This window comes from Varanus komodoensis, unplaced genomic scaffold (assembly GCF_004798865.1).
Source record: "Varanus komodoensis strain SLA01 unplaced genomic scaffold, ASM479886v1 scaffold54, whole genome shotgun sequence".
NCBI classification, from domain to species: domain Eukaryota; kingdom Metazoa; phylum Chordata; class Lepidosauria; order Squamata; family Varanidae; genus Varanus; species Varanus komodoensis.
This window is the reverse complement of record NW_025336142.1, coordinates 808571-878088: the sequence shown is the minus strand read 5'-3', so window position 1 is coordinate 878088 and position 69518 is coordinate 808571. Positions and strand designations below refer to the sequence as shown.

Here is a 69518-nt window from a genome sequence, read left to right as displayed (position 1 = left end):
GAAGTAATTCATAATCCACAGTGAGACTGACCTTAAGGGAATATGCACAGGACGGCAGCGCTACTACTCTCAGCAGCAACGGTCGGTGCGATGTGCTGGTTGGTGCTGGGCTGTGGCTTGGGGCGGCCTGGTCCTACTGCTCGCACAGCCGCCAAGCTCACGGCAGTCCCACTCTGGCTCCCTCCCAGGCATGTTGTAAGGATGGATGGAGAGAAGAAGGATTCTGGAAGTTGCAGGGCGGGGGGAGGATTATAACTATAACGAATGAATGGATGAACATTTAGGATGGCATCTTATCAGGATGCCTTCTGCATAGATTGCAGTGATGAGCTCTCTTCCGTGGTACTCACCACTGACCCAGCTTCAAACAGAAGCACCACTGCCCAGAGAAGAGGGCGGTTCCACAAGCTGCATGAACGTCACTGAAGGTGGAGCCAACACCGTTTGGCAGAGAAAGGAAGTGTGTGATTCGGTTCAGGATCAACTTCTAGCTGGAGCAGTTCTCAGCCCCAGATGAGCAGGCTTGCTCACGTAACAGATGTTTCTTGTCTTGGCCTTTCTGTATCCCAGCACCAATCCCGGTTGGTTTGCTTTAATGTGCAAGGAGGCTGCTGTCAAAAGCCTCTCAGTCTTCAGAGAAGGGAAAAGGAGGGAGACACGGGTGGAGAGGCCCGGTCTGGACTCTTGACAGCTTCCCCTAAGAGCCCCCAGGACTGGCTTCCTCTTTTCGCCTTCCACTGGCAGGCAAAGGTGACTCTCTTTCAGAAAGCTTTCAGCCTGACGTAGGTCTGGAGGGTTGGGAGCTTGCCAAGAACGTGAGTGAAAAGATGACAGAAAAGGGGGCGAGGGGGAAAGAAGCGGGGGAATGAGGTTGGGAGCTGCTCGTGACACACCAAGACACACCAAGTTGCAAAACTGGAACCGTAAGATCCCTGTTTGACATTTGGGGGGACAGGAAGGGGTTTGTAGCTGCAGGGGAAGTCCATGTGCCCCCCACAGTCCCTTGCCTGGCTCCCAGGCTTCTATGTGTTAACCCCGTCCCCAAATCTCACCTGTCACGAAAGAGATTCCACTATCACTCCTGTACCGCAACGCACCGTGCCGGGCCTTCCATTTAAACTCACAGAGGGAAGAGTCTCCCTGGCTCAACCCCTGGCCTCCTTCGCTCTGGCCTGCACCCTGCTTCAATGCCCATCAGCCCCAGCCAGCAAGGGAGTGCTGGGAGCTGCCGTCCAAAGCATCTGGGGAGGGAGGGCGAGGCTGGGGAAGGCTGCCCCAGATGTGGGGGGGGGAAGGGACCGGCCTGCATAAGGAGCCTGCGTGCATCTGGGTGCGTGCTGGTCTCCACCGAAATCAGGAAGGGCCCCTTTGGGTCTTTTAAGATAAGAAAGGGTCCTCTGAAAACGGCCCTTAAATGAGCCCGGTGCTTCACTGGGGTGTGTGCCTTCCCACGGGTGCGCTTCTCCTAGACGGAAAGCCAGCCGACGACTTCTTTCTTCGCCAAACAGACCTCGCAGGCGTTTTGTTCTTGCAATGCATATCCTGCAAGATGAGGGGTTCCATAAACAGGGGGATTTAAAACCAGAATGAATTGCATTACTGGAAGCAATTCTGACTATATAATTGCAAACAATAATGTATTTGTAAATACAGTTTTAATTATTGTACCAATGAAAAATAACAAACTGAAAATGGCAGGAGTTGGTATTGAGCCATAACAGCCCAAAGATGTGTGTTTATATGGCAAACAAGCACACAGTAAATTTTTGGACAAGCAGTTCCTGTATATGCTCACTGATTAGCTATAACTTACCCACTGCGAAAGGTCTTTTAATGCTTTTTTATCCTAAAGTGCCTATTGTAAGTCAGTCAGCTTTAATATCACAGCATTAGTTATATTTCTGGGTGCTCCGGTTTCTTAAAGCACTGATTTTGTTCAAGGTCAGTTGCAGATGAAGGAAAGGTCACTCCAAATTTTAACACATCTCAGTGAATCCTCGCATCCATTGGCTGCTTTTATTTAAACAAACAATCTACTTGCTTGAAAGGAAAAAGCTGCCCTAAAATTGAAGCCTTGGGGCCTCGTCGCAGGTCAGCTCAGCCTTGCCCAACCTGGTGCTCTTCAAGGGTGTCAGACTACAATTCCCAGCATCCCCCAAAGGGCATGGCTGGCTGGAGGCCGGTGGCAGTGATGGTGCAAAAGAGCCGGAGGGTGCAAAGTTGGGGGTCAAGTGCTGCTTGTGGGAAGCGGTGACTGGCCACGGCACGCACACCGTGGGGGTGCTGTGGCGGCACTTCCTGGGCCAGGCAGGGTGAGGCTTTGCGGCTGGCAGATCAGCTCAGGAGAAGCGAGCTGGCTTGCGTTTTGGGGCGGCGGGACAGATCCCAATTCCCAGGCCAGCCTCAGAGGCAGCCCCACGCGGAGAGCGCCCCAAGCCAGCTGGGGCGCTGTGTCCTTGTCCGGGGAGGCCGGAGCTGGGGAGCTGGTCAACCTGGGGAAAAGACTGGCGGGGCAGCCGTGCAGCTTGGGATTGGGAATACGTGCAGGAGGCGAAGCTGATCCTTTGAGGGGAAGGCTGCCCCGCCGGGACAAGCCGCGATTCTGGAATCACGGGGACCCCTCTTGCTGGTGCACCAAGCCCCAAGGGCATGGGTGGTCTTCTCGGGGGTGTGGCGTGCCGGCTGGGGTGCGGGGCTGGGGTTCAGAGGACCTGGATCCGAGCCCTGCTTGGCCACTGGGGGGCCCCTGGCCAGTCGCCCCCCTGTGGGGAGAACGTGGAGCTCCATGGGGGGCCATGTTGCGTTGCTGGCAAGAGGAAAAATGTGGAGCTTGAATGCAACTCAAATGATAACAACAGCAACTTGTCGATTAACATTCAAAACAATAAAAATCATTTGCGTTTGCTCCACAGAACTCAAACCAGAATTAAAGACTCATATAGAAAAAAGCCCATTCCAGCACCGAGGCACAGGGTGGGCATTTCTGCAGGATTCAGAGCAACGTGGCACAGGCCGATGGCCTCCTATCTTTACTTAGGGATATTTCAATTTTCAGAAGTTGTCCTGTACATATTTGTGCAAGCTGGGAAAGCCGCTTAGGAAGAACCTCTGTAAATCGGCATCAGTTTTGGTGTGGTCCTGACACCGAAGAGCAGGCGGCCGTCCGGGCCCGGCCCGTCAGGCCTGCGGCTGGGCGAGCGTGGCTGGAGTGCCCCGCCCTGCCCGCGTGTGAGGCCAGCCGCTCTGCTGCACGGACACTCGGCTGAAGCTCTCCGGCCCTCCCAAATGCACGTATGGCCTTTATTTTTACAGTTGGGTAGCGCATGTTCGGATTGTTTCCCCAGCTGGAATGCGAGACCGTGACTTACAATGAGTTCATTCTACCTCATGCCGAATATTTTTGCTCTCCACGCTTACTGGGAGTTGCTTTAAAAAGGTGCGAATGGGTGCTTCAGAAAGGTCAGGCTGAGAAGTACAACCCCGGCCTTGTTTTGTCGAGGCAGGAAAAGCCTCCACGGAGCCCGCCATTTTTCCAGGCTGAGTCGAAGGAGCCCAGAAGTCATCAGGTGATATTTCTGGATGCTGGATGGAATCCTCTGGAGAACATCCCTGCTGCAGGGAGGGAAACAGACGGGCAGCACACCAGAACCCGGGAGGGAGCAGGTGAGCTGCAGTTCTGACAGGCTGAGGAAGCAAGCGCGGCCACACGCGGCACAGGAAGGCAACTGTCCGGTCCGTCTGGCCTGCGGTGGGAATCCTCCCCAGCCCCAGTGTGGCAGACCAATACAGAAGCCCGCCACAGGTACCCCCCAGCTGGGCTGCTGGCACCCAGCTCAGGAGGGGCGGATAGCGCTCTTAAAATCTGGATGCTGCATGCACCAGTGAAGCAGAGAAACTTCCTGTGTGCTCACTAACACTCAGCGCACGCTGGTGTGGCTGCATACGGGCTAATCTGTCGTGAGGAGAAGCGTGGCTGAAGGCGCATCGTGATGTCCTTTGGGCAGTGCGGGCTCGCAGGAGATGCAGGTCTTGTCTAAGCGGAGGATCGGGAAGCACAGCTGTTCCCCTCGCCAGCCTTGGCCAAGGAACTGACGCGGGCGTCCACACGGTCTGAAGTCACGCTCCTCTTTTCCGTCGCGGCTTCCCTCGGCTTCCGGCCATCTGGTCAAGTGGGGGCCCACGCTAAAGAAGCACGAGGCCCGACTTGAGAGGCCACAAGGCCAGGACAGCCGGCGTTGTGCACGTGTGCCCGGCAGGGACAGTGCCCGTTTCCTTTCCGCAAAGGCATCCTGTCCTTTTCTGTGGGAGTGGGCACAGGTTTGCCCAGGCACAGTCGTGGTTCCAGAACAGACCCCCCACAAATACCTCTTGCTGGCCGGCTCTGCCAGCCCAGGGGGCGTTTAGATATGGCCTCTGTCCGAACGTGCGAATCCCATCCTGAGAGATGAGTGGCAACCCTGTTTCTCCACGTGTACAAAGAAAGGGAGGGAATGGGTGCTCCTATTCCCCGTGTGCTGCTTTGCTTGGCTTTAGTTTGGTGTCAATGCCAATCACTTTCAGGACTCCCAGGTGATGCAAACATGCATTTGCTATAACATTCTGGCTTTAAGTATTGAGAAGTTGCCCTCATTCAATGGTTATGGAATGGGGGACTGAATACAAGCACAGAAACACAGAAACAGAGTGAGTCAGAAGGGGCCTCCAGGGCCATCTAGTCTGACCCCCGGCTCCAGCCGGCTCCGCTCACAACATGCCTACCATGTGGACGTCCAGCCTATCTTTGAACACCCGCACCGATGGGGCCTCAACCACCTCCCGGGGAAGCCCATTCCACACCCTCGGGGTCCTGACTGTCAGGAAGTGCTCCCTGGCATCCCAAGTGAACCTGGGTTCCCTGAGCTTTGCTCCGTTGGAGCGCATCCTGCCTTCCTCTGCAGGGGAGAACAGGTCTCTACCCATCTCCGTGTGACACCCCCTCACTTACCTGCATGTCGCCAACAGATCCCCTCTGAGACTCCTCTTCTCCAGGCTGAAGAGACCCAGTTCCCTCAGTCTCACCTCGTTCCCCATCCCCTGCAAACCGGCCACCAACCTTGAGGCCCTGCGCTGCACTGACTCCAACCTGGCTATATCCTTTCTGTAATGAGGGGCCCAAAACTGAGCACAATACTCCAGTTGCGGGCGCACCAGAGTCATGGTTTCCAGCTCTAACTGAAAGGCAAACCATGGTCTGTGTACACAAAGAGGTAAGGGAGGAAACTGGAGAGGAGGAAGGGCACACGCTGCTTGTGTGCGAGTGGGCGAAGGACAGGCCTGCACACGTCGTCCCAGCAAGCGCCTTCGCTAGTTTATTCCCGGCGAGCTGCAGCGTCTGGGTTTTGTTTTGTTTTGCTTTGTTTCGTTTTGGTTTTGCAAGGAGCACAGCATACATCCCAGTACATTCTAAGCAAATAATTCAGCGCGACAGACAGCAATATCTCGCAGCGGCTACGAACGCTTTCCCAAAAGGCGCGGTCTGATCCTGCGAGAGCAGAGGGGCGGCTTGCGCGCAGAGACGGGGGTTTGGCCGCCGAGCCACGCGCCTGCTCGAGCGCCTGCCGCCAGGGGGCGCTGCAGGAAGGCTCCTCGGTCCGACGGCGGGCAGCCTCGCGCCGGCCCCGATCCACGGCACGCCGGCCCGGCGCCCGCCCGTCCGGCGCCCGCGCGGCCTCAGGGGCAGCGGCCCGGCTGGCACTCGGCCTCCTCGCTCAGCGGCGGGCAGGGGGCGCCGCCGTTGGCGGGCTGCAGGCGCACGTAGCGCGTCCTCCGCTTGGCGCCCGCCCGCCCGCAGGGGCCCCGGCACAAGCCCCACGGCGACCAGGGCGACGCCTCGCAGTCCAGCGGCGTTTCTGCGGGGAGAGAGACGCGGGAGGGCCGCTCGGGTCACGCCGCGGGGCACTGCACGCCGGCCTCGGTGCGGCCCCGGCCCTCGTGCTGCCTGCGCCCGGTCCCGCGGCGTGCAGCGCCTGGAAGAGCGACGGGCCCCGGCGCTCGCGGCCTCCGCCGGCAGTGCTTGGCTCGAGCTTTGGCGGCGGGCGAGGAGGCTGGCCGAGGTCTTAGAAGCGTCCATCGGCTGCTGGAAAGAGGTCAGCCCCCACAAGCCCCCACTGAAGCGCCCCCCCCGCCGCCACCCACCCCCTTCGGCTGGTTCGAGTGTTTAGACTTCCTGCAGGGCGGCCTTTGAGTGCTGAGCAGCCTCGTGGTGGCCCTCGGATCTTGTGGATCCCCTGCTCACCCCCTGTCGGCCTCATAAATGGGAATCCCACATGGGCAAGTTCAGAAGGTGGTCTGATTAGATTCTGCCCTTAGTTTTAACCATTCCTTCATTCTTTCCTGTGCTGCACAATGCCCAATGCCTGGCTCACCACGATTAAAACCCTAAAATACAACACCATAACATATCACCCTTTACAGCTACAGGACAAATGAAAACTGAAAGCCAAAGCAAAACCTAAGCACAGTGCAGAGATTTAAAACAAGGTAGCCGATTTAAAAGAACAGAAATGGAAAGATTAGACTGCCTTGTATATATTTGCTAAATTATACTTGCTTGAACTCCTTTTATTGCATCCTGCCTTCAGAACGAACACCGTTCATTTCTAAAGGTGGGACGGACGTCTCTAAGCAGGCAAAGGGAGAGCGGAGGCCTGAAAGTGGCGTCCAGGTTGGTCTGCAGCAGGGGTGGCGAGCCGACGGCACGTGTGCCGCAGCGGCCACGCAGCGCCCCCTCTGGCGGCACGTGGGCCAGCTCCCCCAGCACCGCCAGCAGCCGAGCGCCGGATAACAGCGCACGTGCGGCCGTGCGCACGCTCGGACAGGAGTAGCGGCGCCAGGCGATGACGTCCCGAGCCGCGACTCACCAGCCGCGGCTCGTCCCTGGCTTTCGCATGGCCGGTCAGTGCGCTGCCAGGGATATGTAGGCATTGCTTGGGCTGGCTGTGAGGTGTTTTTTCTAAATTAAAACCTCAGTTTTCAGGTTTTATTGTAGAGTTGGCACTTCGGGATAAATAAGTGGGTTTGGGGTTGCAGTTTGGGCACTCGGTCTCTAAAAGGTTCGCCATCCCTGGTCTAGAGGCAGCTGCTTGGGTGCGGCTTGGGCCCTGGCTTGCTTTTCTGAGGTGAGCACGAGGGCTTCGAACTGGGCTGGTGAAGAGGCTTAAGGGCTGGCAAGCGGTTTTCTGTTTGGCCGGTTTCACTCAGAAGCCTTGGAACAGGTGGGACCCGGGTTGGCGCTCGCTGGAACCTCTGGCCAGGTCCGCGCCCTGCTTGGCCACAGAGTTCCCAGGGGAACATGGCCAGGTGCAGAGGCTCAGCCCGATCTGCCTCATTTGGCTGCTTTGACGATGAAAGGAAAGGAGCGAGAGGGTTGTGAAGCCACCCTGGGCTCCCTGAAGGAAAAACGTCCAGACGGCAAAGCAGTGAAGGGATCTGACAACAGCTGAGGTGCCCAGGGAAGCCCCGTGTCTAATATTGTGGTGGTCCGTGCAGTGGCCAGGCTGCCGCCACGCAGGAGGGTCACGGCTGGAGCAAGGCGCTTCCTGCCACAGCCGCTGTGGGGCCTTCCAGGGACCAAACCGCAGACACAGTGGCCTCCACACGCAGGCCCATCCAGCCTGCTTTGGATTCTGCCTCCAATTCCTCACCCCGGAGAGCAGCCGAGCGCCTCCCCGCTGTTTCCGCTCTGCGCATGAGCGAGCGAGCAGGCCAGCCGGAAGGGACGAGCCACTGCACTGGAGCTGCCTGGTGGAACTATGGGGCCCACGGCGGCTCGCGGAGCTCCAGTTCATCCTCACAACGGCAGCCCCAGGGGGAGGCTGCGGCCAAGCTCGGGGCCGCCTGCAGTCAGGTAGCCTCGCTACGCAGAGATCCCGGATCACCCAGGGCTCCCGCTGGGCACTCCAGCTCCACGCCACTTGGCCTGGCCCAGCCCTGCTCCCTCGCCCCTCGTGGTCTCTCCACTCCAGCTGAGCTGCTCTCTGGAATAAAAAGTGGGCTAGAACTTTCCAGGGTCAGCCATCAGCCCTGTCCCCCAGAGCTGAACGACCACGCGACGCATCGCCCGCCCGCAAATTCTTGTGAACTATGGACAACCCTGCAATGACGACAGGGTTGCTTGTGAGCTCTTATCTAAAGTGCTGTTTCTGGAGATTCAGATGGATGGATGGATAGATAGATATTTCAAAACTTTCATATGCAATGTAAATTCAGTTACTGCTATGCATTTTTTTAAAGAAAAATGAGAGTTCTAAGAGCAAGCAAGCTTTGGATTAAGAAAAGAATTTGTGCAATCACCATTCACACATGCACCCAAAACGTGGCATGCAGGAGCCCCCGGCCGAGCATCAAGCACTTACTTGAGACAGAATCGTCGATTTCATTGTCCGTTGTTGTCACATTGTGTTGTGGAATGGGGAAACCCAGTTTGCTCTTTTTGAGTTTTATCATGGTTACTCGGGCAATCGGGGGCAAATTTTTAAGCTTGGGGTAATAAAAGGAGTTTGCTGGGTGGCTCGGAGAGGAAGCAGTGATCTGTTGACCAAAATGCAAAAAGGGTTGTTATTTCCGAGTGTCTGAAGTGGGACCTGCAGCAAAAGGTCACATGAGCTCGCCTGGGGTTTCAGCCTCTGCATCCCATTGAAACCCCCTGTGCTCCAGATGTTTGCTCTTTCACTCCAGCTGTTCTAGCTGGGCTAGTTTGGGGTTTCAAAAAGCCCTAGGGGCAAGAATGGGGAACAGTGATTCATTTATTATTTATGTATTGGATTGATGGAACCAACCGTAAAGCATACTGTAAAAGCTGCAACCAAACTCCATCCATCTGGCTCTGCAGAAGGAAACCGGGTGAGTTTGCCTTGATTAAGGCTCAGGCCTTAATGAAAATGCACCACCCCAGTTAGGTGAGGGGTTACAACACACACGGCATGGGCTTGCTTGGAAAACAAGACAAGAAAATGAACTCTATGGGAAGCGGGTGCTCGGTTGTGTGCCGACAGGCTGCTCAATTTCTTCAGTGAGGAACTCCTTCTTTGGCCGTTTGTGTGCACAGAAGTCTGAATGCTGAGATCTTTGCTGAGGTTAAGCTTGTTAATGAAAATGCATCCCAGCTGGCCTGATACTGTAAAAATTAAGTGGACTTTAATAGGTGGGAGAATTTATTATACTGCATCTCTGCCTACCAGGAACAGGACATGGGTTACTTCATATAACCTTCACACAACCCTTGCTCACTGGGTTCACACAATATGGCACTCTCCACTGGCATCCACAGGTGCCATTGCTGAACATGGGTTGAAAAACCCATGATATAAACCAGCTCCATGGCTTAAAGCTAGCTTGTTCCCACGAAAAATAGCCCCCATTTTCCAGGTTTGGATGACAAGGCAAGCCCTGGTGAACCAAGGCCAGCAAAAGCTTAAAATCTCCTTGTGGTAGATCCAGAAGGGAACGGCAGCCATCCTGCAACAGTTTGCACCCATCACAGATACGTCTGTAATGATGCTCACAATTTTAAAAAAATGAAGCAACGCACTTGGCTCGTGGGTGGGCAGCAGAAACTCACCGGTGTCACCGTCTCCTGTGGGATGGTGGCGAAGTTTGGGGAAGAAAACGTGAAGCCGCTGTCGGTTCCGGCGTCGTACGGGAACAGCTCAAGCGTGAGTTGCTGTTTCCAGTGATCTTTGTCGCACAGGTTTACGCTGTCGATGCCCACAAACCAGTCCGGGCTGGGCACGATCCGTACCGCAAGAGACACCTAATAATCGAGAAGGCGGCGGCTGAGGCAGGGCCCGTGCTGAGGAGGTTAGTGTGCCGCAAGTACTGATGTCCATAAACCCGTGAATCAATCTTCTGGAAATATTACATATTTTGGGATGAAAATAATCTGTCTTTATTTTTATATGATAAGATGCATATAATGCTTTGCTATGCCATTCAAAGTGGTTTATGGCAATTAAGATATGATTTGAACTATTGCCATATTATGCTTTGAACTTAGCAGCCTCCTAAGAAGTCGTATGAAACTCTGGGGCCGCCACGGACCCAGATTTTTCATTGACTTGCAGCGACGCATCCATTCTTATGGGGGTTTCACCTTTAATCGATCGATTCGGTCAGTCAGCGCAACTGAAGAGGGCTCTGCAACTAATCAAGCGACGCGTTTCTTTACCAGCGGTATTTTAAATGCCATCAACAGGGCAGGCAGCAGGTGGCGTGCGCTGCCCCCCCCCCTCCGCCCCACCCCGAGCGCAGTGCCGCTGGGGAGGCTCAGCCGGCTGCAGGAGGGCGTGGGCCCCGGAAGCCTCCTGCTGAAGCTCCGGAGGACGGTCCGCCCCGGCGGAGTCTGGCTCCGGAGTGGAAGCCCCCCACCCCCACTCTGGGGAAGCTGCTGGCTCTGCCCTCGGCGGGGAGGGCAAGGCGGCGGATGCCGGAGACCCCCCGCGGGGCAGCCGGTCTCTCCCCCCCCCCCCCCCGGGCCGAGGATGGGGCCAGTGAGGCTCCCCTCCCGTCCCGAAGGCCCCTCACCCCTCCAGAGCACGGGTGGCCCTGTTCCCACGAGGGGGTCCTGAAAGAGCAGCCCCCTCCCACTCCTTTCCCCAGAGCGAGGCGGCTCTGCCTGCACGGGCACAGGCCCCCGACGGCTTGGACTGGTTTCGGAGAGCTCCATGCCACGCCACGGAAGGACACGCCCCTCCCTGGAGCCCCTGCGGCAGCATCTCCTCCCTCCTCCCAAAATTTTAGGCATGTGCAAGCTTAGGCAAAGTGCACCCTGGACGGCATTCCTTTAAAGTGACGGGCTCGGAGGGCCTCCAGGGAGACCCCCGCCATGGCACCTGCTCGTGCGTGGGAGAGACCCTGCTCACCAGGGGGTGTCTTGAGTGCGCTTCAAATTCGGTGTAGGTTTGCCCGGTGCCAGAGGGGATGGCCGCAGCCGAGAAGACGCCGTGGATGCTCTGGATTTTTTCTCCCGCGGCTTCTATTTCCTTCATCAGTGCCCAGGGCTCGCCTCGTTCAGCAAAGTCGCGCATGCCGTTGCTGGCATACTCGCTGGCTTTCCACATGCTGTAGTCAGAATTATGGGCCACGCCTGTGACAGGGAAGACACGGCAGTGAGCGCACATCTGCTTTGGATTTACGGCCTCGTTTACTGTCGGCTGCTCCTTTCCTCTTTGTCCGAAGTGCTCGAAGATGTTCGGTATGCTGTTCCTTGCAGCTGCAGTCAATTGGAAACAGTCGCGGGGGCTGCCTGGAAGACGGGACCAGCGTTGCCTCGCTGCACAGGCCTGGCCCGCCTTGTCTCTCTGCCTCGGAATGAAGTCGCAGCTCCGCGCTGAGGGCGGAGGGAAGAGCGGCGGGCTGTGTGGGGCGAGCTGGCTCCGCTCCGCCCGAGCGCCACTTACCTAGGACGGACGACCACTGCGCGGGGGGCCTGTACAGCGGGTACTGCTTGGGGAAGGCCGCCTGGCTCCACTTCCCCGTGAAAGCGATGCTGTACGTCGCAAGATCCTCGGCCGCGCAGATGGGGTCGTCCTCCAGAGGCGAGCCGGTGACCCCGCTCGGAACGGAAAGGAGCAGCGTGGTGACGATTCCGACCCAGCTGCGGGAACCTCCTGCGCGTGCCATACCTCGACAGCGAGAAAAGACACAGAATCTCTCACAAGTCACACAAAGAGATGCTTGTTGTCGTTTAAGTCCTGAGCAGGGAGAGTGCACTGCCAGAAGCCTTTGCTGCGTTAACCACGTGGTTATAAGACTTTCCTACATGTTTCTGCACAACACAATTTAAAATTGCATGCCGGACTTCCTGCACATTTTCCTTAATGAAAAGAAAACATGTTTCTGCTGATGTGCTTCTGCAGAATTTTTTTCTTTTTAAGCTTATTGCAACCACATTTTGGCTTAATTATCTCAGCAAATGTTTCCGTTTGTGCTTTAAATGTTGAAGTATGTTGTTGTTTTGCCCTGACATGAGAACTTCCTCCTTTCTAACTTGAATTTAAAATCTCCTGCATGGCACAGCACTGAATGCCCACTCAGTACCCTGCTGATTTAATTAATTACTTAGCTGCTGTATTTCATCTTACAGGAATCAGGAAAAGAGCATTTTGCAAGGTATCAGAATAACGTAAGGACAAACTATTAGCAGTTATCAGATTATCATGTTAAAGAGTTACCTTTCATTGGTTCTATAAAAGCTCTCGTGGCTTAGGAAGGGAGCATACTCGAGCCTTTCAGCTCCAAGAGTCGCACAATGCATTAGCAGTACATAGAAATATTTCACACTTACTAGGCTGTCCCTGGGGCCCTGATGCGTCCAGAGCACTTGCTGTTGCTTGCAGCTGGGCAGCTCTGCAAGAGAGGAGACAGCCGCCCCTTCTATTTATGCATGAAGAACTTCCCTCTGGTCCAACCTTGCCGGCAACCTTTCGAGCCTCTCGCCTCGCCAAATGCATCTCGCGCTTGTCTGAAATGTTTTTCCAGTTTAGGAGAACTAGTTGCATTTTCAAAAGGGCGGTTAAACTCCGGTGCTGACTGGACAAAGGCTGGTTTGGGGGGATTTACATCATTGCCCTCACTTCGAGTTTTGTGGTGACAGCACACTTTCCATTCTTGCTCTCGAGCTGCGGGGAAGCCGCTTCCAGCGCAAAGCCTTCCTCGTGGAAGGGCTGCAGCAGAAGCGCAGTTTCCTAAGTGTTATTTTCCGACAGAGAGCACTGATGTATTTCCCGAAAGCTCTCCCCCTTGATGCACTCACTTGTGCATCTCTGAGCTGAAAAATGGGAGGCGAAGGTGCCTGAAGGAAAGTGTAGCTTTTGAAATAACGGGAAAGAGAGTTTCGGGGAAACGATGGCACGAATGTAGCCTGTCTGATGGAGAGATGCAAGATATTGTCGCTCCATTTGAAAGGTGATTTTGGGACACCCCTCTGGGGTTTGGTTGTCGTCATGGCCATTAGCTGTTTTGGGTTTGAATTAAAATGTTAAGGGGGAGTTTCAGTCAGGCACAGCCGGCCTCTTTTCGCAGTCTGGCTGCACCGGAGACCCACGGGGGCCTGGCCACGCACTGGACGCCTTCCCAGCGGGCTGCGCTGCCTCAGCAAGACAGCCGTCCCACCCATCCGTCCCCCGGGGCTGGAGGAAAGCAGGGAGAGGGAGGAGAATGAGGCCGAGAGCGAGCAGGAGGCCTCTCCGCACTCCTTGCAGTCCTGCACCGCCTTGCCCTGCCAAGCATTCTTGAGCTGTGAGTAACGCGAGGATTTGGCCGGAAGCTGCCTGTACCAAGGCTGAAAAAACATCGTGGCGAGCGGCTCACTTCCTGGCAGGCTGGCGACGGGAGCCAGGCAAGCAGAAGGCAGGGCTCCGGCTCTTGGGGGCCCTGGCCAGCCGACCCCAAGGCCAGGACATCGGGAGCCCTTCCGCCTGCCTGCCCCAGTTCAGAGCGGCTCTTGCCCGTCCTGCTTGGAAGAGGCTTCTGCAGTCCAGAAGCGCTCCCCCTGCCTTCTGCGATATTAGAAGGTGCCTGGCGGGCCGGCTGCCGGGTTGAGGGGCTGCCAGGGGAGCCCCGCAGGCGTGCTGCCTGGCCACTGCGCCCGGATGCGGCGTGGAGGCCCTCCCGCTCAGGGCCCAGGCGAAAGAGGAGGGGGACCGGCCTGCCGGGCATGGCAACGGGGCCTGAGAGGAGCCCAGCCCCGTCGTGGGTGGCTGGAGCCGCCCGGAAGCGGCTCTTCCTCCCTGTGCAGCGCCCACGGATTCTCTCGTAAGGCCTGCCCCTAATGCGTCGCTGCCCCACGGATCGTCCCCACCACGGGCCAGGCCTCGGGCTGTGGGGCAGGAGAGCGGCCAAAGGGAGCATTTGGGAGATGGTGCGGTGGCGGTTCTCCCCATGCGCTCCACCCCGCAGGCACGGCGCATCAGTGCCCGCACTGCAGCGCCCGCTCGTGCCGGGAAAGCCCACGTTGCTCTCCGGCCTTGGCGTTGCTCTGATCCTGGCGGTCTGCCCAGCCCGTCCAGGGCGGTGGCCTTCTCTGCCTCTGGAATCCAACCCGGCGCTTTGCGCAAGCGGCTTCTTCCGGTTTCCTCGCAGAGGGATTTTCCTCCGTGCGTTTCCCTCTCTGCCTGTTCCTGTATGTGCCATTGCAAGAACAAAAGGCGGGACTTCAACCGGCACGTGGCCCTGCCGGCCCCACACGGCGGCCTTCCCGCCCTCGGGGAATGGCTGGGGAGGGCGGGGGGGGGGCCTCGGGGCAGGCGAGGGTGGCACGTGCACGGGCCCCGCAGGTGCCCTCCGCGCCAGCCGGCCAGCCGGGGCTTCTTGCCGAGCCACGCGGAGCGGGGCCGCTTGGGCAGGCCCGTCTTGAGCTTCGGCAAACGCTGGGGGCGTGGCGGGTGGCACTGGATGAACATTCAGTCAGGAATTTAAAATTTTAGGTGCTGGACTTGGTGAAGATACATTCGAACTTCTTTGGATAATGCCTGAAATGCCCGGAGGCAGCGGGACAGCGCGCGGCATGCAGGGTTCCTTCCGCTCGAGCCCCGTTCATTTCCGCAGCTCCACTTCAAACAGGACTGGCGTTACTGCTGCATTACCTTCAGGAGCACCACGTTCAACGAATCCTCGAGGCGAGAGTGCCGTGGGTAAGAAAGGGCCTCTCCTACTCGTGCAGCCCTTTTCCTGAGAGAAAAACCCCACTTTGTGGAAGCCAGAGCTGAACTTGCCTTCCACATCGGGCTGAGAAGTCACTGTGCAGTCAACCGCCTCTTTCCAGCTGACGCGAGCAGCAAGCCGGTTTGTTCTGAATCCCCGAGCCGAGCCGATGGCCTTCCCGTTGCGCCATTGCCTCCGTTCCAGGGCTTCCCTTACAGCCCATGAGGTCATCCAGTTTGATGCATATTATGCTCTTGCGAACAATGCCTCCTTTCTGCCAGCAGCTCCAGAAGGTGCTGCGTGGAGCGGGCCCCCGGCCCCTTCGGAGACGAGAGTCGGGACCCAAAGGCCTGGGGCGACTTCACGACACCCACCCAGCCTCCTCCGTCCAGGGGCAGTCTGACACCCCTCGCAAGCCACCCCAAGGCCATGGACCGCCGCAGCAGCATCTCTCGAAGAAGCGTCCCCCCCCACGTGGCAAGTGAGCCCCTCCCCGCCCTCGTACGACTTCCTCTTGCCCCCATGCAGCACGACGGACTTTCAAGCTCGGGGGATGGACTCCTTGAGGCAGGCCTCCCTGAGCCTCCTGGGCAGAACACAGAAGGTTAGGGGGCAGAATGGGAGTGGCCAGCCTGCACGTGGCAACTGCAGGGGCGCTCCAGCAAGGAGAAGCGGAGAAGGCAGCAGAAGAGGCCCCGAGGCTTCCCAAAATGCTCGTGGGTGACCTGGAAGCAAAGCAGGGCATGGCCAGGAAGAGGGGGGAAGGCCAGGCGACGGAGGAAGAGCACAGGCAGGGAGCACAGAAATGCAAGAATGGGGTCTGGGAGGCAGAGGCTGGGAGTGAACCGAGGCCGGCGAGGGATGCTGAAGAGCCTTCTCTGCCGGAGGAAAGAAACGATGGCTCCGCTTTTCAGTGAGGAGGCCAGCTGATCCCAGGTGCCAAAGTGGAGGCGGGAGCGCTCGTTTTCTAATACAGGGACGTCTTCTCCCAAAGAAAGGATCCATGACCTTCTTGAAGAAGGGGAAGGACAAGCTGATGGAGTAGGATGGCAGCTCAAGATTGACAGGCAAAGGGTCAAGGGTCAACTGATTGGGTTCAAATCTCCATCCCAAACTGAAATGGCGCCTTCTCAAACTGAGGAGGGCTGAAAAGTGGGGCACTGAAGGGCTCAGTCCTGGGCCCAGCGCTCTTCGCCATTTTTCGTAATGATTTGGATGGGGAAGTGCAGGGGATGCTTATCAGATGAGCAGAGGACACAAAACTGGACGGAAGAGCCCACACCCTGGAAGACAGAAACAAGATTCAAGGCGATCCTGATCGGCTGAAGCTCTGGGGTGAATGAGATTCCACAGGGACACACGCCGAGTTCTGCACCAAGGAGAAAGAAACCAAATCGTTGTCACAAGACAGGGAATACTTGACTCAACAGTCCTGCAAGCAAGAAGGATCTTGGAATTGTTGTAGCTCACAGGGTGACTATGAGTCAACACTGTGGTGTGCTCTTTTGGGCTGCAATAATAAAGTGTCATTTTGGAATCATGGGAAGTGCCAGTTCCCTTCTGCTCCGGACTGGCCTCCCCTGGAGTCTGCGGCCCGTTGTGGGCAGCACAGTTGGAGAAAGATGGCGTCAGAGTGGGAAGGGCTCGGAGGAGGGCAACGAGGGTGAGCCAGGGACTGGACACCAAGCCCTGTGAGGACAGATGGAAAGAAGTGGGCAAGCTTAGCCTTCAGGTGATTGAAGGCGATCGGGTAGCACTCTTCAGGAGCTTGAACGCTCGCCACACTGGGGTGGGCTGGGATCTCTGCCTGGACACCCCAGAGAGCAGGGCTCAGGCAGTAACAGACTCAAGCTGCAGGACACCAGGTTCCAGCTGGACAGCAGGAAGAATTTCTGGACGGTTGGAGCAGTGGGGCAGTGGAGCCAATGACCACGGGAGGCGGCGGGCTCTCTCGCACTGGAGGCACCCGAGAAGCACCCAGGCAGCCGTCGGGGGGGGGGGGGTGAGCTTGGAGTCCTGCACTGAGCAGGACGGCCCGCCTGATTCCCTCCAGCCCTCCTCTCTCCTGGTCCCCTGATTCGGGGCTGCTTTGATCCTCCGCAAAGTCTGCCCTTTTCCCTCATGGAAGGCTCAGTAAAGAAGTAAGCTGAACGCGGTGAACCGAGAAGCCGCGCATCACTCTCCGCAAGGGCCTCTCAGTCTCTGGAGTGCCTCAAGCGCCGTGCTCGCTCCGGCTTCTCCTCCTGAGGAAGTTGCTTGTCGATCGCGAGGGGCTTCTTGGCGGCTCCCTCTTCAGGATGGCTCCTTTTGGCTCTGGGGGGAGGGAAGGCGCTCCCCAGCTCTTTCGGGCTGTGATGTTTACCGGTTTGGTGTCAGATTTAGTTTGTTTTTCATTGAGGTTGTGTGAGCTGCCTTGAGCACTTATGGGAAGAACAAGAATAAATATTTGGAACAATAAGTAGCTAGTTGCCACCAACAAATCGCATCAGCACATTCCACGCTCACGTACATCACCCACACGGCGAACGCGGAGTGCGGGCGATCCCGGGACTGCTTGGCTGCCCTACTTCTCCTTTTGCACAGAGGGGAAAGTGGGTCATCGTTTTCTAGTCTGCTAATCCTGTTCAAGGGACGACATCTTTCAAACAGATTAACACCTCTGCTGGCGGTTAGTTTGCTTGGGCATGCTTCGTGGAACACAGATGTGAATGCGGAGCACTCCTGGTTTTCCGCGGGCTGTTCGCTCTGCAGTGCGGGACACACCCGCTCCGAAGTCGGTCTCCTGAAGTTTCGTGGGATCCGGTCCCGGAGAAGCTGCCCTGCGCCCCGCAGCCGAAGGAAGGAGCCGTGTGTCAACCCCAACATGGGGCATCTTGCAGGATGGGGGCCTTCCTCGATGGCTTTGATAACGTAGGCGGTGGGGCCCTGGGCATGCGTGCCGGACGCACATCCGGGAGGGATGGCCAGCTCTCCGGCCTCCGGCGTCTGGAGGACGTTTGGGCCCTTCCGGCGGCCTCTCGTTATCTGACATCACAAGGGGCCTCCGGGCGCGTGGTGGCGAAGCGCAGGCCTCGCCGCACCCGTCCCGACCTCAGGACCCTTGGCTGGGCCCCGATCGTGCTCGGGCGCATCCTCCTCAGCAGCTCCCTGGGGGCAGAGCTGGGCCTGCTGCGCAGCGTCGTCCCGACAGGCCTTCCATGCGTAGAAGGGAATGATGAACAGACAGAGGCGAGAAGCCTTCTCTGGAGCGAGTCCTCCCTCGCTCGATGCCCGGGCCTTCGCGAGGCTTTCAGGAAGCCCGACGCGTCTTTCAGGACACCAGCCCGCCAGGGGGGCATGTAAGAGTCACATTCAAGTAATGGCAACTGACGGCCAAGGAGAGTCAAGTTTCCGGGGACGTCCGAAAAGCCAGCCTGGCACGGGGCCCTCTCTTGGGCCTCTGCCGAACCGTGTGCGGGCTGATGCGGGCGACGGTCCCTGAGGCTTGGGGCTGGAAGCACGCCAGCATCCGGTGCAGCCAGCGCAGTGAAGTGGTGGTGCCTCGGGCCCCTCGCCCTGGACCACCCACCCGGCAGCCGCACTCTGGGGCAGGGCAGCCCAGAGCTGGCCCCACGCGCCCGGCTCGCTCGTCCCGCCTGGCTGTCGCCAGCAGGTGCTGGGGAAGTGAGGCGTGGAGGGCCGCAACAGGAATGCCGGCCAAAGGGGGCAAAACCTAACCCCGCCCTGGACACCGCAGGCGCCCGGCTTCCCACTTCTGGGCGCACAACGCGGCTGCTGCTGCTGCGTCGCACTTGCATGCAAACGTCTTCCCTCTTGCGAGGAACCAGAGGCAGTGAAAAAGCTCTGCTTTCATCCGCACAACAGCCCTGCGAGGCAGGGTGGGCGGAGAGGGAGTGGCTGGCCCAGAGTCTCCCAGGGAGTTTGGGGGCTGAGCGGGGACCTGAGCCTGGACCTTCCCGGTCCCTGGCCCAGTTCGCACCCTGCCAGGCCACTCTGGCTGTCAAGGGACTCACAGACGCAATCAAGAAGTTTGGTTGTTTTGATTATATTTTGAATTATTCTGAGCAGCCATCAGGAGCAGTTGCACAAGTCCATGTCCCCCAAAGAGGTGCCTTTGGTGCTCACAGCCTTGTCTGCCTTCTCTTCTGCTAAAAAAATAAAGGTGTGGTAATCTTCTATAGTTAATCCAGTGCCTCAACTGAACTTGACAGAACTTTGCTCCGCTGCAGAATTATGACTGGCTGGGGAAACGCTCTCAGATCAGCTGCAGAAAACTGGCTGCCCTCCTGTGTACCCGGCGGCTGCCTCCCCACCTCCTGGCCTGGAATAATAAAGAGGATTATCAGGTCCTAGAAGTGCTTTGCACCGGAACGCCGCAGCTGTTCCCGTCCGGTTGCACGTTGGGCTTCACAAGTGTGTGGCGACTCGCCAGAGTGGCTCCCGGGCTCCTCGGGGGCTCAGCCTGGCGTGTGACGAGCCCGGCCCAAGAGGACGCACACCATGGCTCCACGGGGTGCCTCTCTTCCTTCAGTTTTGGTGCATGGTTCTATTTCCATCGGCGTAGCTCCACTCTAGAGGGGATAGAGGAAGTCTGGAATCAGTACGTAGCGCGGCAAGGGTTTCAGGCTGGCGGAGCAACCGGCGTGAGGGCGCTGTGGGTCGTTCAGGATCAAACCGGCAGCCGGTTTGTGAAACGGCATTGGCGGGCTGTCTTGGAGCACGTGCAGAGTATCGCATCTGCGATTATGGTGGGGCAAGAAAGACTGCCCTGGGTGGCCCTGGGCAGCAGCCTTCATCCCTCTCCTCCCCAGAGAAGACCCTCAAGGCGGGGGCGGGAGGAGCGGGGGAGCCCCGGGGCGGTGCTGCGGCAGCTGCCGGCAGTGCTCCCGTTAGCCGGTGGCAAGACGAGCTGCAGCGCTGCGCTTTGGGCCTTGGCGCCACGGCGGGCTGCGTTTTCTGGTTTGGACACACAGCGAGCCATCGTGGCGCTGAGAACCCCCGGCCTGGCTGGCTTGTCTGCCCGTGGCTTCTCCAAACCGGATGTGGCACTCTGGTATACAACGAAGGGGCCCGAACACACAGCAGATCAAAAATGCCCCGAAGGTGTCACTTGTCCCGCTGGGTGGACCCGCCTCCTCCATCGGCGAAAGGCAGCTGGCAGCACCTCCCTTGGCACAAGGGCCTGGCTTGCCTAAAGGGGGATCGAGAGAGCAGCGGTGGCCCTTCCCTCCGCAGCGGGCCCCTCTGGGCTGCACCGTGCGGCTCGCCTGACCCCGAGCCGGGACCAGGAGCGGCTTCCCCTGGACCGGGACGTGGGACCCACGCTGCCTGGCCCCTGGTGGAGCCAGCATCTGCACGTAAACACACGTCCGAGCGGTGCCAGCACTCCGCATAATTACAGGACTCACCGCTAAAAGTGCATCGAACGTGTGCAGACGCGGTGAAGCCGCCCAGATGAAGAGCGGCTGCTGCAAAGCAGCCCCTCCCGCCTCTACCGTCCCCCTGCAGTCACTCTGCCCGGCCCTTTTGCGGCTGCTTTAATGTTCTCACAGTTTCCTTGCTCCGCTCGGCATCGCAGTCCCGCTCCATGTCAGCAATCTGCATTCTACGCAGAACGTTTTGCATGACCCTGTTGTCCTTCTTTTGGGGTGGGCAAACATGCTGCTGACCCCTTGTGTTCAGCAGCATGCTTCCAGTCTCGTCTCCCTCTAGACAGATGCATCCGACAGGGGAGCACCTTCGTGTCGCCCTGGACCGGATGTGGCGGAGCTGGGGAAGTGCAGGGATGGGCAGCCAAAATGTTGACCGGCTGCAGTGGGAGTGAGGCTGCAAGGGCTCAGCTTAGAAAGGGCGCGCGATGGAGGCTGGCTGGAATTGCACATGGTGTGGAGAAGGTGGACTGGCAGGCCATCTTCTGCCTCCCCCATCGCATTAGGGCTGCCGGGGGGAGCGTGGATTCGGGACTCTGGATGCACGGGGGACATCCTCACACAGTGTCCAGTCCAGCTATCAAATTCCCTCCCACAAGCCGTGGCGTTGGACAGCTTTTGGAGGAGATGAGGCCAACTCATGGAGCAGTCTGTGGCTACTCATCCTGATGGCTCCGGCGGGGTCTTTGGTCTTCCCTGGCCCTTTCGCTGAGGTAGGCTCAGTGGGGAAGAAGGCCATGAAGCATGAGGTCCTCGAGAACCCAGAGCCAGCCTCAAGTCGAGGCAGTGTCCCGTGTTCGATACTGTGCGCAGGTAAGGACGGGGCCTTGACTCTGTTGGCACCCAGATTGTGCAATGCCTTACCAGGCGAAGACCTCGGGCAACAAGTAGGAACATGATTAAGAAGGTTTCTTGGGACCAACAGCCTTGTTGGGATATCTGATTTGCATCAGAATGGCCAGGAGCCATGCTCTGTCTGTTTATTTACCTATTTATGGCCAGTATTTAACAGCATGCTGTTTGGGGTGCCACAGGCAGAAAATTTTGCTGAACAGATGCCCATGAATAGAACTGGGACCCATCTCTCTGCTCTTGAGTAAACAAGACAGACAAGGAAGGGTTTCTCACATCGTGGCCTTTGCTGTTTGCTGTCCCAACAGGATCGTTTCCAAAGGCTGCGACTATGTCCGCCTGAAGGGTCCAGAAATTTCCTAGCGTGTAGGAAGATGCCAATCAAGCAGAGCCTAAGTATAACTTGGTCGCATTATTATAATATAAAGCACATTTTCCTTTAGGAGAATGAAGCAAGGGGTTGCTTGTTAAAACAAACAGATGCGCAAACGAAAGCACAATCGCTGCTCCAGCCGGCTCAGACGTCTCTCCAGCTCCTAGTAAGGCCCGTTGTACTCACAGGCGGCAGGACCATCTCTTGCATGCCGAGGAGAAGAAATGCCAGGCATTTTATTAAAATGCAACTCTACCCGCAAGTAATCTGGCGGCCTCCCCTTGAAGTAGTTTGTGCATTTTTGAGATGCCACCAGCTCTGGCTGTTGAGCATTATCTCGACCTGGACAGCCCAGGCCGATATTTCATAAAGGAATGTCATTCCAAAGTGTGGATCTGCCCAAGGACGTGGAAATGCGGGCGGCTGCCGTCCAGAGCCACCTGCAATGTGCGAGAGGCGGGGTCATGGCGAGGGACACATCACAAGGCGAGGGTTGTGGTCACAGGGGAGTTTAGGGTGAGATGAGCTGTGTGAGAAGCGGCTGGTGGCCAAGATTCCTAAATGCAAACCAAGGACAATCAGAAAAATGGAGAATTATCCGTAACTCATGATGCAGAAGCTTGCATTACATAGGGATGCGAGAAAAGCTGCCAGGAAAAACAAGCCCTGACTTTCAGCATCCTCTCTTCCTTTGCTCAAGAGAAATTCAACAATTTGCCTTGTTAAATTAAGGTCATTTCCCCAATTATCTGTCTTTCTTAAAGAAAACTTCAGTTCAGTAAACATTTATGTTCTTTTAACAATCAATGTCACTTTTGAGTTTTTTGCCTGCTTGGATTTAATTAGAGCTCATTTAATTGGAACTGTTTTAGATTTTGCATCTTGGAATTTGGGCTGTGTTTTGTCATGTCTGTGTTTTTATCGTATCCCTTTTCAGCTGCGCTCAGATGCATAAAGGCCATTGTTCCAGACCCATCCGGCTTGAACTGGAGCCTGGCAAAAGGTGGGGCGGGACAAGGGACGCTCTGTCTGCCACAGTCCGCACGATCCACCGCTGTCCTCGCTCACTGACTCCCCGGTGGCTTTTTGTTTTTGGCTCATTTCCAGCTCAGCATTTGGAGCTACCACTAATGAACGGTTCACAGTTCACCTTTCCTTACCATTCCCACTCAATTGACTACCTAACACAGAATTCCTCACTACCTTGTGGAATCACAACAAGAGTTCAGTCTATCCTTTGCAGGAAGGAGCCTTTCCATAGCAAAACCGACTGATCTTTCAAAGAACGTGACATGTGGGGAACATGGGTGCTAGGGCAAAAGTCCCGCGTGGGCATCGTAGCTTTCCGAGATGAGAACCTGAACGTCAGGGAGGTTGGCTGACTGGTGCGAGAGGTCCCTGGGCAGAGGCGGGCAGCAGCTGGTGCAGCACTGGGCCATCCGTGGTGGACCACGTCCTGCTCCAGCTAAGGAAGCCACCATAGTCAACTCCGGTCATCCAAAGCAGACCGAGTGAGCTTAGGACACGTTCATCCTGAACTCTGAGTAGACCTGCATTGACTTGCACTGCAATGGAGGAGATTCGGGTGATACATTTGCTGCAAATTATTTCCGCTAATCAAATCATCCTGCAGCATTGTTCATTCTTTATTAGCTGACTGAAATCAAAACAGGCCAGTCTTAAATTTATTGAGCAGAATATCACACATTATTTTTAAAAGCACAAAGGAACAAGATGGTTGGTTGGTTGGTTGGTTCAAGAAAAGAAAGAAAGGGGGAACATTGAATTATTCCGATACTGTCAAATCAGTATTTTTACTCTGAATATATTTGTTGGGTTCTCTCCTCCTCCTCCTCCTCCTCCTCCTCCTCCTCCTCCTCCTCACATCCCGCTGAGCTCCTTGCGGCAGGAGAACTGCTGGAAGTTAAGGAGAATAGAATAGTTTCAATTCCTCAGAATATTGAAATGCAGGTTGTCTGATTTTAATTTCCTCTAATGTTTCTTTCCCCTGCTCAGGGTGCAAAATCGGAGCACAGCTCCAGGTGCTGTGACAAATAGGCTCACATGCATTGGCAGCTCCCAATGAATAACCTTTTCCGACATGATATATTTACAGCTGTTACGACATATTAAGTGTCAGAGGCAACTATTTCTGCCTGAAGGAAGGAGTAAACATCACCATCACCATCTGCCTGACACTTTATGAATGCACACACATAATCCAGATTGCATTATTTCAGTCATTAAAGCTTTATTTTACTGATGTGGTTGTGAAATATGTTCTTTGCACCGTCATAAATGACAGAAGAGCAGATGGCAAGAACACTATTTAGACTAACTTCTCAATTAAGATTAAAATATGCTGGGATGCCAATTCATTAAAACAGCTTCATTAAAAGGGCATTATGGATTTGGGAGAGGGGCAGGGAGAGAAGAGCATTCCGCTTCTAAGAGAAGCCGGCAGTCTTCAGGGGTCCATAAAGAAATGCAGCTTATTAGATCTATTTCATGCCCTACATCCAAATGGGCAATGCTATTGCCCTTGCTTTTGATGATGGACATCTAAACTTGACGGCTCTTGCCGGGCAATCGTGGAATCCTGCCTCTTTCCAGCTCTTGGCTCACTATGGGGAGAATATCAGTAAAAAAGAGTGCCAGGCTGGAGACGAAGGTACCTTCTCCGTGAATCTCCACAGAGTCGGACTGGGATGAGACCTCGCTCTCAAGGGCTGGCGGGGAAAGAACAGTGTGCTCCAGGTTGCCAGAGTGATGAGTGAGGGAAAACGGGAATATTTTTTTTCCAGACGTCTCCTGCCAAATCCACAAAGGGAATGGGTCTATCCAAGGATTTGCCACAAGAATCTGGCCCCCCTCCCCCCTCCCGGTCTGTCTCTTCCTTGGTGGCATCCTGAGTTTGGGCAGATGACACTCACCGTTCAAGAACTGCTGGCGGATCATTTATGAAAACTCCACCATTGCTGTCGAACATTAGCAGAACGGCAAGGACCAGAAGGAGTACAAGTAGGTCAGGTGGAAGACGCATGCCAGGGAAAAATAACGCCATCTGCCCTCCTGTAAAAGCACATGCGATTCTGTCCACCAACCTCATGTAGTCCCACTTAGTGAATTTCCATCCTGCCCCAAGGCCGCTTAGGGCAGGCCTATTGAAGCAGCGGCCGAGAAAATAACATCCAAGACGCTTGAAACGCTGCGATGCGACGGCTGGGAATGAGGCAGCCAGGCCGCCCCAGCGTGGATCTGGGGTTGCTGCTCACACTCGCCTGGGGATCCCTCTGCCCAGACGGAGGCCTCCGGAAGCCCCCACCCGAAGGGCCTCTGCCCACGTGCAGCTGATGCCCAGGGGCCCTCCTTGGCAGCATAAGAAATCAGCGGCATTTGACAAGCAGGGGGAGGGGGCTCTTCCAGGCCACGTGGAGCTTTGAAGATTTGAACAGATTCTGGAAACGAATTTGCGGCCAGGAGAACTTCCAGCTCTTGCTTGCGGCTTCAAGGAGGAGGGCATGACTTCCCACCTCTCTTCGGGAAGACAGAACTGACGAACCCCCTCACTTCGGTCAAAGTCAGAAATTACTTAGACATTACTAAGCAGTTTTAGAGGACAGTCCCACACAGCACCTACAATCCACACGCAACCCGTACACACAGTCACAGTGGTTGCCATGATATGGTTGGGAAAGAGCAGAGCTGGTGAACCAACCTAACTGGATGAAGGCTCTCCTCACTACAGACATCTGCTGGGAACCAAGTGCTGTGCCTGGATAGGAATTGGCTCCAAGCTGACTGAGACTTCTGGGTATTCACCAGCTCCTCCCTTCAGCAGAGCCCGATAAGCAAAAGCTCACAGCAAAATTTTGTAGGTGCAATGAACGGAACTGTGCAATGTATTTTAAGTGTGTCGGAATTCCATTCCTTGAAATATTTCTATACAGCCAAATCTAGGCAGCTACTGGGCAGCTGCGGGAGTTGAAGGAGACCTGGTGGAGGATTTTTTTTTATTGTGCAAAGTCCAACCAAATAATATCAAGCAGAATTAATGGAAAACCTATCAACGTAACCATCACTCAAGTCTGCATTCCAACAACACGTGCTAAAGATGCTCACTGCCTTGATCCAAGAGCGCCTTGAGTTATCCAGATTCCACCTTTCTGTGCCATGTTCCCCTAAATTATAGTGAGATGCAAAATTACTCATATCTATAATATTCTCTCTATATTATGGGCACATTTTTCTAAAACCTTCCTGCAACTATGGTAGCTGTTTTAAAGTTTCAAAATGAAACATATCTCATGAAGCCCACAAATCACAAGGTGTTTGAGACTCCCTTGGTTTTGATTTGGTGTGAGATCCCCTACATTCGCCTCTTGCCCAACTGCACAAACAAAACCCTTGCTCATTTCTCTGAGTTTATATCATGAGAAAAACTGTACCAGACACCCATCCTTAATCAGTCTAATTTAGAACATTAGAACAGCATCACCGCAGGAGAAAACCTTTGCAGACTCCCACGTTGCAAGAGAATAATCACGACGTTTCTTTTGAGGGAGGCTCGGTTCTTCACGAAAGGCTGCAGAGAGAGGCCCGGCCAGTTTTACAAGCTATGACACAAACTATCAAGAATTCTAGCAGTGGCGTAATATAGACAGATTTATGCAAGCTGGAGGAATCTAGGATTAAACCCTTCTCTGGCTTGTGTAAACCTGATAGCTATATCCAGCTGGAGAGGGAAGCCGTGGGATTGTCCAACTCAAGAAAATTAATCTCTTTTCAGAGCAGAGGGCCATCATGGGAAGGACAACAAGGAGGCAGCCGTTGCAGAGCTAGACAAATAGAGTGTATGACTTGTGTTCCCTGAGGTCAACAGAGGAACCAGCCACAAGCCCACATGTGCTGAATCCATTATCTCGCTGCACAAAAGAACAGCGGGGGAGCAAAACTGGAAGGGAAGCTTCCTCGCTCGCTGGGGCTTCAGTGGGGCTTCAATGGGTGCTTCCACCAATGGCTTCCCAACGACTCGACTCGACAAACCCAAAGGGGTGCTGCTGTTGCGCCGCCAACAATATGGGTGCAAATTTTGCACAAAGCCAGAATGAACTACGTATCTAATGCCCGGAAAGGAGAGCGGAAACCTGTGGTGGGTCTCCAGGATCAGGGCCTCTCTGCTGGGAAGAGCGTGTTGCACGGAGAAGGTGTGCGGCACGAAGCGCTCGGCGCATCCCAGCCGGCAGTGGCGGGACCCCCTCTCGTCCCAGGCCGCGTTCGCAGGAAGATGACGGCGCGATGAGGGCGCCGGGCACCTGTCTCCAGACGCGGGAGGGAGAGAAGCTGCGCGCGCCCCTTGGTGAGTCACCCGGCCTTGCCCTGCATGGAAGGTGAGTGCTGATCACCAAGGAGGGGGAATGGCTAGGGTTGGACAAACGAGCTCAGTCGCTGAAATGCCTCCTTGGGGTGGGTGGATTAGAACTCCGACTGAGTCATACTCTGCTGAATTTTCTCGAGGTTTCTTTTTTATACGAAAGGTGTCATGGGAGCAGTGGCTCTGCAGGGACCGCCATCCGCCCGGCGCTTTCCACGCTGCAGCCGCCCCTCGCAGACACGGCCTTTTCTGCGACTCTTTAAGAAGACCCGGAAACGGCGAATCCGCTGGAGGCTCCCCGGGGCTCCCATCTGAGTCGAGATGGCACCGGGCCGCAGCAGGACCCCTCTGGAGATGTAATGCAAGAGAAGAGTCCTCGCTTTCCACGCGATGTGTTGCTTTGTGGAGTGTGATATGCAACAGATGGCATTTCATCACGTGGAAGCAGATGCATCGTTACCCCTGGAGAAGTGACAGAGGGCCTGGAATTTAATGTGCCCATTGGCCACTGCTTTAATCTGAGATAGAGACCCAGCCCTTACCAGAAAGTATCTTGGGACCAGGGCGAAATTAAGATTGGAGACACATTTGCTGCGGGACTCACAGCCCGACCCCGAAATCTGCCCTCACGCTGCGTGAAGGGCCGGAAAAAGCCCCTCCCCACCCCGTGTGGATGAGGAGTGGCTTGCTCTTTGCGTCCTGAGCCTCCAGAGCAAAGTCCAGCAGTCGGCCTCGCACGCCCCGCAGCACGAGGTGCGGGAGGCTCCTCTCCTCTGCCCAGAGGCTCAGAGATCTCACAAGAAGAGGGTGGAAATTCCCCAAGTGCCTGCCCCTCTTTTAATTCTGTGGGATGCTCACTGTGCCTGTCACGGATTGTGAAACACACCACAAATTTCCTGGACTCGGCTTCTGCGTATTTACTGCTGGCAACGCGCCTCCTGTTCCGAGGAATGTGCTCATCCCGCTCTGAGGTTCCTTCTGTTCAGAAGGCTCTGCAGAAAAGCAGGCCATTTATCTTGTTGCTATGAAAATATTTAGAGGAAAGAGCCCTTCTGAAGTGAGCTCAGGGACAGAAGGAAGCGGCTGTAGGGACGAGGGCCGGCCTCGGTGCAGCGGAGGATCGGGGCGGCCGCACACCAGGTGCGGAGCAGTGCTATCCGCAGGCGAGATACGGCTGCAGACAAGTGCTCTGACTGGAGTCACCATCTTTTCTTGGAAGGGAGGGCTACTCGTGCCAGTGAGATTTATTTCTGAGTAACCGTGCAAAGGACTGCAGTCCAAATGGCACGGAGAGGACCACTTTGTTGATTTTAATTTTGCCCAAAAGCCACCTCGAGTGACCTTCTTGGCTGAACCGCCCAAATCAAATCAGACGTCTGAGCAGCCAAACTCTGCAGCAATTGTCTAAACCACAAATCACGAAATCGCATGTGCTGGCTGTGAGGGCAGAGGCCTGGCAGCCAAAAACACGGCAGGAAGGGGCCCGGATGCCGTGGCGTCCCCAGGGCCACGGTGCCCATTGGAGGCCTCAGGCCTGGGACCAACGCTCTTAGGGGGTCACTCAGTGGAAAGGGGGAGAAGTCGGGGAACTCCAAGCAAGCAGGGGACCTTCCTGGCCAGAAAGGGGAACAAGGACTTCATGGGTATATGGCCCTTTGACGTGTTCTGTAGACCACGGTTGCAGAACTCAGGTTACCTCTTTAAGAAGAGTTCTCTGTTTCAGATTCAGAAAACGGGTAGCTTGGATGGTGTCTCACGAAGGTGCTGCTGCGTGAAAAGGAGCGACACAGCCGGCAGACACGGCAAAACGGTGCGGAACCTTTTCCAGGACGGAGAAGCTTGGATTTATTCAATACTTGCTCAGCCCGCACCGTTAAGGCTAAGTAGAGCAGCATCACCAGAGGGAAAGTGGGAGCTGCAGCTGAGCGGTTCGTATAGGTGGCTTTTGCCATCATCACCATCATCGTCACATAGCCAACATTTCCCCACCCAACTCAAGGCAACGTTCCTTAAACAAAGAGGCCTTGACTTTTTCAAAGAGCCCAAGAAGCTTTCAGATGAGTAAACACCTAGGAAACATTTTCAAAAGTCAGACGTCTGCTTGGATCATGTGGGTCGGAGTAAGGAATCTTACTGGGCTCCATGCCGGGTGCCTGTGTCGCCTCTGCTTCCCCCAGGAGGAAGCGATGTCCCTGCTGAGCCTGAGCATAGCTTCTGGGTGCCTAGATTTGGGGAGAAGATGCGCAAAAATGAAAAGATGAGCAGCTACCGAACATCTTCTGAACATTTGTGTAGTCTTAATCAGCCCCACCCTGCTCACCTGGGGGAAAAGATGCGGTCAGGGAAACGATGTTCCCACCGAGAACTTGAATTTCTCATGAAAGCGGACATGTTTCTCAGGTGCAGCCCTTCAAATGTCTCATTCTCAATCCCCAGGCTGGTTTTTCATGCATGTCCAATTTGGCAGGGGGCCCAGTGTGTTTGAAGGCTCTGGACAGACGGCCGGATCATGGCTCCCTTCGGCGAGGGGTCCAGGCAAGCCCCGGGAGCCAGAAGGCGGCCTCTCCGCACGGAAGGGCTCCCTCGTTGCTCAGGGCTGCTGGCGGCCTCACCAAAGGGGCAGCCATGTTCCGGGCGTTCATCACAGCGGGCCAGTGCTGATTCTGGCACAAACTTCGTTTCTGGTGGCTTGCTGCGGCTAACTAGTTCTGATACTGAGCTCTACCTGGGGCATTTCAGCGAGGTTTATTGTATTTTAAGCTGTGCTGTTGCACTGGGCTTCTTCAGCGAGCGTCGGCCTGGATCATTTAGAGGCGGGTACAAACAGTGATGTCTCAGTTATCATTTGCTTCCAACTAGAGGAGAAAAATGGGTGTTTGGCTTCCCGTTTCCTAGGGAAATGCCCATTCCTGCATGTGAACTGGCCTGCTCTTGTCCTTTGGACTACAACACCCATCATCCCAACTACTGGTTGTGCTGGCTGGAGGCTGAGACTTGCAGTCCAAAACACCTGGAGAAGGACAGGCTGGGAGGATTCCCGGGTTCCCACCTGAGACTGGAGAACTCCTCGGACCGACAGCCTGCCGAACTGAAGGCTCTGGGGGTCGCGGCAGCTCTGTTTTAGGGTCACCTGCCTTTTGCGCGTGCCCCGCCTCCTGCTGTGTGTCACGGTGTGAAGACGAGGGGGTGAGCGAATGCACACGACAAGAAGTGGGCAGGAGGAAGGGGTCGGACGCCCCCCCGATGAGCGCTGCTCCTCAGCGGAGTTCTCCAGGCACGAGGGCGAACCTGGCCCATGGGCACGCCAGGAGTGCCGGCATCCCGACAAGGGCGGAGGCGGCCACAGCGCCCCATCCTCGCCGCGTTCTAGCCGGAGGAGTGGAGGAGCAAGGCGCTGGCCAAGGGCAAGCGCAGAGGAGGCTGGGCAGAGGCACCAGGGCTGCCGCGGCTGCCGATGCTTGCGAGCGATGCGGCCGCGCATGGGGGTGCTTGTGAGAGTGCCGTGCTGTGAGGCAGGGCGGGATCGCTTCTCCCATAGCGAGGTTTTTTTCCCAGGTCGCGACTTCTTTGGCGTTGCGCTCTACCTTGCCGTGGTTTTGTGTGTTTCCTGTCGAGGAGGAGTCCGAGGCTCCAAGCTGTGAGAAAGCGATGCGTCGTTTCCACGTGGAAGGCGGTGCTGCTTCAGCCACCGGAGAGTCAGTCAAAGAAAGAGTGAAATGCTTTGAAACTGTGACGCAGCGCATGGGTATCGGTTTCTTTCACAGCATCCTGCTGGGGACAGGATTAAGGGGAAGCTCCCTGTCAGAGGCATCACGGTGCAGAGAAGCTGCTGTTGGACTCTCATCCGAAGGGAGGGAGAGACCGTGTGAACCCCCAGCCTGCACAGGGAGAACAGAGTCGGGTTCCCACAAGCACCTCAGGCTTGCAGGCACGGAGGCGGCCAGGGCCAGCGCGAGGAGCCGCTCCCTCTTGTGGCTCTGCCTGGCGTGGGAGCTGCAGGCCGAGTGGCCCACTTACCCCGCGACCCGTCTTGAGCAAACCTCGCCCTCTGAAGGACTGCCCCGCTCAGGCCGATGGCCGGACTGCTTTTCCACTCGCACGCTAAGAGGGAGGCCTTCTAGGCTCTGGGCGAGGGTTCCTCTCGAGTAACTTTCCAGAGCGAGTCGCTCTGGCTGCTCTTTCCTTGGTTCGGGGTGACGCCGCGCGGCCCTGAGTGCACTCTCCAGATGCAGAGGACATTGAGGAGCGTTTGCCCCGAGCGCATTTCTCAGGCCATGGAAAACACGGTGGAGAGCCAAGGAGGATATTTTTCAAAATACTTGACGCAGGAAAATGGTTCCACTCCAGGGAGAAAGAAACCCTCTGAAATAGTTTCCAGCCGTAGTGGTAAATACCAGTCAGCAATCCAACCTGCCGGATAAGAGCCTTTCTGAGGAAATTCCATGTAGATACATACATACTAAAAGTATAGGATAAAGTTACAAGCTGAAATAACAGAATGCAAACATGCTATTTTCCCGATATAGCTAATAAAGGCAGTGAGAGGACCCTTCCGCTGCTACCATAAATACTGGTTGGTTTCGTTATGTATCTTTTTCAGCACTAAAGACGCTGGGCAATTTCCCCCTCCGTAATGAGACTTAACTCCAGCCGCGGTTGGGAGGCATCGCCAGGACTCGCACGCCAGGCTGAAGGCCCCGCACTTCAGAACGGAATTCACGGAACAGAGTCTGACCTTGCCAAGTCGGCGACTTTTTTGTAAAGCTCGCTTACTGCCTTTTTGTTCAAAGCCTTTCATGGGGAGTTGAGAAGCAGACACTCGACTGGTTTAGCCAGGGCTGAGCCATGTGCCTTGAGGGCTTCATCCAGCAGCGACAATACAAATGGGGGAAACAGCATCACATCTTTAATGGTCCGGCAATTTTCTCGAGATCCAGGCGCAGGGGGTCAACACAGGGTTGCGTGCTGTCGATTTGCCACTGGTTTTTAGCAGCAAGCTGCTTCGCAGCAGCCAAATTTAGCTCACTGCAAGCTCGGCTTGGCCACTGGGGTATTTGGGAGTTGTCCATTTTCTGACGGGGTCCATACATCTTATGGGGGTGCATTCAGGGAATGCAAAAGAGCCCCTGGGCCTCCTGAAGTTGTATAAGGAAAGCAGCTGGAACACAGCCCGTGAACGCCGCTCTCCGGCCCATGCACGGCCTTCCCGGCCACCAAGGAGCCTCTGGGACACCTTGTCTGCCAAACAATCGCTGGCAGGTTTGCACGGTGCCAGCTACCGAACTGAGCCATGGAGCGCTGCGGCTTCCTGTTTGCAAAGTCACCCCCGGCTTTCCTTGACTTGCCCCAGAACACCCAGAGGGCGATTTCCCGATCAGCCGCAGACCCCCAAGCTGGGAAGCGCGTGGCGGTGGCCTTCCTGCGTGGACATCGGCCTGGTTAACACTGGCAAAGGGTGCTTGTGCCAGCGAGGTGGAGGAGGTGGGCCTTGGGGGTGGATGGCCAGGACAGGCATCTCTCCGTGGATGCGACCTTGACACCTGCCCCTTTGGTTTTGATCTGTGACTCGTAAGGCTGGAAATCATCTGCACGTTCCTGAGAGAACCCAGATTCAGGGGCTTTTCGGTGGCACTCGGTAAGTTTGTGGGTTAAGGAAAGAGGCTGTGCCGGTATGTTAAGCTGGAGCAATGCCAGTGCTGCCCCCACAGACGGGCACTTGGGGGCAGTGAGGGGAGGGAGATGTGCCGAGCCCTCCTTTCCGGCCCCTTCTCGGCCCCAGCGCCTTCGCTGAACCGCCTTCCCCTAACGGAAGAAGTCGCCGAAGCTTGCTTGCTGCAGCATCGGACCATAACACTCTGTCTGGTTCGCACGTCACCATAACATCATATATTTATGTACTCGTTTATTTGTTTAAAGCTTTTATAGTCCGTTCTGTAGCAACGCTTTTGGAACAGTTTCCAGTGCAAACATGATAACAATAACAGGTCCAGAGTGATTGTAGCCGTTCCAGAGTAACAACAACAATTAGCAAAACACAGAATATTCATGGTGGGTTGCTCCTCACAGATGCGGCTGCTCGCTCCGAGTCCCTCCAGGTGCTTTCTGCAGCGGTGGCAGGCCCCGCCGGGGGCCGCAGCTTGTTCCCAGCATCTGTTCACTAGGAAGGGGTTCTCCCGCCATCTGGACGCCGCCTCACAGCTGGGAATCGGCTCGTTGCTGAACACCGCCATTGCCCTCGGCACAGGGTCCCAGCCAGCATGAGTGCCAGCCCCCTCCCCAATCCCCCGCGTGGTTGTCCTTGCAAGTTTCCCCATCCATCCAGCTTGCAACACTTGGAGGCCACATGGCTGAGGGGAGCCCTTGCACCCCCGCTCCCTGGTTTGGTGTACCTGCTTCTCCCCCCCACCACCCCCATGTGACTGGGGATTCTCAGTTGTCAGCTTGGTAACTGTGGGGTGACATTGGACCAGCTGTAGACTCTCGCCCAGCCCACCTCGCAGGGTTGTTGTTGTGAGGGTAAGACTGAGAGGAAGGGAAGGATGCCCGCTGTCTTGCGCTCCTTGGAAGGAGAAAAGGTGCTGGTGGTGCTGGTGGAGCAAAGCCCAACCACCTGACTTGGCCCCGTGCAGAGGGGACCCTGGAGCGGCTGCCAGAGAAGGGTGGCGCCGGCCGGTTTGCTCCCCTGCTGCCAACCAACCCACGCACCTCGCCGGGTCGAGCATCCGCCCTCACCTGCTCTGACCCGCTCTTCCAGGGTGCCGCCTGACGTGCGCCCCTTTGCCCCCCGATAGGGAGGAGGCCCCTTTGGATCAGCTCTTGTCCGCAGCCAGGGCGCCCTTCCCCCGTAAGTGAGATCCCGGTGGAGCCGGGAGAGAGAGAAGCCAAGGCGGCACGGGGGTGCCCTGGGCGCTGCCCCCTCCAAGGGCACCCTGGGCAGCGCTGGGGAGGGGGCTGCCGCCGCCGCCCGCCATCTCTGGGGGCCACTGGTGGGCCTGGGCCAGAGACGTGGCCTGGCTGCGGGCTCCTCGCAGCAGTGCAGGCCGGAGGGGCTCCCCGGCCTCGGAGCAGGCAGGAACATCCCCCCGCTTCGGGGCGGGGGCGTCCAAAGAGGGGGCAGCCCCCTCTGCGCTGCAGCCCCTGTGCAGACTGCATGTGCCGCCTGAGCACATGTGCCTGTGAAGGCTGCCTGGCCTGGTGCTGGGGGTGCTGGGCGCTGGAGGGGCAGGGAAGCGGGAGACGGGCTCAGGGACGTGGCCCCTCCCCAGCGTGGCCTGCCCGCCCCCATTGCCAGCTGTGGGGTGCAGGCCAATGCAGGAGTGCAGGTGCTGCTCCTTGGGGCAGGCGGGCAGCTGTCCCCAAAGTGACAGAGGAGAGGAGGCGCACCCCTCCCTTCCCCGGGGGGAGGCAGCAGTGAGGGCCCCCACGCCCTCCGCCCAAGCACCGCTGCCCTCTCCCGTGTGGACTTTCTCAAGGACGAGCGCCATTCAAGTCCCTGGGGCTTACTTCTGAGTAAAGCCAGTCGAGAGGGTGCGATCTGTTCCAGAGCGCTTCCTGCCGGCTGTTCCGTGGGCAAAATGCCAAAGGGCACATTGGAAGAGTCGTTCGTCCCGATCGATTGATCATCAGAATAAAACCGTTACCCTTTCAGCCCCAGGTTGACTCTCCCTCGCAGTGGGCAAGGCAGAGAGAGAAAGGAGGGCGTGGAGGGTTCGGGGGGAGATGGGAAAGCGGCTCAGGGCCTGGTGCTGAGGCTGCACCATCGCAGGACGTGCCCCGAGTCAGACGGGGCGACACCCACAAAGCCGCCTGGCCTGGACCACCCCTAGGCCATGTGAGGAGCGGAGCGGAGCCGGCCCACGCCGGGCCCAGTGGCTGGGGGCTGCCGGCAAAGGCTGCACTGCCTCGCTCAGGTCGTTTTGCGCGCTTTTCTTGGCAGACACACGTGAAATGCCAATCAAGCCAGTTTCGAGAAAGAGTGGTGCTGCACCCCCAGAGCGCATGACTTTGCAACATTATTTGCAGCACCAATGAGACACGAGGACGGCATTTTGCCACCTGGTGGTAGCTTCACTGGGTCAGCCTCACGTCTGGGGGCAGGAGGCGCCATCCATGGCATGTCCCGGCCAAGCCAAGGGCTTTGAAGAGGACTCCTTTCAAGAGCAGAGAGGGGCAAGGGCTTGTAGCCCTTTCCATTTAACAGATGCGGCTCTTTCCTGGTCTAGGACTTTCTGTCCTGACAGTAACTTGGTGCCTTGTGCAGGGCCCGTTAGTGCACAGAATGCTTTGAAACGGGGGCACAAGGCCTTTGCACCATGGCAGAATTGGTGCATCAGGCGGAAGGGCCATGTCTGACCGGGTCCTGCTTTTGGTTGGTACAGGTCTGGCCACCTGAATGTGCTTTTTAGCACACAACTGTGGGTTTATTTGGAAGCTCCAGCTGGGAAGAGCCAAACGACCTGGGCAGTTGCCATTTTCAGTATTTTTACACCCAGTGATGTCCGATTCCAACCACCAAGTAGTTTTCCAGCAGCCGCGGACCTCGGCGTGAGATGACTGAAGAGGTCTCTGAAGCAGCCATTTGAGTCAGTAAATGAGAGAGACATCAAACACGTCCAGAAAGGAGCAAGCCCTCTCGGAACCAGAGTGTCTGCGAGATCCCGCTGATACTGCAAGTTCAGATTTTATTCCATTTATTTGGTCAAACTAGTTTTGCAGTATTTGCAGAAAGATCCATCAACGTTAGCATTGCCGCCACGTGCCTTCAACGGGACACATGAAATGGTTACAGGTCGTTAAAGACAGCAGTGGCAGGGCCACGCTGCAACTGGCCGAAACCTTCCCACAGAAGCAAAGTTGAATTACCTTCAGGTACAGCAAAAAAGGAAAATAAGATAGAAACAGCTTTCTCCAGTAAGTTATTTCCAAGGTTCCACTCTGTAAAACAGGGTAATGGAAAGAACTGCTTTGACCTTGATTTTCTTCTTCCAGGGCTTACAGTGAAAGGGAGCAGAGGAAACCTAGACACAGAGTATCGACGAATTCTATTAGGCATGGGACAGGGAGCATAAACAAAAACAGGATGCACGTGATATTGGTTTGGGATTTTTATTTCTTTAAAATAATTCATACAAATGGATACAGTCACAAACATGATTTTAACCCAAAATATTGCTAGCCTACCACGTTACCAGGAAAGAATCCATGTGGCGATGAAATGCTGCTACTTTCCAGTAGTCGAGTGCCTCTCCCGCCCACCCCACCCCCTCCCCTCCCATCAATAATATATACTTTTAACTGGTGACAAAAAGCATCAACGCCTGTTTATACAAAACCTTTATTTGCACCTCAAAATCTCTTTGAAATGTCTTCATTCTGGAGTAAGGGAAATTTGTGCCAAAATTAGGAGAAACTGTTTTTATTAAATTATTCTAAAAAATAAGACAAGAAGGTAGAAAAAACAATGCACTGTGTGGCGTAGAAAGAAAAATGGGGAAATCGTTATCCTGAGAAGTTCACCAACCGCCTCATTTTTGGGCATTTTTAAACATAGAAAAACAAAGGATCTCAAAACTGGTTTGTCGAATGCCTCCCTTCGGTGTATTTTTCCTTGTCGACAGCTATGCAAACAAACCCTTGTTAATGTTCTAAAAACTGTACACAGACAAGTACATTCATGATATAATTAACTACTAACTTCTCTGGCTTAACAAAGAACCCAAAGGACACAGAAACGGTGAATCAGGTCACTGGACAGGGACAAACTACATTTTATATGGAGGAATAAGGTTTTCGAATCTTCTTGCCATCTCCCACCATATTGGACCAGTTTCTAAGCGGACGTGGCCGCCTCCTCCGCCTGTTCGTGGCTTTGCATCGCTTCACAGTCCGACTGAGCTTCCGCGCGCCCTCAGAGCTGCAACTGCCAAGCTGGGAATGATGCTCCTGCGGGCTACAATTGGTCACTCGGGTGGTCTCTATCCGCCTCGGGCTTGACTGTCTGGCCGGGCGAGGGAGCGTGGGGCGGGTGTGCGGCGGGGGGCAGCCCGTGCGACAGGGACATGGCGTTGGGAACGATTCCTTCCACGGCGGCGGGGATGCCAGGCGGGGCCACGCTCACGACGCTGGGCGGGAACCTGCTGGGAGGGGAGGGGAGGGGAGAGGAGAGGAGAGGGCCTGGCACGCGTTCCGAGCGGCCGGGAAAGCCTGCGCTCCGCGCTTGCCGCTCCCGCCCCAGCCCCTCCGGCCGCGCGCGGCATCCGTGGCCAGGCGGGCTCCAGGCTGCGAGGGAGCGGTTCCCACGAGGGGCAGGCCAAACGGGCCGGGCCAAACCCCCCCGCCCCCCGAGCCTTACCTACCTGTACGCGGCGCCGTTCAGCTCGGGGTGCACCACCCCGGGGTCCATGCTGGCCCAGTGCGTGGCTGCAGTCAGGTGCTCCTTGTTGACACAATTCTTGAGGCTGTCTGGGATGCGGCCTGGCGGGGACACAACGCACTCGTCAGCTCCGCACCTGCGGCGCCTGCTGCGCTGGAACGCGCCCAGCCCACGCCAGCACACCGCTCCTCTCCACTTTCAAGAACGGTTCTTCTACCATTTCCCATGCTTTCCTCTCCATTCTTTGGAGGCAGGAATGCTACACAGAATGCTTTAAAAGGCGACGGCTTAACCCTGCCTATGAAATTTGGAACACGCATGCATGGAGTGATCAGCATTCGTCTTGGGTCGCGCATATACACTGGATTTTTTCCCCTTTAAGCAAGCACATCACTGAAACGGCAAAGGTTGGAAAGGCCTTGCTCCCCTTTAAAACAAAAAAACCCCTTGATATTGTTCTTAATGCTATCATGTTCTTTTAGTTGATCTGTTGCTGTTGTTGTTTGGCTAATTTTTAAAAACAGAATTTTGAAAATGCTAGCTGGGTTGGAAAGTGGTGCCCGCCAGAACATTTTAGCGCCTGCACGTGGAGTGCAGAAGGCTCGCCCGCCTCGCGCATCCCTGCCCTCGCCATTGTCTTGTGCTGGGAGCGAGTGTGGGGCGGTGGATGGGAGACGGGGACCCAGGCGATCGGAGCGCCGGCCCCTGCTCAGTCGTGCAGCCCACTGGCCACTTTGGGCCAGTCGCAGACACTCAGCCCAACCTACCTCACAGGGTTGTTGCTGTGGGGATAAGACTGAGAGCAGGAGGAGGAGGAGGAGGATGCGGGCCGCTTTGAGTTCTTTAAAAGAAGAAAGGGTGGGATATACATCGGCTAAATAAATAAATAAATACCATGCTTCTTACAAAGAGGGGAAAGGTGTGCGGCGCGATGGATATCCACACCTCTGGAAAGCGCCTTCTGGAAAGCACCTTCCAGACTGCTCTTTCCTTAAAAATGCTGGCCTGAATGCAGGAAGGGGAAATGACTGAAGCTGCGCTCTTAACAATGGGGCGGAATTCTGAATGGAGAACTCCGGCCCGTTCCCCGTCCTCTGCAGGCTCCTGAACTTGTGTTCCCGGAAGACCCTTCGGAACAGCGCAGAATGTTATTCTGCAGGCTTCCGGGGGGGGGGGGGGGGCTGCAGCTCATCCCTTCCATTCATGAGCCAAGATGGGAGAGCGGAGGCGCAAATGTAAAGTTGCGGATTTTGGCCAGCAGAGTCATTCTCTGGTAACAGCCCTCTTCTCTGCTTCCCTAATTCATTTCTCAAAACTAGCAGGTAATCATCATGGACTATTCAAGAAAAACAACGGAACAGTTTTCCTGATGAAGAAAGTCATAAAAGGACCAGTGAGGGACCAAAGGACATAAGCAGAACTGAAGAGTATCTGGGCCAGCGGGGTGCTCCCTGTAGAAGAAGCCAGAAGTGTGTCCCACCAAGGACTGCCCCCGTGTCCCAGACCACAGCGGGTCCAGCTCAGCCGACTGTCCCCACAGATCTCACCTCTACCCCTTTCCCTCAGCCAGTGCCACTGAGGAGCACGTGGCCCCTGACGACAGAGGGGAGACACCAATGTCCCGAGCAGGAACCGCTACCGGCCCGGTCCCCACCCACTTCTGCTTCCTGAAACAGCCCGGGAGTGGCATTCCTGGGTTGCTGTCATGTACAAATTTGGCTCTTCGGGGCTGAACAACCCAGGGTTTTGAGCCATGGGCTGAAATGGTAGGAGGCTAATCCTAAAAGATGCTGGGTTCACAATTCATGGTAACAACCCATCCATTCACAGAACCGATTCAAGGCAGAGGAGGTGAATGGGTGGTTGGTGGCTTTCATGCAGCCGCGCCAATTCCTGGGATGCTCAATCCAGGGACGAGCACCATGCGCAAGCAGGGCCACTGCGGAGACACTGAAGGCGACGTGGCTGGCACCTGTGATAGCTCTCCGGATCTCCCGCGCCGCCTCTTCCCGCATCTCTATGGAGGCTTGCTCACTGTACCAGGCAGCATGTGGAGTGCAGATCAGGTTCGGCGTGTCCTTCAGCGGGCCCTGACTGAAGCTGCAGGGGAAGACAGAGGGGGCGTCGCATGTCAAAAATAAGCGTGCATAACAAGACGCAAACTGTACCTTTGTTTCCTGGGAGCTTGGAATATTTAATTCTGTCCCTGGTGTGCCGATGGACACGCCAACCAAGCTTCCAACCAGAGGAGGGAAAATTTAGGCAGTCCAGGATGAAATAAAGATAAAATTTAAACACCCCATCCACGCGGAGTGCTTAAAAGTTAAAATTAATTTGTTTGCAAAAAATCAGAGAGTTTGGTGCTTTGTAGCTCTGATGAGAACAAGAGCTACAGCAGTTGAGCTTCAACGAGGAGGCCTGGCAGAAATTCTTCTGTGCAGAATTTTGAGAGGAATAGGAGAGGAGAAAGAATCTAATCCTCACAGCCTCCATGGCGCATCCATGGAAACAGCTGGCTTCAGTCACCTCCATGTATGCCAGCAGGTATGAGTGTCCTCCACGTATGCCACTTTTTGGAGGCCCACGGAGACGGAAGGCAGCGTGGGGTGGACTCTACCTGGAAATGGGCTTGGCTCCAGAGCCACTGCTTCCCCGCTGGCCAGGAATGTGAGCGGCCCAGGCTAGGCCTGCCTGTCGGGGGTTCCTTAAGCTCGGAGAAGGCGCTGCCCCAGGAGGGGAGCCGCTTTCTGCCTCCGGTCCCCGCCCCGAGCTGCCATGTTGAGCAAGCCCAGCAAGCGTGGCTTGTGCGAGGCTGCCGTGGCCCTTGCAGAGCACGGGGGCGGCCCTGGGGCGGCTCAAGCCTTGCACAACCCACGCTTGCCAGTCTGCGCCCTGCGACAGCCTCACACGCGGGCTGGAGGCGTAACACGGTGGCTGCGTGCAGAGCCGCCTCGGCGTGCTCCGAAGGACCCCGAGGGCAGCCTCCGCCACGAGCCGGCCCAGCAAAGCAAGCTTGCCGCTGCCCGAGCCGGTGGGGCGAAGGCCTGGAACGGCCCGGCCACTGCCAGGGCGCCTCCGCCCCACTCTGCGCCGTTCTTTTGCCCTCCCAGCCACCCGCGGAGGCCGTGCCTGTCCCTCCCCTCTCCGCCTTGGTTGATGCCAGAAGGAATGCGGGAAGCTCTTTCGGAGGACCGAGCAAAAGCTAGTCCCTAGCAGCTGTGAGTGACGAGGCCGCCGCCGCTCTTCCCACCTGAATGGCTCCGATTCGTGCACGTCCAAGGCCGCTCCTCGTATCCTGCCTTCCTTCAGGGCTTGTGCCAGCGCCTTCTCGTCGACCAGGCCCCCGCGGGCCGTGTTCACCAGGAAGGCCCCTTGCCGCATCTGCAGGAGGGAGGAGGGTGACGCTCAGGGCGGGTGCGAGACACAGCCCTGCCAGCGGGACCGTGGGCAGGAAGAACTGCCCCAGTTAGGGAAGTCCACCGAAAATGGACCATCGTCCTGAACCCGGAAAACACCACACACTGTCTTTCACAAGTGAGCTTTTCAGCACTGAGTCTTTACCAGGCGTAATAGCGAAGTCAGACGGTAAAAAAATGGACTTTTATTATGGATGAAGTTAACTAAGCTGAAGGAAAGGCTAAGCATCAAATAGACGTGCCTTTGTATTTAAACAGGTAGCTCAGATCCTGGGGAAACCATTAGAAAGGGTTTTTTTTTTTTTTAAATTCCATCTCATTAACATAATTTTAAATATATGGCCTATACGGGGCACTGGAGTCAGGCTGCAACTCAGGAAATTCAAGCGTTACTCACGGAAGAGTTGCCACGGCCACGTCTAGGAAAAGCTTGAAGAAAATGCGCCTACTGCTTTTCTTTTCCCAACTTGCACAAGTAATTGCACGAGCTTGAAAAGCAAAGTCTGCTGAAATTACTAAATTGGAAGGCATGCATGGTAAGGATCAGTTAAAAGTGTTTGCTTAGTGAAGCAAATCTGTAACTTTCTGCTTGCCATAACGTATCGAGAACAAGAGGAACATTTAAGTTTGCCAAGTAAGCCAGGCAATGCAAAAACAATCCGTAACGCGGCGGTGACTTATCAGGACGCTGCCGCATTCCACCTTTAGTCAAGTGGGAACTTTCCCGGATGCAGAGGACGAACTCTGAGCAACATGCCTCGGCACACCCACCGTTCCACCCTTTCCTTACATAAATAAGCGCTGGAGTGCAGGGATTCACTCATCGTGTAAACCCTGCTAGCATTATTCCAGAACGGGCCAGACTTTAATGCTGGGTCCTCTGCTGGCTGAAACTTGCGTGGGAAGATCTTGCCCTGAGTGAGTCTGTCCTAGTGAGCTGCCAACCGATCCACATGCATCCAGGCCGCTTACAAAGGGAGGCACGGCAACCCCGGCCATCTAATTATGAGGCTTGGCAGCATCCCCAGCTGGATCCCAGTCAAGGGCCATTTCACGAAGTCCACTTCATTCACAGCTCGGGGCCCGAGGAAAATAGCCGTGCTCGGCTGTACAAGTCATGAGAGGCCTCCGCATGAATTTAAAAAGGAAAGGGGACCCACAGAATCCGTGTCACAGAAACAGATTGTGAAACCTTGCCGATTCACTCTAGATTTATACCAAAATTTCTGCACACCTTTCTATGCTGATTATAATCCCTGCAGACCAGTAACAAGAGAATACTCCAGCCTGTGAGGGGTGAAACCCGACACGTGTAACCGAGGCCTGGGAGGGTGAACGGGAGCAGAGGGAGCTGGTCTCTCCTCGGGGCCTTCCGCAGAGGGTCAGCTCCAGGAGGAGTGGGGGGGGGGTGGCAACAAGGCGGAGCACTTTCTCTGTGGTGGCCCCCTTCTCTGGAACAACCTCCCCAGCCCCCCCCCCCACAGCCGGGCTGGAACCAAATTTGACACACGTGGCCGCCAGGTTAAGGCAGCCCTTAAAGACTTGCTTGGCCCCCGGGGCCTGAGTGGGTGACCCATCCCAGCTGGTTCGCATGGACTGCCCTGTTTTGCCTGCTTCAGCTGCTTCAGACTTTCTAATGATTCTTCTGATTTGATCATGTTTTTGCTGCTTTTTAGTCATCTCTTTTTATGGATGGTTGTAAGCTGCCCAGGTGTGGGGCAGTACAGAAATGGAATAATAATAATAATAATAATTAAAATCCATCAATCCTGCTTGCTCTACAGGCTCATGGGGCTTACAGACGTCTCACTGAATGTTAGTAGCTCTGCTCCCCAGGGGGTTACAGTCTCATTTAAAAATCCACATGTCCTTCCACCCCTTGCCTCAGAGGAAAGAGCACTATCACCACATTCTGGGCACCCCACCCAAAAAGCACCCGTGGCACAAGTCATGCAGGGGAGAAGAACCTGTTTGCTCCAGTGGAGCAAGGTTCTTAGGAAAAGCACTCAGAGGAGCAGATCCTTACAGTGTTTCCAGACTAGAGCCCTCTTTAGCAGATAAATTATTAGAGGGTTAGGGTTAGGGTTATGAGGGGAGCTGCAACAACTCTAGCTATCAGAATTCCGAAAAAGCTTGCTTCAATCAGAGAATGTGGTTCTGAGGCCATGGGCTCAAAGCACACACCAAGTTATCCTCTGGACAGCTTGCAAACACTCCTCTCAAAGCCCCAGCCTCTCTCGTCTTTCCTTCGCAAGCATTCTTCCAGAAAAAATTCGTGCAGCGGGTGGGGCTTGCGTTTGAGAGTGCCTGCACTGAACACAAGGGGGCGCCAGCCACTCGCCACACGGAAGCACGCTTTGGGTAACGGCCTCTGGAGCATTTTGCAGAGATGTGTTTAGCGTGCAAGCCGCTGAGGCAGACACCAGTACAGCCTGAGGAGCAAACCAAGCCAAGAGCAAAACCGACCGTAGTGCAGACGGACATACAGGAGAGCAGGACTTTTCACCTGCGGGACAGGCAGCAAAAACACACCTGCCGCGCATGGACAACGCTGCCACCCCTCCTGGCCTGGCTAAAGGAATCCCCGCGGAGCGCTTGGAACACGCAGAAGCGGCTCCCCAGTGGCGCGCGCATCTTCCCCCGGGGGAGGCTGACCTGCTTGATAGTGAAGTCGTTGATAAGGTGGTGGTTGTGCTCGTTGAGGCTGCAGTGGAGGGTGACACAGTCGCTGTGGAACAGCAGGTCCTGGAGGGTGCTCACCCGCTGCAGCCCCAGGGCCCGCTCGATGCCGTCGGAGAGGTACGGGTCGTAGAAAATGACGTTGAAGCCGAAGGCCTTGGCTCGCAGCGCCACGGCTTGTCCCACGCGCCCTGGAAGAGACGCGGCATGGTCAGGAGGTCGGAAGCGGCCCGCGGCCCACGAATGCGCCTGGCTGCCCCGGGGCCGCGTGCCCCTCCTCCCCTCTTTGCCCCGAAGCGGCTGCAGAGGGGGCAGAAGCGCCTGCTTTCCTCTCCGGCTGCCTCCGAGTCATCAAAGCCTGACATTGGGGTGGTTTTGCGAAGTGCAAGCCTGGCCAGAGTGCGGCTGAGCACTCGGCAGTGATCGAATAAGCAGAGGTGCTGACCAGGCCGAACCTCACGTGGCCGCTTTCCCCCCAGTCCACATGGGAGCCCAACACTACTGCTGCCACACACAAACTCTGACAGCGCCCCAGTGAACATCCGGAAAGGAAAGAAGCCCACTCTGCCGGGAAGGGTCCGCAGCACCACACCGAGCCCAGTCCTGGCAGGGGGCCACGCCCGGGCCTCCATCCAGATCGGCGTACCTAACCCGATAATGCCCAGGGTCTCCCCTCGGATTCTTGCCGCCCCGGAAGCAACTTCCCGGATCTGCTCCACGCTCTGCACTCGCGTGCCTTCCCGCAAGGCCTGGTGGAGCCAGGTGGTTCGTCTGTACAGGTTCAGGATGTGGCACATGGTCGAGTCCGCCGTCTCTTCCACGGACGCAGCCGGCACGTTGCAGACCGCAATCCCTTGAGCGACACAGAACGGCCCGTGAGTTTCACACCGTCCCCTCGCAGGTGCTCTCCCGGACTCCAACCCTCGAAGGGACCCCAGGAAGGGAACCGTTCAAAAGCACGGTCACTCAGCTGCACAGTTGCACCGTCACGGACGATACAGCCCCACACACCTGAGCTGGGCTCAGTGGGGCAAGGGGAAGCAGGCACGAGCTCCTCGGGCACCCAGTGGAAGGCCGGAGGAGGGCCAGGCCATGTCTGCGCTCCTCCTGCCCTGCAAAGCGGTTACACAGAGGTGCCGGCATACCTAAATCTCCGGCGGATTTAATATCGATGTTGTCAAAGCCACTTCCGATCCGAACAATAATCCGAAGAGCCTTAAACTTCTCCAGGTCTTCACGAGTTAGAGTGATGGTGTGATACATCAGTGCGCCCACTGCTTCATTTAGTACCTGGAAAACAACAATGGACAGCACTCGGTTAACTTCCTTTTCAAAATCGGACAAATCAAAATTTGGGGTTCCTCAGTTTAAGTGGCACACAAAACTCAACCCAGCAAATATCGGCCCGTTTGGGCAACCAGTGGTGATCGGTCATCTGCCGTTGTGTGCCACGTGAGACGCAAGGTGCAGGTGTGCTGGAATGCCACGAAGCGTTCACTGAATGCACTTTCTGCTATGCCGAAATTCAGGAGGCTTAACCCTGCAGCGGCACGCATCCTTGCGGCCAAAGGCAGCGTGGGGAAAGATCTCACGTTGCTGGTTCTCCTTGCACAAACTAAGGCGTTCCCTCTGCCCCTGTTGGCTTTAGCAAACGGAGCAATACAGAAAGGCGGGCCGCTCACCTTAACGGCCGCTCTTCAGGCAGTCACCTGTGCATTCACACATAACCTGCATGGAGCTGGTTACCAAGCAGGTTCGATGGCATAACGCATTTTGCCAAGAGACCCCCCACAGCCCTGCAACCACAGGAAAAGGAATGTTTCCAGCGCTCCCTCGGCTGCCAACGGGGCTGCCCAGTGGCTGCTGGGCAGAGGGAAGACTGCCCGCAGCAACCCCAAATTCAGTGAAGGTGAGCCAGCGAAGCAGCAAGGGCAACCGAACGGGAAGGAAAGGAGCGCGAATGCCAGGTTGATCGCGAGGCTCAGCGAGGCGGGTGGGTAGAGCAACGAGGAGGGGATGGAGTCGCCACTGGGAAGGCCCCTCCTGTGGCAAGAGGAAGAACGACTGGGGCCACGTGCTCAGGCAGCTTCCTGTCAAGGCCTGAGGACCCCCAACAAGCTCCAAGCGACCGAGTAGGTGGGAGAACAGTCTGCTCAGAGGCCTGCTCTCTGAACAGCCTCTGGTCCACCCAAGAAGCTCCTACTCACCGGGAGGGAGAAACCCAGCCGCGTTCCAAGCGCTCCCTTTGCACCAAGTGAGAGCACAGGCTTCATTCAACGCCTTCTAAAGGCCACCATGTGCCTCTGGCAACCTCGGATTCAAAGCTCAAGTCACCCATTTTGGAGAGGCAACACCTGGAAACACCTGAGCGCTTCAGGCAAGCCGCAGTCCGGACCAAAGGAGCCTAGGCAACGGTGCCGACATCTCTGGGGAGCACCACCATTTACCAGAGAGAAATCTGACATTTATTTCTCTGAAAAGGTCAGCCATTAACAATTTCTAAACAAAGAAACTGTATTAATTCCTTCAGTGAGAAACTAATGTTTTTTATGGGCGCTCCCACCAGACAAGCTGGAAGATACAGGGATGTAATTTCAGGACTGGTTCACATGCATTGCCTTCATGCAGACAGGCATGTGGGTGCAGGACCAGGCGGAGGCACGTGAGACGGGGCTGGGCACTTGGCGTGGGCTTGGTCTCGCCCCTTCCAAGCCACCCCCATCACGGGAGGCTCCAGAGCCGCCTCCTGCAAAGCTTCTTCCCAGGAGTCTGAAACAAGCTTCTCTAGGCCTGACCAAGAAAGGGAGCACCTGGCCCTTACATGAGGCACCTCAGAGGTTCTTGGCCCTTCCTGCCCATGGCCTCTGTCATCTCCATTAGGCTGGTCTGATGATAAATGGTTTAAAAACATCCGAAGACCTGCATGTGTGAAACCAGAATTTCTGGTTTCATAGCCATCACTGCTGCATCACCCTGGAATGCTCGCTGAACTCTGCCCGTGCACACTTTTCCATGCGTCAGTGCCGCTAGCTGGAAGGAGCACCAGGCGCTCGACTCGCGAGGACGCCACGAGGGACCTGCCGCTCACACCGGGCACGGACGGTCTCAGCCCAGACGAGCTCATCGCCAGGACCCGGCCACGGTTTGGGCCCCAAGCGCAACCAAGGCTTGCCAGGGCCGACAGTGCTGGTACTCCTCCATGCGGGTGACTGGCCCGGCTCACCCACTGGGAAAAGTACAGTGCGTGGCCGACCGGACCCTTTTTTCCTGAGGCAACGAAGGCTGTTGCCCTCATGAGCCACATCCTGAGCAGGCAGGACTCCCTGGAGAAGACTATCATGTTGGGGAGCCACAGTTACAAAATGAAGAGGAAGACCGACCATGAGAGGGATCCGTTCTGCAGCCCAGTGTTTGTTTGCAAGCGCTGAGCAGGGCTGCCGAGGACGGGACAGAATGCAGCTGAGTCTCTGTGCTCAACAGATTCAGAGTTGCTCTCAGTGGTACCTTTTCGTGGATTTCTTGCGTGGATTGTGCATCACAAAATGCCACCGTAGCTACATCCTTCAGGATCGGCATCTCTACCGTGCAGTCCCTGCCATCCAGGAGTGCGACCAGGGGGCGCGGGTGCATCGGCCCGTTCATGATTGGTGGTCGAATGCCTGAAATGAAAGGGAAACATCGCATTATGTATTTATTTACTTATTTATGTAAAACTTTTCTAGACAGTCCCTTGCAGTGGTCTCGGGACAGTTTAACAGTAAGACAATATAAAACAAAACAAAACCCAGCATCCTAATAAAATTTCCAACCAACAATAAAACCCCAATTGAAACAATCATATCTAAAAACATTGGGAAAATAAAAGGGTTTTAGTCTGGTGCCGAAAAGAATAAAGTGAATATATTCATTTCAAAGAGGAATAATACCAACTACAACAACCTTGGCTTTTTTGTAGTCTGATAATAGCAATGGAAAGGGAACAGAAATGGAATTCTAACTGGGAATAGCAAAGGAAATAATCTTTACCAGTCAGTAATTGGCTGAAATTATGCAACTGCATAAATGGCCATATTCAGACAATTCTGAGCCATTTTTTCTATTAGAAAGCTGAAACACTGGAACCGGCCCACCCCAGCCCATGTACAGCAAAAGGCACAAAACTCTGCCAAATCACCGTAAAAGGATTTGCCGAGGATATTGTCTCGTGGTAGAGATAACAGTCAATCCAGCATGTCAAGAGCCGTTCACCTGGACACCTGCTACAAGCACAAGTCCCGGTGACCCGGAAGAAATCCATTCTGACAAGCACTATACTTGGGCCTCGAACAACTAACGGAGGCCCCTGGCATTAAGCAGACTCGCGACTGCATGGTTTTTCTTGCACGTCTTCCATAAAGGGACACTTTGGCTCACTGGCAAGTTTTTCCAGGGGGGTTCGTGTCAACAGAGCAGCTCAGGGCAGGACCGAACAGCCACAAACAGCCAGGACAGGCCACAAACGCCAAAGTGGTCCCAGCCTGAAGCAGCAGACGCTCCTTTTGCCAATGCAGGGACTAGTTCTGCCATTTCCCCTCCTTCCCCGGAGGCTGCAATAGCTGTCCTTTACATCTAGGCATCGAGGTGTCCGCAGACGGCAGGCAGCACACGAATAAGCCGAAGGATCCCAGGATCCCCCCGCTGTCTCAGCTTCTGATGCTTTTACTCCTGAGACCAGGTCACCAAGATTACGGACATTTAAAGCCCCGTCGAGACAGACAGAGCAGGAGGCATCTCAGAAGAGCCCCCATTCAAGAAGGCTGCCCAGGTACGTGAAAGCTCAGGAAAACAGAGCACTGGTTTGCATCATGCAGGAATACGACGACCCGCCTCTGTTCAAAAGAGCTGTCAGCTGAACACAGACAACTGCGGGCCAAGAATGGGCAGAAATGGAAAATCGGAAGGGACAGACCAAGATTAACGGCAAAAAATGAGCCCTAATGCATGCATCTAATGATTAAAGCTCAGAAACAAACCTAAAACACCAAACGCAGCTACAAATTACACTCGGGGAAAAAGAAATGGCCAGAATCTTTGCTTCCTGCAGCACCTGGAAGCTGCAAAAACCAAGGAGGCTTCTCTACCCCAACTCAGTTCTCTTATTTACAGAGAGGTTTTATTTTTCTGTGAATGGGGCAAAATGCTCCTAGGTTTTCTGTGCAACTATTGGCTATAACGATCAATTGTGAGCATGTTCCTAACCTGTCGACAAAGCCCTGGATTGGGTTGTCCAGACTACACGGAGTCACCTGGCAGAGCAGTGCAGCTGTCTTCCATATGCTTAGGTGCAAAGCCGAGCGGAACGGCTGCCCCCGCTGCACATTATCACGGCTGGATGGCCGGCACTTCACTTCCTTGGGCTTTGCTTTGTCTTCCCCACCTGTACCTTCTGCTCCCTCTGGTTCTCCCCTCCCCTGAAGGGGCCGGTATACCAGGACCAGACAGCACAGGTCCAAACCCCGACGGAAGGGTGATGCTCAGTGAGCAGCCCTGGGGATCCCCGTGTCTCAGGCACCTCTCGCCCCTTTCCGGTCGCTTCCTCCCTCCAGGCGCCCACGGGGACTCACAGTGGCCTGAACAGGGCAGGAATCCAGCTTCACAGCCCGCACTGGTGGCTTGAACTCGGACTCGGCACCAGGGCTGCCGAAAGGGAGCAGCAAGCATGCTCTGGCCCGCCACGGGTCTGCCACGTGCAGGACTCGGCTGCCACCTCCTCCCGAGAAAGACCCACCTCCAGGCCGGCAAGGAGCGCCTCGCAGCGACTGAGCAAAGGGGAGCAGAGGGCCACGGGCCCACGCCCAGGCCAGCCTCAGTCCCGCCCGCGGTCGGGCGATGGCACAGCAGCAAAGCTCGGAGGCGGAGCCGGCGCAGGGGTACCGCTGCAGCTCAGCTGGAGAGGGAAACCGGCTGGTACTTTCTTGGCAGCCACTGGTTTCACCACAAAATTCTCCACTGCACAAATCCTGTATTTCTCCCCCGAAAGTCTTTCTCAGATCCAGAGCCCTCCTCCTTCCCTAACCCTGCTTGGTGCGTCTTTCTTAATTTATTTTTACTTATTTAAAACATTTCTATGCCGCCCCATCACAACGAAGCCTCGGGGCAGCTCACAACACATAAATAAATACAGAAGTAATAAAATAAATAAATACTAAAATTATACAATAAATAACACCCCCCCCAGTGCATTCTCGGCTAAAAAAAAAAAAAACCCTAGTTAATAAATAATTAACAGTTAAAATAAGTTTTAAATAAAAAGGTCTTAGCCTGGCACCAAAAAACAAATAACGACGGCGCCAGGCGGACCTCTCTGGGGAGCGCATTCCATAGATGGGGCGCCACCACAGAGAAGGCCCTCCTCCGGTTGCTCTGTCTCCTAATCTCATTCACAGAGGGTTCCCGGAGGAGGGCATCTGCTGCTGACCTCAAGGGGCGGGAGGGCATATATGGGTGCAAGCGTCCTTAAGTCCTCCCTCCCTCGTTTTCTCCATGCCTGCTTCTCCTCAGCTGCTTTTTTCTAATAACCCTCCATCTGTGAAGGGGAGGTCACGGGGCTGCAGGCACCCCAGGACGCTGCTCCAAACCTCTTGCAATGCTGGCGGTGGAAGATAGGATGGGTGTGCATCAGCAAGTGCAGAATGCAGTTCCCGCCATGTGGGCTGCAACTTCCTGGCAGAAGGGGCCACCTGCCAGAGGCTGTGCCTTCCAGGGAAGCTTAAGCCCTAGGCCCAGCGGGTTCAGCCCTGCCTGGAAGGAAGCAGAGCAAGCGAGCAAGCAAGAAGAACGTGTCAGAGTTCACACAATCACTCTGCTTTCCAGTGTCGTTGCACCTCTGCCTTTCCCTCCCAGAATTCCTTGTCAGCTTGTTAGACTCAGAAGCAAAATCGGTGACATTTGATCAGTGGGAAAGCTACACCCAGGGTGGCTTGTTTGGCAATTTTATGCAAATGCAGGCACATTGCAGAATAAAAATCCGGCATCTTGAGAATTCCAAATATTAGTTCCTTCATTCCTGCACTTTATCTTTAAAGACAGGTTTTTAAAGAGGGAAATTAAGGCATTTAGAAACATCACATTCATTTTTAATCTGTATCCAAAACATTTGATCCACGGGGCTTCATGTAATCAAGCTAGGTCATTCAGTGCAGCCCTGGGCTTCCACACTCCCTCATTCCCAAGTCTTACTCTAGGACTGCATCTAAAAATGTCCATAAACTACAAGAACACGGTGTTACTTGCGTTTCGCCTATAGTCTTAAGAGTCAAATGCTCACAACAGCATGATGTGCAAGAACTCCCAAGAAAAACATAAACTTCCACCCACAAACACAGATCAGCATTTAGGTTTGGTGTTTCGGCAAGCATTTCCTTGCGTTTAAAGCCAATGTTGATTAAAAACAGTTCCGCACGACTGCCGGAGTCCCGAGAACCCCTACCAACCTGACATTCCTTACACTGTGCTCCACTTTCAGTCATTAATTCCACTTCTCAGCTATTTACAGCCCTCAGTCCTGGGAGACGATGTGGCAACCTTGCCACTTGACCCTCCGCCTCTTAATTGTTTGCTCGGCCTCCTGCAACCTCGACCCAAAGCTTCTGAACTTCTTATTCACTGCAACCTCTGCATCTTGGATCAAGCTCCAAGTTTTACTAACAATTAAAAAACGCAAAAAATACAGTGAGACAACATTAAGGGTCTGGCCACTGCAGTGCCAGGAAGCAGAAACTTAAAAGGCCTCACTGATCTGTCCAACCACAGCTGGTCAGCATCCATTAGCAGTCTCCTGACGTCAAGAGAACAGGACAACAAGGAAGCGGCTGCCTCGTAGCCGAACTGGCCCTCTCCCCCGCAGCTGCCCCACTGCCAGGGGCGAGCCAGCACCTCGCCCCCACGGGTGTGCTCTGCATGAAGCAGGGCCAAAGACGAGGGCCGGGGCAGCAGCGCTGCTCCTTCACAGCCCCTTTCTGTCCGCGTGAAGGTGGCTGCCGGAGCTCCTGGAAGGAAGGCAGAAAAGGGGGCAGGGCAGGGCAGGGCAACCGTGTGGGGAGGCAGTCGTGAGAGTCTCCAACGATGGCACACCGGCGTACATTTTATCTAAACCAGCAGCACACCGCGCAGCTCAGAGCTTCTGTGCTAAGTGCCCTGCCATGCAAGACAGCACTTTTTTTCTGACTTGGAATAGGCACCTGCAGATTGTCCTGGACCTCAAAAAGCTTGCAAACTAAAGCCTCAACTTTGAATTTGCAGGATTTAGGGAGTTTAAGTTAAGCCCTCGATGTTTTTAATTATTTATCTAACTATTCAATAATGTTGTGGGTTTATTCCACCGACCACCACGGATGAAACGGGCCGGCCGACGGCGTGCTCCCGTGCAACATTCAGCTAGTACCACATCCCTCCGCACTGCTAAGCCCAAGCGATTTAAAGGGCCCTGAACCCACTTAAAAGATTACGCAGACTATCCTACCATTAACCACTCAAAAGATTAACACTGTAAAATATTTACTGATAGGTCGTATTTTCAAGATATCAAGGGAAAGCAACTCTGCAGCTCCAAGGCAGGAAAGCAAATTGTCCTGGCAGTTATTTTAAACTTTTTTCTGACTGCAGATATGCAAAAAAGATTTTTGCCACAGCCTTCAACAGGGAGCCCTTTCTCTATAGGGAACCCTTCTGGATTAAAAAAAAAAACCTAATCAAAATCTCAAAATGTTAACCTGTGATAAAGAATAAAAACGCATGCCTACCATTGCCATTTCTATGCATATCCAACTACCTGAACAGGCAAGAGGGACAATTTAATTTCAGGGCCATTAAACTAATACACACACTGTGTCCTACCTACATACAAGTGAGACTGCGGCTGCATCCAGGTGCTAAGAATGTGGGAGTGGTTTTTGCTTCCAAAGTTCGCACAACTGGAGTACAAAGCTAGGCATGGCCTGTTCTCCCAGCTCATTAGGGCATTATGGAGTATCAAGTTCAGGGTGTGACTTCGTAACAATGATCCTATTGTCTAACAAGCTGCAGAATAAATAAGTCATCAAATTTTGGAAGCAAAAGCACCGCTGCAGCAGAATTTCCATCACACCTGGAACTAACTGTCATGCGCCTTTTGAACAGTGCTTCTGCCAAGTACAGGAAATGATTACAAGAAGTTTGTCGGGTATCTTTAGCAAATCTGGGTGCATTCTAGGTGCTAGAAATAGGTGTAAATTAAGAACTGCTTTGGTGCTGTATTTCGCAAAAAGTGCCATTTTCTAACCATTGGACCAAATGCAAAGGCGCTTATGTGCACTAAGGCCTCATTGAAATGAATGGGGCATAAAGAAGTAAAAACTTACATTCTGTTGGTTTCAGTGGGATTTAAGCACAACTAACTTTCTAGAGAGAGTCGATAGCATCATTTCAACCTTCATCTGAACTGACTGAAGTTGAAACTCATTTGTATGTCACTTCCCAGTGATAAACTACAATTAAATTTCTCAATGCATCAATCTGAATGTTTTGATGTAGGCCCAACATTTGACCTACCTTTCATTTTCTAACATCTGTTTGCAAAGTCCATGCAATTTCTTATTTTTTTCTCTTTTCCTCAAAACAAATGCGGGAATTCTCCTTTTTCTGAAAGATATATCAATGCCAAAACAAAAACAAAAAAAGCACAACACTCATGAGTAACCCTATAAATCACAGACCAGCAAGAGTTTGAAATGAAGATGAAACACGGCAGAAAGAAGTTTCATTTTCTAAAAAGTTACTGTCTTCCCAATATTCAAGGCAATGGCTGGGCTTGCACAATCACGGGACGAGGGACACGGCGGTTCTCATCCATGCCAAGCTACCTGCCTGGTTACCCTTGTGGCACGTGGGTTGCCATGTCATCTGAACCCAGCAAGGTGGAAGATGGGAGTGGATTCCAAGCCACCGAAGGAGACATGGCTTGTGTTAAGGGTCCTGAATGAAGGGTTGGTTTGGAAGTCACTCCCATCATCCACCTTGCTGGGTTCAAGATGACATGGCAACCCACGTGCCACAGTGGCAAGTATGCGACTCATGCGGCCCAAGTGGGGATGGGGAGAAGACGCCACTGGGATGTCTTTCTTGGGTGAACACGTGAACCCAGCCAAGTACTCTCAAGGTCAGGAAGGCCCCTTTCAAGAGGGCACCATTTTAAGATGCAATGAATCATGGTGATCGTTAATTTGAACAAAAGACAGGCAAGCATTCAAAAACACTTTTTTAAAATGGCATCAATGGCACCAGATAGGAGCAGAAGGCGCTGTTAAATCTTGCCCCTGTGTTTTGGATAGGCCCCCTGTGGGGTCTGGATTCGGTCCACTCAGACTACGTCGCAAGTGCTGCTTCCGTGCAGATGAAGTTTGTGAGTAATTTCCCATACACCGTTTAGCATGCGCTGCTGTTTAGCAACCACAGGCCATGAAACTTGCTCTTATTCTAGGTGCTCCCCTGAACAATCTTCACAGGTCAGCTTTGCAAACACACCCTGGAACCAAACAGGAAGGAGCTACCTGTTGCCAGAGAAGGCTGAGAAATGCTTCACTTTCATTTTTAAGGCAAACTTACCAAATGGGCACTTTCCAAATCAGTGTGCTAACCGGAACGCAGTGCCACAGCAGTTGTCAAATTTTCTGAACTCCGTGTAGTTCACCAATTAAAAAACACACTTCAGTAGGCTAAAAGGTGGGCAAAATGCCCTCCTCAGAGGACACTGTGCACAGAGATGCGCCACATTTCGGGGTTCAAAAAAATAAACGTAGTTGGACAAGTGTGCATGGAAACATACAAAAACGCACACATCATCCTAAGCGCGTATAAACATACATACAGATTTTCATGTACCCTTTAAAAACCAAGTTTGTAAATGGCTGCAGAAATGGAACAGAAAAAGTTCAGTGAGAAACTAAACCGAACGAAACTTTCCAGAGTAGCCCCCCTCCCTCGCACTCATTCCGGATTTTGCCAGGTGCTGATCTGTCATGTCAGTCCTCCGAAAAGGCATTTCGTGCCCTGGGCGAAGTAACAGTGGGGCTGTTCTTGGGTTTGAAGGGGATGCGCGATCACCTTCTGAGCATTGCCCCAATATCAGGAAAATGCTTTTGTGTTGGGGGAGGGGAAGAGCCACCCCAGCTCAGGACTGGTTCCAAAGGACGGCGGCGCACAGTTTGCGCAAACACTGCTCTGCGTGCAGAAACATCCTGGAGCACATCATGGGTTTGGTCTCGCTCCCTTCTGGAGCGCATCGAGGCAGGCGGCCGCAGGTATGGGAAGGTCGCGCTCAGCTGCTGGCCCTCTGCACATGAACTCGGGTCCCTCTTCTGCTAGCACAGATCCGAGAGGATGAAGCAGCAGCTGTCAGGCGGATACCAGGGTCCACCCTTGCGTCCCTCCAGCTCAGCTCTACTCAACTGCACCTACATGGCAGCGTGTGCACCACGTTCCCTCTGGAAAACATCAGCCAGGTGGGATGACGGATCCCAGGCAGCACCAGGGAGGGAAGCCACGGTTTCCAGAGCTGCCCCACCTTGCCAGTGGAGCTGGGCATTTTCCTTCCATCAACCTGGGCATTTTCCTTCCATCAACTGATTATCTGGATCCTTTTCAGTCCGGCTTCAGACCCCGGTACAGTACTGAATCTGCCTTGGTCGCCCTGTACGACGACCTGTGCAGGGAGAAGGACAGGGGGAGTACATCCCTGTTGGTTCTTCTGGACCTCTCAGCGGCTTTCGATACCATCGACCATGGTATCCTTCTGGATAGACTTGTGGGATTGGGGGTTGGAGGCACTGCTTTGCAGTGGTTCCGCTCCTATCTCGATGGTCGATTCCAGAAGGTAGTGCTGGGGGACCATGTCTCTACGTCATGGCAGCTATGCCATGGGGTACCACAGGGCTCCATTCTATCCCCTCTGCTATTTAACATCTATATGAAACCGCTGGGAGAGGTCATCAGGAGGTGTGGGCTGCGGAATCATCAATACGCTGATGATACCCAGCTTTACCTCTCATTCTCCACTAATCCAGGTGAGGCAGTGGCTGTGCTGAACCGGTGCTTGGCCGAGGTAAGGGAATGGATGAGGGCCAATAAACTGAAACTCAACCCAGACAAGACGGAGGTCCTGTTGGTTGGCGGATCGGGTTTCGGAGAGGGTGGATTTGACCTGGTCCTGAATGGTGCAACACTCCCTCTTAGGGATAAGGTCCGCAGCTTAGGTGTACTCCTCGACCCGGAGCTTTCTTTGGAAGCTCAGGTGACAGCGGTAGCGAGGAACGCCTTCCTTCAGCTTCGGCTGATTAATCAGCTGCGCCCCTACTTGGAATACGACTGCCTGGCGACGGTGACACACGCGCTGGTGACTTCCCGCCTAGACTTCTGTAACGCGCTTTACGTGGGGCTTCCCCTGAAGACAGTCCGAACACTTCAATTGGTGCAAAATAGAGCTGCCAGGTTGCTGGCGGGGACGGGGCGTTATGCTCACATGACTCCAGTCCTCCATCAGCTTCACTGGCTTCCCATTGAAGCCCGGGCCCAATTCAAGGTGTTGATTATGACCTACAAAGCCCTAAACGGCTTGGGTCCTGGCTACCTGAACGAGCGCTTACGTCCGTATATGCCCGACCGCCCTTTGAGATCTGCGGGAGAGTCCCTTCTCCGGGAACCCTCCATGAAAGAAATTAGGAGAGTAAGTACCCGGAGGAGGGCTTTCTCTGCGGTGGCGCCCAACCTATGGAATTCACTCCCCAAAGAGGTCCGCCTGGCACCGTCGTTACTGGTTTTTCGGCGCCAGGTAAAGACCTTTTTATTTAAACATCATTTCAATTGTTAAAACATATGATCTGGCCTGGGCAACTTCTTCTTCTTTCTCTTTCTCCTCCTATATTTTTATTTTATACTGATAATTTTAATTTTGTATTTGTAAATCAATGTATTTTTTGTATTGTTATATTTAATGGTAATTTATTATGTACTATTGTATTTCAATGTATTTTATCATGTTGTAAGCCGCCCCGAGGTTTCGGCAAGGGGCGGCATAGAAATGTTATAATAATAATAATAATAATAATAATAACCTCCTCACATGAATGGCTGGGCTAGCAGAACGGGCACCGGGCTTCAGGATCAACAGGGAAGCACTCTGGGTATGTGTAAATGCCTTGTAAGATCACAGAATGGAATAATCTAACATTAGCAATATGACACGGTATTTCTATCTGCCATGAGTTGGGGGTTTAGCCTTCGTGACACTCAGCGGATGGAGGCACTTCCTGCCTTTGGAAAAGGGTTCCATGCCGGGCAGACCCCACGGATGGGGGGCAGAATGGAGCCGCGGCGTCGGCCTGGGCCTTTGGATCGGTGGCCTCATTCCGGCCCAGCTCAACCCTCTGCTCCACGGCAGAAGAGGGGCTGCCCTCCATTTGCGCTCCCTGGAATTAAGCATCTGATTCTGAGTGGCATATTCAGAACTCCTCTCTGAGCTGATGCATCTAATCAGAAAGAAAAACATTCTTCTTTCCGTGAGACATTCATTTCGGGCGGTTTTCTTTTTCACTGAGCTTTCACTGTGATTCACCTCCCCCTTGGCTAAACTTGCTATTTATGGCAACTGTGCTTCCAGTGGAATAACAGAGTTGGTCAGAATAGTAAAAAAATTAAATCAAAATGTTGCATTTACAATTACTGCTGAAGACAATTTTCCCACCCTGCCCCCCACCCCAGCTAGACCCCCGCTCTGCCGGAGCGCACAAAAACCCCACGCAAGGACCATGGCATGGAGCCTTCCATGGCTGGAGCCGGAGCCGGAGCCCTCTTCCAGGAAGGGGTGGATCCGGATGCCGTTTCCTGAGTTGAGCGCTCGCAGCAACACACTGTGCAACCACTAAGCCCATTGGCTGCGGGTGCTCGGGAATGCTGGGAGCTTCCCCAGACTGCCAGGCTAGAGGCCATACTAGGCAACAGCAACACTTGCAAGGCTACAGGTAAAGGGTCCCGGGCAGGCTGGCCTTCCCTGTGCGGATGCACAAAGATCAGCATTCTCAAGCAGGGTGACCACGGACAAAGGGGAGGTCTAACGAAAACGTGACCTTGATCGTTCAGTTTCAATCAGACGGTGCATGGCCCTCCGCTCTGGCTCCGCCTCCTCTCACACCAAGCAGGGATGCTTCAATCCTGCGGCCACTGTGTCTGCCTGGGAGGTAAGAGTCCACCCCAGCAACGGAGGCGCATTTGCCTGACGCAAGCACTTCCCTCCCACACGCAAAGCAGTGACGAAGACGGGCTGCAGGCTAGGGCCGCTTGCTTTGAATGCTGGACAGTCTGACGTACAAGCGCTTGATGTACAGGAATGAGCATGTTGACGCTGCCTGAGCTTTCCTGCAAGCAGGCTGCCCGTTCCGCACACCTTCCCAACCAGAGGCCGCACTTCTTCCCAGGCGAACTGCCTGTCCCCGGCCCAGGCTCCCCTGCCTGCCTTTCTGTTCCTGCGAGCCAGCGGGCACTCGCTACTGCCACGTTATACACAACAGGAAACGCTACATTCCCTTTTTATGTAAATAATATGCAAATATGCATCGTTGCGGAAGGCAAAATCTTTCACGCAAGGTACAAATTGTTGCAAACAAAAGAACTTCAAAATGCATGGCGCTCCCATAAGCAAAACGGTTCTGATAGCTGGCATTTCAGAGTAGAAAACAGTTAATGTTCTCTGTGGGTCTAAAGAAACTGAATCATCACCTTTTCTGTTTGTAACTTAAACAAGACTCTGGAGTGCCTAATTTTATTCAGGAACACTTCTGAACAAAGAATAAACCGTAGCCCCTGGCGTGGTATGATTTACAGCGTTACCTTTCCTGCTATTAATGTTCAAATTGTAAAAATGCAATAACGGAATGCACGGTACGCCCCTCCAGTTTAAATGCCTTCCTCAGTCTGGAACTGACCCTTTCTGGGCAGGCATGAACAACAAGCACAACTGACTGTGGCAACACTTATCCAAAATATGTTTCTTTCAACATTTATTTGTTTAAACTTTATTGAAGCATAACAGTTTATACAGATGACAGTCTTAGATTCAATGAAAGCATTTCTAAATTGTTCTTGCGGGACACAGGCGCATTCTACTGATACTTCTAAGGCTGTTGATCAGCCCTGTCCTGGGTCTTGTTTTTTTGGTCACAATACAGCAACCCGGTTCACACATAACAGAAACCCAAGGTTTATTTAGTACATGCGCCCTCAAGCTACAGCCCACGGGCCGTATCCAGCCCACCTCAGAGGTTCTGGACTCGCCGCGCCCGCCGCCGCCGCACCCTGCCTCGCCCCGCACGTGCCCAGCGCACGAAGAGCATTTGGACTTGCTCGGAGAAACTACCTCCGAGCGAGCGAGCGAGCGAGCGAGCCGCTGCCTCGCGCGCCCACCCTGCCCCTCACCAGCCCGTGGGCGCCGCCAGCACCGCCTTGCCGGCCCGCACCCACCACTGGCCCCTTTCAACTGGCCCCCCGCTGAAAAAGTTTGAGGGCCCCGACTTCGTCTATTGGTTGCTGAATTCTGCCCTGTTGAGATGCCTGAAGCGAGTCACACTAACATGCCATGGGCTGTTCATCATGAACAACCCGGAAAGGGAACCCCTGCTTCACTGGCCTGTGAATTCTGGGTTGTCATTACATATGAATTCAGAAGCATCCAGAGTCCATAGCTGTTTTGCCAGGCTACTGGGTTATTGAGAAGGGTGGAAAAAAGAAAAATAAGAGGAAGAAAAGCCATCCACTCTCAGCACTCAAGCGAATACGAGTTACAGAGGGGAGGAAACAGGAGCAAACCCTCCAACCTCGGGTCTGTTGATCTTCTGCCAGGCAGACTCAGGCACAGCCACGCAGCATAGGTTAAATAATCCATGGCTTAGCCATTCTGTGTGAACCAGGGCAGGGTGCCATCCAAGTTGGTTTAGCCCACAAATATGACTGTGCGGGGCAGCAGCTTTTCACCGCTAGGGGAAATCCAGTGCTTTCTACAAATTGTCAAATACAAAAGGGTGAACAGGTGGAGGGCCTGGGGAAAATCTTTTGCCACGCAAGCCTGGAACATTAAACCTCTCCTGAGGGAGAAGGTCTCTACCCAGAGGCCCTTCACAGCAGTGGCCACTTGGCCACTGGCTTCTGTGAATCAGTCTCAGCAGTCATCCTGCAAAGCCAGAATGACCACAAATGCCTGAGAAATCTGGATCCCAAAGGAACGTGAATGATCCCCTTTCTCCTGAATTCCCAAAAGCTCTTAGGCAATAGAGCAAGAACACGGGGATGGTGAGAATCGTGTGGCCCCACCAGGTTCCTTGAAAGAGGCAAAAAGGCAGGCTGTGAATGCAACAAGTAAGAAACGGGCAGCCAAAGTCATTTAAGCAACAACAGCACTTAAGTAAGGAGGTTATTTGTGTTCATGATGTTAAGAAACATCAACTAAGAGATTCCGAGAAACCCAAGGAGGCATCTTTCAGCACAAGCATGTTTTCACTTGGTTCTTACTGGGCAAAACTCTGCTTTTCGCAGGCTTCTGGAAGCTGCTCCTAATAACGGACTTTCAGAAGATGAGTCACAAGGAAAGTGAAACACACAGTGAGGCCATGGGGAGGGAGTGCCGGCTGGCACCTGTCTCCCCGTATGGACGGCCGCCTGCCTGCCGGGTTCTCCATGCACCTAAAGCAGTGAGGCCACAATGAAGAAACTGTGCTTCTTCACACAACAGGCGCGCCCCATTTGTCAGCTCACAAAACGAAACAAGGACTTCTAAGTGCTTCAACAGATATTGCCACTTCTCTGCTATTATTACCCCGTTATTATTTTGCCGGACAGTAACCCCATTCAGCCACCATCACTGCAACGAGAGAGACGAGGCATCTCCCGCATTATTTTCAGCAACAATTACAGCTATTGTGCTTTCTGGCATGTAACCTCTCAACACAATGGGGTTCACAAGCATTTTTAATTATTTTTAGGAGAGAATTCACTGCAAACTCTGAGCCTCTTCCGTATCTCCTCACTGAAGCATCTTTTCTGAAGTTGGTTAATATACTGAAGACCAAAAGGGACGGCTGTTGTTGGCAATTTAGTGGATCTAAGTGGGCTTGTAAGCATTTGCCTGCTAGCCATGGGCAACGAGCGATCCCGTGCAGGTGAAGTGCACAGAGTGCTGCATATTGCCCCGTTTCTCCCGTCTGTCCACCCGCCCCCCATGCTACCTGCCTCTCCCCCACAGCCTGCGTGGTGATTTTTTCAAAAATTAGGCTGCCGAGAGACGAATACGCTGCAGCGTCGGGCGTAGCGGTTTCAGGGTGTCCCTTCCTTCACAGCCACTCGAAGCCCAGACCTAAAATAAACATGCAGACTCGCAACATTTGTGGCTTTGGAACAGGGAGGCTTTACAGCTATTTCCCCTCTTTGTTTTCTCTGCACCAGCGGTGACTCCCAGTGAGCAATCAAGTTGAGCCAGCTGGGGGATGCCAGCGACCACAGGGACACAGGAGCACCGCCGTCGTCACGCACACGGCAAGGCGTTGTGTGGAACCGAGCATCTTCTGAACCGGGCACTGAGGCCGCCTCTGGGAGACCCGACTGATGGCTGGCGCAGCTCCGCAGGAGAGGCCAGGAAAGGAGGGTCTTCCGTGCCTGGAATGATGCCGCCGCCGCTGCTCCCTGCTCCGTTCTCGATGACGGGACAAGAAGCAAGATATTAAAATCAAAGGAAGAGCAACCCGGATGAGAATCAGGAGCATCCAAGGAAAGACCAAACGGATGCTTCTTCCAGGACAAGGCATCTGGTCTTTCCCATCTGAGGCATCAGGTTGGAGCACAGTTCCCATTATCCCCACCCAAAAGGTCGGGGAGGCTGCTCTGGGGCAACGAATCCTCTCATCAATGGGTGCTCATTAGTGGAAGAGCCTGGGGGGCCATTAAGACTCATTCGAGCCTTTCAATGATAGGACTTGAAGTCCTGCGGGGGACTTCGAGTGCCATGGAAATCAACCTGTGCCCCTCAGTAGGAGATTCGGCTGGAGAAAGACAGCAGTGCCCGTGCCACCGGTTTCTGAGTTCTCCAGGGAAGGAAAGAAATTATTACAGGGTCCCCCTCCAAGCCACTGAAGATCCGCGGTACCTGAGACCTTCCCCTGCTCCCACCCAGCTTTGCTTCCTCATCTTTTCGGGCAAAGCAATGAGGGCTGCATTTAAGCGCAGGCTCCAGGAAGTGCCCCAGACTGAGCATGGAGTGGGCAGGAGGCGACCATCTCTGCTAAGTTCCTCAGTTCCAGCTGCTCTGCTGAACTGAGGATTCGTGTGGCGATGCGGCATTTGCTGCAGGGAACCAAGCCCTCGGAAAAGACAGTTCCCGCAGCAGAAACAGGCAGGAGAAGATGGTGGGAAGGCTGCCAGGGAGCGGATCAGCAGTGCTTCCTGCTTCCCTTCTTCCACAAAAAGGTTCGGGCATTCCAAATTAACCTATTAGAACATCCAATCTGCAATGATGGGGATGTGTATTCTGCCATGCGGGACATGCCTAACTGTGGCATCGCAAGAAAACAGTTTCCCCGTGATCAGCGAATGTGCGCAGCGTTAAAGCTAGAAAAGCACCCATCAAATCAAAAAGAACACGGATTGCAGCTTGGATTGCCTGAAGCCTGTACAAAAAAGATCACTGCAACGATGACGGCCTAAGCCAGTTTTTGCTCAGCCAAGATGCCAGGAGACCACGCTGCTGCTGGGAACGGAAGCTGCAGGGCACGGGTACAATATGCAGTGAACTCCAGCCACAGAAGGCCATGCTCCAACAGGAATGTGACTGGGCTTCCGGGTTCTGCTCTGATAAACAGCCTGCAAAGCAAGAGGCTTTTTGCATCAACTTCTGAACCAAGCAGCTAAGGCCCAAAGATAAGCCACACACACACCAGCTCGGCAGAGGGGGAAAGAGCAGGAGGCAAAACCGACCACTGCACGCCGAACCAACCCGCAGAGAGACAGAGAACAAGCAAGCATGCCTCCTGTCAGGCAGCGCTGAAAGTCTTCCGCGTTCACACAACTGGCTCACCAGCAGGACAAAGATAGCCTTCTCTGGCGCCCCGTTCAGACGCCGGCTAAAGTGAGCGAGCTTGCTGCGAACATCGTCATCCCAAGTCCGGCATATCAGAAACATTCAGAGCTGGCAAAGGGCTGGAATTCCAGAGCACGGCAAGACAAGCCGCCGCCTATTCAGTCCGGCAGCAGCCAATCGGCATCCTGCTCGGCCGACAAGGAACTTCCTGGATCCAAAGCCGCAAGGCCGTGACTGCAAGCACACATTTCCGCGCATTTTTCTCTCTCTTTCTCGGATGGCAAACGGCTACCTGTATTCTCCTCCCATGAGAACAAATGGAAATGCCCTGAATTGCAAAGTGCAATAATATAAAATGCGTGGCACTTTAGAGCTGCAGCAAAAGAAGCAACTTGCCAAGGCGACAGCTCAGGGGCTGAAAGCAGGCAGAAACCAGCTGCATCGAGGGGTTCTCAGGAGAGCTTTATCCCTGTTCCATTCACCCCACACATTCCTGTCCCTGGAGCCCAACCCCATGAAAATCTACCTGGAAGGAAGTGCCACAGCAGCCTTGAGCTGTGCAGAGAAGCGTGCGGCTCAGTTAAGCAGGCGCACACAGGTGACTGCTCTGGAGCAGATTCTGCCCCGTGCCGGCCCATGGCAGAGCGCAGGGGCTTCATTCAATGGGGACAGGCGCCTCTCCTGCTTAAAAGAACGCCCACGAGGCACAAGCCTGAGGACAGGCCTGTACCAGCCTTCCCCAACTTGCTGCTCTCCAGAAAGATGGGACTTCAACTCCTACCAGCCCCAGCTAAAGCTCAGGAATGCTGGGAGTTGTAATCCAACTGTCCAACGGGCACCAGGTTGGCAAAGGCTGGCCTATGACTTTGGAAGGTGAGGCTGGTCAGAAGAGAAAGGGCTGGGCTAGGTGATAGTCCCACTCCGTGTGAGGCACCCTCAGCAGGTGAGGACAGCCACCTTGGCCATGGAAGGGGAGACACACCTGGATATTCAGGTGTGCTGGTTTCACTTTCACCAGGGAGGCGATTCTCCTGCTTGCTCACAGGAGCCAAAACAGTTGTTTGGAAAAGTATGTTGTTCCCCCTCAGCCCACCGGCATAAAACACTAGGACCGAAAGATGTAACAGGAAACCATACGTGGGAGCCTCATAAAACGGTGAGGTGAACCTTACTCCCTTTTGAATGTTTCAGCCAACTGCTCAGTGCGGTGCGGAGTCGAGGGAATCGCCTGATCCGCTCCCTGGCCTTCCTCACAAGCAACTGGCCATTTCCTGCACAAACGGTAAGGAAGGGCTTCGACCTCTTGTGAAGCTCTTCTCTCAGGGCCATCGCGTCTAAACAGATACTGCTCTAGCCCAAATAAAAGGCGATTTCCCGGGATACGGCAGATGTGTCTGGCAGACCCTGTTGTCTCACCACGGCAACTTCAAACCTGTGCCGGCCACAAGGAAGTTCTGGTGGCTGAGCGGCTAATGCAAAATCCCAACAGGCAAAGACCTGAACAGACTGGTGAGGCATCGCGAAGGAAGCAGCAAAAGCAGCATTCAAATGAAGAGCCCCCCCACCGAAAAGATGCACAAAGTCATAAAACCCCAAAGGGAACGCGGGGTCAGCCTTGCGGATCACACGCATCCATTGCACGTCCACCTCAAGTTGGTGACAACCGACCCATCGGTTGGTCTGGCTTGTTTTGCGAATGGAATGGCAACCATATAAGAATGCTGCAACTTTGGGCGCTAAAGGACGCTGCAAAGTAGGCAAAATGGGTTAAGACAATGAGAACGGGGCAAATAACTGATGGTCATTACTGGGTTGAACACTGCTGAAGCATTTAACCGGTTTGACGAAAAAGAACCCCAGCCACACATTTAAAAGAAGGGCCTGAAGCCAGAATAAATGGGCAGCGGGCTTGGTGCCTGTGCTGATGATGTCACCGAGCGTCAGGTTACAATCTTGACCAAAGGTCCCGAGAGCAAGGAGGAGGCCTGTCTCATCCCGGGGCTCTGCCCAGGAACACCCGAACGCATACCAAACTGCACGCTGCATCGCTCAGCCGAAGCCGATGCTCCAGGCACAGAGCGAGCGGGCAGGCGCGATGCTCGCAAACGCCTTTGGCCCCAATGGCTGACTTGGCCACGGACCTGTGGCAGCACTGCCGCTGGCTCCTGGCCCCGCACCGCTGCAACAGTGAATCACAGAGCAGGGCGGTGCTGCCCGAGGCCGCATTTTGCTGGCAGACAGAGGCGGATCAGAGCTGAGCTCGGACACAACCTTGCGGCTGCCTGGAATTCCAGTGCTGTGCCCTGAAAAAACTGGCTTTGTCGTTTATCTCTCCATCTTCAAAGGAGAGGAATGCTGAAGAGATCTAAGGACTATTCTGCGGAGATGCTTTGCTCGGAGCCAGCTCCACCGGGACCTCCACTCACACTACAGACAAGTTCACACAGCACACGAACATGTCCCAAAATAAAGTCACGGCGGTCTTGTCCATTCCTCCCCACTGATTCCTGCTGGGCCGGCCGTACTCATTCCCCGCACCAGCCCCCGCCTGCGATCCAGCCACTGGCACTGCCGGCCCACAAAGGAAGCCCTTCCTATCAGGTCCCAGCCATCGCAACGCTGGAATGCACTCACAAGCTAAAAAAGTTTGCTAACGGACTCTCTTCCTAATTAACTTTGTCCACCCTCCAGCTCAGCTTCTTGAACGAAGCCCAAATCCACAAATATACAAAGTTCAAGGCAGAGCAGGGAGTGAGTAGGTAGAACAAACACAAATTTCAAAGCAGATCGGATCACTGCAAATGTACAACTTCTACGGCAGAGCAGTAAGATTGCACCAGGGGGATGCACAATGTGGAGACTCGCTCCCGGGCATCCGTGCAGGGTTACGTATCCACTAGCTGTGGACGGATTCAGGACACCATGGAAGGCGCCGAGGAGGAGGGAGGAAGGAGGAGGGTGTGGCCACGCGCAAGAGCAACAGCGGCGGCAAGGGCTGCTGCGTGGCGCTCGCTCAGCAGCTCTCTAGCCGGTCTGCACCATGCACGGTGAAGGCGCCTTGCCACGTGTAGGCATCGCAAGCAGCCGTGCCGTGCCGTGCCCTGCTCCCTCGGCACATGAAAGTCCCACCTGGCCTTTCTGAGCGACCACCATCAGTGGAGGCACCCTCCTCCATACACTGGGTTCATTCCCTTCTCGGGCTGCCTCAGCTAGTCAGCACCGCGGCATCACAGGGCAACAAATCCCATTATATAATTGTGCACTGCGTGAAGCACTTTCTTTTGTCCGGATCTGCTGCCAATCCTTTCATTTGGGTGACCGCACGGTTCTGATTTGGAGCGGGGGGGGGGTCATTCCTGTTCTTCTGCACAATGCATCTTTTACAAACCTCTATCGCTAACAACTCAATTGCCTTTTTTTCTATACTAAAGGCCTCCAATTTTGTACACTGTCTTCATGGAGGAACAGTTCCAGCCCCAACTGTTTTGAGTGCCTCTGCTCAGATCCTGCAGCATCTTGCCGAAAAGGACGGACCACAACTGTCCCCACTGTTCTGAACGTGGCCAACCATCCTTCCCGATGAGCTTACGAAACTGCTCATTGCAAAAGGAGCATCCACGAAAGGCGAAATCTTGCAAGAACCTCAGATCCGGCTCCCCCTTTCTGATGCCTTCATCCCCCACACAGAGAATTGCACAAAGGGCAATCTAGGTACAGGCTATGGTAGCAGCATACAAACTGAAACAATAAGCAAGCAATTCAGCCACTGCAATTAGTCAAATAAATTATATGGTCAGGCTTTAATCCTGCAAAATATTCATTTTTCTGAACTGACCAGAGAGCTTTCAGCTATTGTGTGGTATATTATTATGAGAATAACAACGATAAATTTATCGATCAAGACTGCTGCTTCTCCATGAGCCTCCGAACCAGCGCTTATAGGAGACTTAATGCCTGTGACAGACAGTGTAAACAACGCTGAGGGGGCCCACCAGTGCTGCTCAACCTACTGCCCTCCACATGGAGTGGGACCCCAAAGTATCTGGAGGGGTCGAGGTTGGGGAAGGCTGCCCCAGTGAATCAAAGGCAGCCCTCTGGTTCTTTCTGGCGTGTGGGGGCAGGATTTCATGCAGGACAGTCAGCCTACGGAATGAGCACGGGGGCAGGCACTGCTCTGCGCGCCGGGATTTTAAAATGCGATGGCTTTTAACGTAAAAGTGAGCCACCCACAGTGGACGTGCTTCCACGACCAGTGAGCATCAGGGCAGGCCTGATCATGACGCTCAAGGACACGGCAGGATGGACAAGGCGAGGCTTCTTATGTCGCCTCTCCCTCACTAAAGAAGCATGGGCACCACAAGAGGGCTGGATCCAGTGTCAGTCCGACTTGGAGTACATCCGCTGAAACAAAAGGAAATCAAGTCAGAATAACTGTGGGTGCCACTCAGCGATCTCACGAGTTCAGCTGCTGCACGCAGGGCTGAGGAAAGCGCAGCCAAGGAAGAGCACGACTGCGGGGAGCCACAGGGCCCAGGAGGCGTTCCATCGATTCCCACGCCTGTCGTGTGAGGAGTGAAGACAAGTGGCAAGCCATGTACCCCGGCATCCCAAGAGGAGGAGAACCAGAGCAGAGCTCAGCTGTAGCAACATTCTGAAACGGGACCGTGCCTTTTTCTCCGAACAATCTTAGGTTTTTGGGGGGGGAGGGGGGCTGCCCCAGCCAGCTAGGAGCTGCCAGTAAAAACTACAGCCAAAGAGCCCCTTAACTCCAAAAGCCCTTCCAGCCCCCCCACCTGTTCCCTGGAACTGCCACACCCCATTTCGCATTTTTGCCCTACAGGGTTATCCTTGTATAACCACAGTGCAGAAGCCGGCTGCAAGGACAGCCCATGCGTTCCTTGGCAAGAACCACCAACACGCAGTCCGAAGCAGCGTTACTGCAGAAGCAGGCAAACAACACTGCTTTCGCCACGATAACAGGGCAGTGTTTTTCCCCAGCAGGATTTGCACGGATACTTGGGACTGCCTCCCGATTCTTTTTTGCACTCTCAAGAGGGAATTCGTTTCTGCTACGCAGCATCAAAACTGACCCTGCTGACTGTCACAACTTTGTGCCTGCGAATTTCACGCCCCCCCCTTCTGTTGACTGCATGGCACCCTGCGTGTGATGCGCTGCTACATTTCCATTAAATAAATATTGGCAGAGAAGAGGCGCTTGCAGAAGCTCTGGAGTTTGACTGCAGTGCTCTTTCCACTGCCAAGTGATGCAGGATTTTATGGCACGCAAACGCTGCAAGACCAGCGGCTGCGAATGTCACCCCATCGGTGCTCCAGCCCACGAGGTAAGGCCTTATACAATGAGCCAGCTGCCTAAAGAAACTGCAAGCCAAGCCGGGCTAGCAGGACTCGCTCTTAATCCTTCCTCGAGCTCTTCCGCAAGTCTCTCCCTCGAGGCAGAGCTGGCTGGGTCTGTCAAGGGGCAAAATGCAGAACTGGGGGACGCCCCACACTACACCCATACCAGCCAGAGACCTGTGGGGCCAGTTCCATAAAAGCCAGAAATAAAATACCCCCTGGTCCACAGTCAGAGCACTTTTCCCCAGAAGCGGTCAGATCCTGAAAAAATCCACTGTCTCCGGTCCCCCACTGCTCCCAAGGTACCCCGATTTTTCTAGCACATTCGGCTGGGGTTGCCAACTGACTGGAAATCGGGCCCACATTCCCCAATATATGTTCACACTGATTTCACTCAGCGTTCCTTCCAGGGAGCTTCACTGAGAAACTGAGCAGGTGCCTAACCCGGCATCACCCAGAGACCGTGTGTGGATGAGAGCACAGGAACTCTCAGCCAGACGCCTTCCGAGCACCTTGCCTGCCACTAGCAGCTTTGAACCTGCGAACCCTCCAAAAAGAAGCATCAGAAAAGCACTACCTGGCTAACAGGTGGCCACACAGCACTCCACCTTGACAGAAACATACACGAGAAGGGTCATGTGTGCAAGTGAAACCTTTAATTAATCTTTTTGCTCCTAAGAACCACCCACCCCACCCGAGCTTGGCTTTAGATATTCTACCTGCTCTTCTAGATTCTTTAGCCAGGCAACGATGAGTCTTAAAACAGAACATAGTCCTCAAGGGCTATACCCTAGTCAGCATCCAGTTGCAATCCCATACCCTCAATGAACTTCTCAGTAGCACATGTAGCATTACAGTCCAATCCTATATATGCCTACTCAGAGTAAGTTTGCACCTGGGCAGTACAGGACACAGCCTCAAGTCTTCCTTGCCTATGCATTCATACACAGATGTATCTTAAAAGGAAGTGGATTCTCTTCCAATAAATGCTACCCATGTCAGAGCTGCTAAAACTCTTCAGAGTCACTGCAAGAGCTTGTCTGGGGCATTCCTCCCCCCTCCCCTTCATGTGCATGATGCATCAACTGGGCCCTCAGAGGTTTACTGGGGGAATCTGTGCTTTATCTTGCAAAAATGAGGCCTCTGCCTCCTATTCCTCACCCAAGTATTTACAGTGGCGCAAATTGGCTTTAGTTGTGTAAGGAAATACAGCTTAGCTTTGCCTTTGTCTTTCAGAAAACAGTGAAGGCTCTAAGGATGACTCCTTGGGAGAATATAACAAGCGTGTCCTGAACACTGGGCAGTTTGTCTTTCCCTGCCTGCATGCTTCCCCTCCATTTTGCTATTACATTTCCCTATGCAAGATGCTTTGTCATTATTTAATATCTCAATCATCCTAGAGTGATTTATCCAAGGCGCCACTTGGGAAATGGGACATAAGCCTTCACATCTTATACATGAAAGCCATTTCCCTTGAATGAATATGTGATTTCCTTTTTTTATATATTGAGACTTAAATTGCTAACAAAACAGTAATAAAATGTGAAACAAGGTTAATTCGGGTGCCATTTTAAGCCACAAAAACATGATGATTTAGGGATATAAATAGCAGTTACTTGCAGGGAATGTAAGACATGTATCTGTTTCTGTCTAAACAAGTATAGAATTGCCCCCAAGAGCGCAATCCTATGCATGCCTCCTTCCAAGTATGCACCATTAAGTTCAATGGGCCTTATTCCCAGGTAAGTGCGTACAGCTTCGCTATTCAAACAAGTGCTGAGTGTTATACTGAGGCACAGAATGCCTGGGCTATGAGGCTCACTCAACTCTGGTCCCACCATGGAACCTACCTCACAAGGTTGT

At 54.3% G+C, this 69518-nt stretch overlaps 2 protein-coding genes across 5 annotated transcripts; both read right to left on the bottom strand.

Moving 5' to 3' along the window:
• Nucleotides 1-5709: 5709 nt before the first annotated feature.
• Nucleotides 5710-12357, bottom strand: SPON2 (spondin 2). Its single transcript, XM_044448235.1, has 6 exons — nucleotides 12323-12357; nucleotides 11436-11660; nucleotides 10899-11122; nucleotides 9599-9790; nucleotides 8394-8568; nucleotides 5710-5888 (listed from the first exon to the last, which is right to left on the bottom strand). The coding sequence occupies exons 2-6, from the start codon at nucleotides 11656-11658 to the stop codon at nucleotides 5710-5712; spliced, it is 993 nt and encodes a 330-aa protein (XP_044304170.1). The 5' UTR covers nucleotides 11659-11660; nucleotides 12323-12357.
• Nucleotides 12358-35798: 23441 nt separating this feature from the next.
• On the bottom strand, nucleotides 35799-66871 carry CTBP1 (C-terminal binding protein 1). 4 transcript variants are annotated; one of them, XM_044448264.1, is made up of 9 exons: nucleotides 66531-66871; nucleotides 46679-46833; nucleotides 44320-44464; nucleotides 43821-44027; nucleotides 43151-43365; nucleotides 40330-40460; nucleotides 39052-39179; nucleotides 37063-37180; nucleotides 35799-36843 (listed from the first exon to the last, which is right to left on the bottom strand). In XM_044448264.1, exons 2-9 carry the CDS (start codon nucleotides 46814-46816, stop codon nucleotides 36657-36659), a joined length of 1269 nt encoding a protein of 422 aa, XP_044304199.1. In that variant the 5' UTR covers nucleotides 46817-46833; nucleotides 66531-66871; the 3' UTR covers nucleotides 35799-36656. The 4 variants fall into 4 exon arrangements, with proteins under 4 accessions (XP_044304199.1, XP_044304198.1, XP_044304196.1 ...); XM_044448263.1 differs by lacking the exon at nucleotides 66531-66871 and adding an exon at nucleotides 64235-64239; XM_044448261.1 differs by lacking the exon at nucleotides 66531-66871 and adding an exon at nucleotides 52742-52842.
• Nucleotides 66872-69518: the final 2647 nt, after the last annotated feature.

Bases quoted from the DNA above. Each gene is read 5' to 3' on its own strand.
- SPON2 (XM_044448235.1), bottom strand. From the start codon at position 11,658: ATGGCACGCGCAGGAGGTTCCCGCAGCTGGGTCGGAATCGTCACCACG. The intron at 11,123-11,435 runs GTAAGTGGCGCT...TCCCTGTCACAG, and splicing joins GCAGTGGTCGTCCGTCCTAG to GCGTGGCCCATAATTCTGAC. The intron at 9,791-10,898 runs GTGAGCAGGGTC...CTCGATTATTAG, and splicing joins CGCACTCAAGACACCCCCTG to GTGTCTCTTGCGGTACGGAT.
- CTBP1 (XM_044448261.1), bottom strand. The intron at 40,461-43,150 runs GTCAGCCTCCCC...TCCCTCCTGCAG, and splicing joins ACGACTTCACTATCAAGCAG to ATGCGGCAAGGGGCCTTCCT. The intron at 39,180-40,329 runs GTGGGAAGAGCG...CTTCCCCTGCAG, and splicing joins CACGAATCGGAGCCATTCAG to CTTCAGTCAGGGCCCGCTGA.